Source organism: Haliotis rufescens, unplaced genomic scaffold (assembly GCF_023055435.1).
Source record: "Haliotis rufescens isolate VD_foot unplaced genomic scaffold, xgHalRufe1.0.p SCAF_92, whole genome shotgun sequence".
NCBI lineage: Eukaryota > Metazoa > Mollusca > Gastropoda > Lepetellida > Haliotidae > Haliotis > Haliotis rufescens.
The window spans coordinates 924492-979702 of NW_025964386.1; the positions used below are offsets into that span (position 1 = coordinate 924492).

General features: G+C 40.9%; 2 protein-coding genes across 2 annotated transcripts; one reads left to right on the top strand and one right to left on the bottom strand.

The window, feature by feature from the left end:
• The first annotated feature begins 3050 nt into the window (after positions 1-3050).
• On the top strand, positions 3051-26436 carry LOC124135616. Its single transcript, XM_048391599.1, has 13 exons — positions 3051-3207; positions 4506-4667; positions 5456-5562; positions 8961-9093; positions 11865-11996; positions 14108-14125; positions 14721-14941; positions 17579-17721; positions 18929-19074; positions 21364-21451; positions 22492-22645; positions 23270-23393; positions 25281-26436. The coding sequence occupies exons 1-13, from the start codon at positions 3126-3128 to the stop codon at positions 25499-25501; spliced, it is 1731 nt and encodes a 576-aa protein (XP_048247556.1). The 5' UTR covers positions 3051-3125; the 3' UTR covers positions 25502-26436.
• Positions 26437-30945: 4509 nt separating this feature from the next.
• LOC124135615 (ceramide kinase-like) lies at positions 30946-49999 on the bottom strand. The gene is made up of 13 exons (XM_048391591.1): positions 49840-49999; positions 49469-49719; positions 47491-47712; positions 46610-46732; positions 45373-45436; positions 44309-44454; positions 42286-42360; positions 39683-39829; positions 38165-38243; positions 37673-37710; positions 35937-36133; positions 33328-33491; positions 30946-31870 (listed from the first exon to the last, which is right to left on the bottom strand). The coding sequence occupies exons 2-13, from the start codon at positions 49665-49667 to the stop codon at positions 31822-31824; spliced, it is 1503 nt and encodes a 500-aa protein (XP_048247548.1). The 5' UTR covers positions 49668-49719; positions 49840-49999; the 3' UTR covers positions 30946-31821.
• Between the last annotated feature and the right edge of the window lie 5212 nt (positions 50000-55211).

A 55211-nucleotide genomic window follows, 5' to 3' on the forward strand; every position in this document is an offset into this window, starting at 1 on the left:
CTAGTGCCCATGCTGGATCTAACGTCCGACATGAGTGTATGTTCAGTTCAGTTCAGTTTAAATCAGCTCAGTTCAATTCTGTTAAAATCACTTCAGTTTAGTTCTGTTAAAATCAGTTCAATTCTGTTAAAATCAGTTCAATTCTGTTACAATCAGTTCAGTTCAATTCTGTTAAAATCAGTTCAGTTCTGTTAAAATCAGTTCAGTTCTGTTAAAATCAGTTCAGTTCAGTTCTGTTAAAATCAGTTCAGTTCTGTTAAAATCAGTTCAGTTCAATTCTGTTAAAATCAATTCAGTTCAGTTCTGTTAAAATCAGTTCAGTTCAATTCTGTTAAAATCAGTTCAGTTCAGTTCTGTTAAAATCAGTTCAGTTCAGTTCTGTTAAAATCAATTCAGTTCAATTCTGTTAAAAGCAGTTCAGTTCAGTTCTGTTAAAATCAGTTCAGTTCTGTTCTGTTAAAATCAGTTGAGTTCTGTTAAAATCAGTTCAGTTCAATTCTGTTAAAAGCAGTTCAATTCTAGGTTCGTTCACAGTCTAACGTTTCACGCAGTGGTGTCATAACAATCATCAGAACAGAACCAGTGATCTGGGAGATACCGACCAATCAGAGATCTGCTATCAGACACGCCCCCATTCTGTGCGAGTTTGATGTCGGCCATTTGTTGGTTTCAACGTGGCGTGTGGGCCACATCGATGCTATAAATAAAGAACTGAGACATATCCTATATTGGGATCGTTAGAATAACCATATTAATATTAATCGATCGAGACATATTTAAGCAACGTCACAAGGGCCTGTGGGTCTGATATTGTCGCCGATTCTAATTGCCACTCGATAAGAAAAACAGCGTATTTGTCAACAACCGTTAGATATCCTCTGTGTCTCATGCAACATGACACCAGGCGACCATGACGTCAAAGATATTAAGGGGTCATGGGGTCAACATTTCATGGGTTTTTCTAATTAGCAAAGGGAGCGTGTTAGTCAGTCATACCAGAGACCATACAGACCCTGACACAAATATATCCAATATCACGGCAATGTCACGGCGGGGAACACCAGAAATGGGCTTCACACATTGTACCCATGTCGGGAATTGAACCCGGGTCTTCGGCGTGACGAGGGCCTAACCACTAGGCTACATGACCGCCCCAAATAAATACTGAAATATTGTGTGAAAACAACTCATACATTCACTACTCTCATGAAGAAACTTTGTCAAGGAAAGGATGTGTTGGAATCGCAGTTCGTCCCGATTATGTTTCTGGGTTAATCTGCACCGTACCCGTGCTCGTGGATTTCCCCAAAGTGGTACACGTCTGAGACCTGCATCACGTCGGGTTTTCCCCTCACATTAAGCTGATACGTTGTGATATAACTTGACTGTTATGATTTGACGTTATTCCAAACTCACTCACTCACTCACTCACTCAAACGTAAGGAGGAGCCGATGTTTTTTTATTTACAGCTCATTTTTGTCATGACACTATAGGATAGCCAGCGAAAATTTGGCCCATGTGTTTTACATTGTGATGTTCGGAAATGTTGGCTGGATCACTATTGAATTACCATTTCCATTGTCAGTTTCATGAGCAAAGACATTAACACAAGTCCAAAAGAAAGAACACAAATAGCATTTGGAAAAAACCCAAACCATTTGCGACATGATTGAATTATTGAAACATAACGCTGCAGGAACTCTCAATCTCAACTGTTTGTTTGTTTGTTGTTTAACGCCGCACTCAGCAATATTACAGCAACATGACGGCAGTCTGTAAATAATCGAGTCTGGACAAGACAATCAAGTGATTGACATTATGAGCATTGATCCATGCACCAAGTCAGCGAGCCTGATCACCCGATCCCGTTTGTCGCCTCTTACGACAAGCATAGTCGCCTTTTACGGCAAGCATGGGTTTCTGAAGACCTATTCTACCCCAGATCTTCACGGGTCACTCGGCAACTGGCAACCGTGTGCTCTTCAGCGATGAGAGTCGGTTCTGTCTTTATCACACTGATGGAAGAACTCATGTATATTGACGTAAAGGAGAACGTCAGGTGCCGCCCTGCGTGATGCAAGTTCAACCATATGATTGGGGTGGTGTGACGGTTTGGGGAGGCATCTGCGGAGAGAACAAGACGCCACTGGCAACAGTTCAGGGCAACATGGCAGCTCAGCGTTATATTGACCAGGTGATCAGACCAGTACTAGTAGCATTCATTCAAAATCGACGTGGAACGGGTTTTTGTCCGGCAGTATAACGCCATTGCTCATAGGCAGGTCAGTACAATTGACTGAGAGAGTATTTTGATATTTTTTTACCCCTCCCTTTAAAAAAGGCTATGTCCACCCTTGCTTCTCACATTGCAAAGATTGCGACCAATTTTATGAACGGGAATAAGATCAACTTGTTTCCTCGGCCGTCACGTTCACGTGATCTCTCTCCAATAGAGTACTTATGAGACTGCCTCGGAAGGGAAATCAGGAAAAGAGCCAATCTGTTTGTTCATAGTGATACATGTGTATATTATTTTGTTTTTTCATTTGTAATCATTTGAAATAACCCCATTTCTAAATATTTAGTTTTATTTATAAACAAAGATGGTATTTATCAACAAAGATTGGATGTATAAAACAAACTGGATATTGATAAAAAGATAGTCCCCACATAGAATACTTGTATTAACAAACATGTACATGTATGTATAAACACAAAAATCACTGTATAAACAATAAATTAAAGTATAAACACAAAATTAAAGTATAAACACAGAATGAATGTATTAACACAGAAAGGATGTTTAAACAGGAATTGATGAGTGTATTAACACAAAACTGAGGTATTAACACACACATACACGCGCGTACGTAGACATCAGAATATAAACACAGAATTGACGTACAAACACACACACTCGCACGTACACACACTCGCACACATATGTATACATGTATAAACATCAAAGAGTGGGATAGAGCTTCAGACATTGGAACCCATATCGTGCAACCTGACACTTGCCTGATCACTTGGCCACAGATATGACACGACAATTAGGCCCCTCTCATTAGCAACTCAACACGAGAGATCGCCTGTTGGCCTCGGCGCGCTGAACAGCAGAAACATGGCAGATGCATTTTCAGCTTCGTGGACAATTATCTTTTTTGTGTGGATCAATGGCGTTGGGAATGCAAAAGCCGATTTGTGTGAGTATTTCCCAAAGATGACACTATCATTGAACACTGTTTTGTTTGTTTGTTTGTTCTTTAACGTCGCACTCAGCAATATTCATGATATATGAAAAATAGTCAATAATCGAGTCCGGACCAGACAATTTAGCATGGGCATCATGGGCATCGATTCAAGCAATTGGGATATGATGACATAGGCCAGACCTCCCGATCCGTTAAGTCGCCCTGTGTCATCAGTTTGTCACGTCATCATTGACGCTGTTCACTCTTGATTTACCATGTCGAACCCAAGGGTGGCCGTAATGCAGGTCTGATATTGTCACAAAAAGTATATTTCACCGGAAGTAAATATCTGTACTTATGAAAATGTAATGATAAATTTGTTACACGTAACGCTAGCAGGGTACTCTGGGTTTTACCGAGCTGAACGTTCTTTGGTACCCCCCCCCCCCCCCCCCCCCCCCCCCCCCCGACCTTCAGTCACGTGGTGTCCAATCAGCTCGAAAAGTCCTGTACACTACTGATACATCTTACTCATTGTTTAACGCCGCACTCAGCAATATTACAGCTTTATGACGGCGGTCTGTGAATAATCGAGTCTGGACCAAAGTCAATTGTGATCGATGACATGCTTCAACCAAGTCGGCGAACCTGACCACCCGATCCCGTTGGTCGCCTCTTGCGACAATCAGAGTCGCCTCTTACCACAAACATGGGTTGCTGAAGACCTATTCTACCCTCTACCTTGTATGGCAGTAAATGTTACACTATTGCCCTCATGTTAGTGATTCGTGACACAAAACATCGTTGTGTCATTGAAATCATCAAAAGCGAAAGCACGTTGCAATGAATCTATTTCTGTGTATGTAACGCAGAATGACATGGACGATTTCATGCGCACGGAAGATGTACACGATCCTTTTATGGACCACTCAAAATGGGTTATCATAATATTTTCTTAGAAATCTTCGTGAATGTTATCATAAGCGTCAATTCGAGATGCTTTCCTTTGTTTGGTGAAACAAAGGTTGTCAATAATATGAAATTGTACGATACAGGGCCCGTTCCACAAAGCGATCTTAGCGCTAAGGTGATTGTAACTCCCATTCTTTAACACTGACTTACAACAGTCGTAGCGCTAAACTTGCTTTGTGGAACGGGGCCCAGACCTTTAAAAATTTCTGCATTTACCTTCTGCAGTGAACCACAATGAGCTCTTATTATACCACAGCGTTTGAAAAAAACAATCCGTAAAAAAAAGCAATATACATCGGACGCCAGCCTTTAACTCCCCTTTCTTCTTGTTCATCAAGCCAGGGTGCGTTGTGAAACTGGCTGGGAACGATATAACTTTACCGACTGTATCTGGCTCAGTGAGACCGCAACAACATACTCCCTTGCAGAAAAAACATGTACCGAGAAAGGAGGACTGCTGCTTGTACTTAGGGATCGACGAAAGGAACTATTTGTGAATGGTAAGTGACATATGCAGTTCAGAGATGGGAGATCGGAATTTCAATTATTATATAGTTTATGTGATTAATTAGAGGTCGAAAACGTTAACCACGAGCGGCTGACAAAACAATAATCAAAGAAAATATTGGACTCGAATCCATGATCAGCGGATCCTGGCATGGCTAAGGGACACAACTCTTTGAACAACCGTGCTTCGGCTCTGCCCTGCACATGATTATAGTGTAGTTCTTTGTTTACTAATAACAAATGTACAAATGGTCACAGTGCTTGCATTACTCAAGTCGTATTATCTACACATGAAGATAGACTAACAAACAAACAAACAAAACAAACATTATGTCCTATCTAGTAAATTCATCTAAATATTTCCCATAACATTTCTGGAATGTCGTAATCGGGCCTTTGATGCTGAAACCATGACCGAAATGCTTGAAGAAATAAGCAAATGCCGCTCCGAGAAGTTTGAATAAAACATACATGTTTTAAAGCACCTAAGGAAGTGAGAAACGTAGACGTCATAAGATGGAGTTAGGCGTATGTTGCTGAACACGATGGAGACAATCACGATTCGAAAATCACAGTCTTTGACCAGATTTGATACGCGCTTTTGGATTGGTACAACGTTAATTCCCACGTGACAGTGATCTTTAAGGTGGCGAATCATCTTGCAGGTTACAGAAATGGGCGACTGGTGAAGAATAGGGGTTATGGTACGGTCATTTCTTTCGAAGAACTCTACTCATGCACTATACCACTGATTAAAATATAATTATGCAATCTGTTGCAGCATTACCTGGAAGAAGTGGAGTGGAATTCTGGATAGGCCTGTTTACGACTTCATCGAATTACAACCCCCGCTTCAAATGGCAACTGCGTAATGAACGTACTGTTGATGCAAGTATTTAAACATTTCTCATGCAGTGGAACCTGTTAAAAACGTACTCTGACTAAAGTACTGTCGGAAATGCTAGAAAAATGCTTTTTTTCCCTTATGAAAAGAGACAGACTGTTGCCATTGAAGCATCGATTAACTACCGATCGACACACCTGTAGTTTGTAGTATTTCAGTCTCAAGGAGACCTATCGCCAATTTTACAGGAGAAAAAACCCGAACGAAAACAGCAAATTCAGATGTATTCTAAGTCCATGATGGAAGTCTAGAACGGACTATAAAAATAAGCGCACGTGAATCCGTTATAATGATAATAATGTAGTCTTCATAGCATACCTAATCCACACAGAAAATTCATTTGGAAAACATTCTAGATATGCATCTTCTAAAACAACAAAATTACGCTGCATTTGTTGTGTCAACACTGGTCCCATGATGCATGTTACATGACACTTGCATAGCCACAGTTATCGAACACGACATGGAGTCTATACTAGGAAATGTGTACAAGTTCTTTACATTTGAGAGAGATAGAGGGGAACCATTTATTAGTTTAGGTAGGGTGCATTAGCGAACTGCCAAAGCCATGGGGCTTTCAATTCATACCAACATGTCTGTGGTATGATAAATAAAACAAAGAGGTCAAGGTTTCAGGTCATTTAACTTGATGACACCTGGGAGCATAAGTTTTGTTGTTGTTGTTGTTGTTGTTGTTGTTTAAGGCCGCACTCAGCAATATTCCAGCCATATGACGGCGGTCCGTAAATAAACGAGTCTGGACCACACATGTCAAATTGGGGATCAACACAGTCTTTGCTAGATATCAGCCTGGTTGAACCCGCTATCATACCTTTGGGTGATAGTACAGATTCATATACCGTACGTCATAAGCGGAGTCCTATGTTACCTAAAGAAATCATCGGTAGAACAATAAATACGTCCTGATTCAAAAACCGCAACCTTCCAATATTCCCGTTTCATAGCTTTTAACTATACCATCATTTTTCCAAGCAAATATAATGCTGTACATATATTCAATTGCTACCCCGTCAACGCATATCTCAGTAAAGTTCAATAACAGTAATATTTTGAGATTACCCCCAACTCATTTGCACCTGTGAGAATGCACGGGTGGGTATGAGGTCATCACCTTGGGACAGGCGTTCAGTTATTACCTCAGGTTATAGGCCGTTTCACACATGCCTGAACTTTGTCATCATTTTATCTGTAAATGTATCTTTTAGGATAATCTCAGTGTCATTTAGGATACGCCAGATTAGGTAGATTTGTGTTATTTTGATATAGTATTGTCATAGCCAAATGACTCGTGTATATAAAAAGAAGCCAGGAAAGCATTTTTCCAGCATTTCCGACAGTGCTTTAATTTGCCAATACCGGTCCTGAATTTTCGATGTTTATTTATCATCACGTAAAATCTGTTTAATCCGGACACCTTGACGACGGAATTTATCAAGTAATTGATGCTCTAATATGGATAAACATTTCTCATATCTCACTCACTGCATTAATCTGTTCTGTTCTTTAAAAATAGTTTGATACAGAAAGTATTGGAAACCATAATTTTGCCCCAGGACTTATAGTACGTTAAAAAAAGAATTCCACTGGACCTGTTGGATGTCCTGCACAGATTGTGCTGTTTAAATATAATTGTATTTTTGCTGTTTAATTAAATTAAATTGTAATGTAAACAAAATATAAGTCTGTCATACATGTACGTTATGTTTTTGTTGTAGTTATCAATACTGCTATCAAAGGTTCTAGTGAGTGAGTGAGTGAGTGAGTATGGTTTTACGCCGCTTTTAGCAATATTCCAGCAATATCACGGCGGGGGACACCAGAAATGGGCTTCACACATTGTACCCATGTCGGGAATCGAACCCGGGTCTTCGGCGTGACGAGCGAACGCTTTAACCACTAGGCTACCCGACCGCCCCAAAGGTTCTAGTGAGAGAGAGTTGGGTTTAACGCCTCTTTGAACAGTATTCCAGTTATATCACGGCGTGTCAGCTTGATGTGGAAGGAATGCAGGTCGTCGACGTTTACCACTTTGGTTAACCCAACGAGCAGGGGTATGGTGCTGACGAACCTGGAAACATTAATCGAGGCGAACCGGAATTCAAACCCACGATCATAGGGTTCTGGCGTGCCCTAAGACGCAACTCTGTACAGCGAAATGCAGCGCCTTAGACGACTGGAAGGGTCTCATTAAAATCAGATCTAAGTTCTCGCTGCCCCTCAGCAAAGATCTGAGAACATCCCATTACGGGTCACGTCAGAACGACCTTTCGCGAACTTTGACCACCCACTGAAACGATTAACAAGAAGTCGACATCAGCCAATTAGAAAGCATTTTTCTCGAGCTTTACGGCACTCGTTTCAACCTGGCGACTTCCATTTCAGACTACGCCTGACACAGTTTTCGATTAAACTTTTGAAAACTGAACAAACGGACATTCCGGAATATCTAATATATGGTTGAGATTGTATGGCGGTGCTTCCAACGTACTGTGCAAAGCCTCCTCCGTTCAAATGTTTATCCCACGGAAGAGAGAGTTAGACGATAATTCTGACGGAATCAGTCGTACGGGCCGTAACTGTCTTTGGGAATACCTAGTGTTAACGTTTTCGAGGTTGCATGATTAGAAAACACATTCCGACTGTCACTTTCATGATCTGGTAAGCGACGCATTGATTGGTCGGATGAAAGGTCGTTCTAACGTGACCCGTAATGGGATGTCCTCAGATCTTTGTTTAGCGATAGCGAGAACTAAGATCTGATTTTAATGAGATTGGGCCTGATGACCCATTTCTATTCAAATTGATCGTTTGATGAAGAAAATTGTGGTTTCGAGGAGCAATGATGATAAATGTTCCCCAAAACAAGTAATATTATCTGTGCAGTTGAAGAAATTAATTGCGTGATAAAGCAAAAGTGACTATGACCATGTTTGTATATATCATATTGCGATTGCCTTGGAAGCACATAGATCAAATGAAAACTGGTTATTTGTAAATTAAGTACATCACCTTTGCTGCTAGTTGTCCCAGTCTAAGCGTTGGTACTGGTATAACCATACCTATCCACTGAGGGCACGGGTGGCCCAGTCGTCTAAGGCGCCGCGATTCGCTGTGCAGAGTTACGCCCCTTGGCCACGCCAGAAACCTATGGTTGTGGGTTCGAATCCTGGTTAGCCCCGATTATGTTTCTAGGTTTGTCAGCACCATACCCATGCTCGTGGGTTTCACCAAAGTGGTAAACGTCTGAGACCTGCATCACTTCGGGCTTTCCTCCAACATTAAGCTGACACGCCGTGATATAACTGTAATACTGTTAAAAGCGGCGTTAAGCCAAAACTCACCCACTCACTCCTACCCACAGTTAACTTACAGCAACTTTGAAGGAAGTCGGAAAAGAAGCAACCAGTGCGGCTACCTCGGCGACAACGACAACACATGGTTGACCACAAGCTACTGTGACATCGAGAAGACATTTATCTGTGAAAAATCTTCTGGTGAGATTATTTTTTTTTAAAAATCGGGTTGTGACAAAACTATGTTGGCGAGTGAGAGAGTTTGTTTGAACGCCACTTTGAATGGTATTTCACTTGTATGACTAAAAGGGTAACTAAAAACGGAACCAACGAGCACCCATTCCACAGCTTCCCAATCGAACAAGAACAATCTTGTTATTGTTTTCGGTCCCAACTTGCAAGTCTTCACTGGCAGAGCTAGCGTCAGTGTCCTGCGCAGAAAGGTAATTCGACTGTGACGCCTTTGATCAAAAATAATTTAGGTCTTCCAGCGGTTGAGAAGCATTCCATCGCCTTATTTTCTTTACCATTTTGGTGAAATCCACAAGTTCACGAATGATGCTGATAGACCCTAAAGATATATACCCCAAAGACCCCAAATATATGTAATTCGCCTTTCTACCATGTGAGAGAGTCAGTAGGAAAAGACCCGTGCAGATCCGGGGTAGAATAGGTCTTCAGCAACCCATGCTTGCCGTAAAACCCGACTATGCTTGTCATAAGAGATGACTAACGGGATCGGGTGGTCATATAGCTGGAATATTGATGAGTTCGGCGTTAAACAACAAACAAACAAACACAACAGTGGGGGAAAGTAGCGTCAAAAGCCTTTACATATTCATAAGAAATCTCCGTCAAAAACAGATATGATTGTACGATTCCAACCATATCATTAGCATGTTTTTATGAATCACTTTTAAAAAGATATGATACCAGGTGCTCGCGAAAAGGTAAGCGTATCCTGCCGCACCGTTGACACCTATCACAAACGTAATATCAAGGCTCGATTATCCAGGGTGTTATATTTTCCTGGACCATTTCTCTACCATACATGTAGGTTCATTTTGGAATCTGATTCAAATGCCCTAGCCGCCCCACTCAAATTACCCTCATACACGAGAGCCATTCTGTGAGAAGGAGTCGGTGACGTCACTTCCGGAAGGAGGCAATGGTTCATTTGTTTTGAAAGAAAACGCACGTAAATGCTACTTCGATTCCAAGGAACCAGACATAGAGATGCGAATATATTGTTTTATAGAGACAAAATGGCTTGAAGTGACGGCATAATGTATGTGCATTGTTTCGCCTCCACCCTTGCACCCCCCCCCCCCCCACCCACCCTTGCACCCCCCCCCCCCCCCACCCCACCCCCCCCCCACCCCCCTACCCCTGGCGTAGAGACGTAAAGATGCATGATGTTTCTGCAGATGTCACGATGACGTATGTGACTTCCCCGTATCTGCATTCATTCGTTCAAGTGTTTTATATTCCATTTAAGTGTTTTTTACGTCAGGAAAACATCAACAACAACAACAACAACAACGTAATAATGATTTATCGAAAAGTAGTTGAAAATATCAAACCTTATTATATATTTATAATGTATTTTAATGATGTAATACTTTATCTATCTGGAATTCTACCATGACATTGGAGAATGCTTGATTCTGATTGGTTAAAACTAGGTTTCCTTTTTGCTACGGAAACCCCTTTTAAATATGTTAAACCTTTTCACACAAAAAACGTGCTGCTGATCGATCACCCATAGGAACTGTGCAACGTATCGATATTTCCTCTATTACACTTTGGGTCTCTAATACAAACCACGTCTTTGATACACGCCAGGTCAACGGCACAGATAAACCTACAGTGTTTTGATGTAGTCCCACTGTAGATACCTACTTATTTATACATTTGAGGTATCAACTCTACAGTGGGACAACAGGTTGCGATGAAATTAAAACAAAAATCTTTGGACTCCCTTTGGAAGGTGATTTGTCGACTTCTTTTTGAAAAACTATGTGTTTTGATCCCTTATTCTACACTATGTGTATTTTAATGTTGAACTTTAGTAGTATTTTCGCATTTATAACTACCTGTGACCCCTTTTCGGAATGTTCTAAGACAGCGGACCTGTGTACCCTGTGTAAATAGTAAGCATTTCAAAAGAGTTTGTACTACATCAAATTTCAAAACAAAGTAGGATGATCTCCTAAATATAAAATCGATATTTCGCTCGAATAAACTCGAATTCACTGAGAGACACAAACCTTATGCAAAGTCTACCTCCAGTATATCCCGTGACCACATGAAAATAGCTACATGATATAATATATACTGAGGAGCAAAAGAAACTATACCCGTCTGTTGATTTTATCATAACTTAAATTTTCAATTGAAAATATTTTCTTAATATTGCGATTTTATATCCCCAAAAATTTCCGGTATTGGCGCTTAGTCAGCTCTCAAAGAATACTTCTACATGGTTTTATGTTTATTCAATTGATTTCAAATATTTAAAATTAAAATTAACATTTGATACACAACTGTTGTTGGTTACCTTAGATGTCCACATATCTTAGATATCTTATCTTTGAAATATAATTTTGCTTTTTTCGGCACAAATTTACAACATTTCAAACACAGTAGGGGGCATATGGTTGCAAATTCATTTTTATCCAAGTCTTTATTGAACCGTCGCTATGTAAGTGCAATAATCTTGGACGCAACGTTTAACCCCATTTCAGCTCGCCTTCATTGAACCAGTTTAGTTTTACACAAATTTCCCAGCCGCGGATAACCTTTTACAAACTGTTGCAGAAATGAGTGATGGTTAAGTAGACATGATCAAATTTAACAACAGTTCTTTCTATATATAATTACTTCAAAAACTAACTCGGTATACTTTCTTTTGCCCCTCAGTTTATTCGGCCGATATGTCAAGTATTCATGCCACGCTATTGCTGTTCCAGAATGCGAGGATGGATGGTATGGTCACAGCTGTGATGAACCTTGCCATTGCCAAGAAGAAAAGTGCACGAGATACATAGAAAAATGTTCATACGGATGTGAGATCGGGTGGCATGGTGACAAATGCGACCTGCGTACGTATTTCTATGGAACCCTGGAAGGGAGTCCGACATTGTCGCGTTGTCGGACGTTCAAAAACAAGCAAACAGTGTCAAAAGTCACCAAAGTGCGATAATACGACAACGCGACGTTTTGGCCATTTTTCGCATTGTCGCGCTTTGAATAATAAATAAATCCTTATTTTACCAAACGGCGACAATGCGACAACGCGACATATTCTGACCTTGATAAATGTCGCGTTGTCGCATTGTCGCTAATTGTTTTATTGTTTGTGAAATGGCGACAACATGACAATCTCCCTTCTAGGATTCCATATATTTCTCTTATATAACTTCTGAAAATATGAGTTCATTACATACACCGCATTCAACGGCAATAAAGTAATATCAAGGCGGTTTAACTTATATGTGCTGACAAGGCCTAAGTAACGCCATCCTCGATAATCCAGAGTATTATTATATCATAATGGTGGAGATATAAGAATACGTTGGATAATCAAGGATGAAGGATGCAGGCTGTGGATGTGTGCCAAGTTTGTGAAAGCATATAGGGCACGATGCACAATTTAAGGATAATTTCGCCACTAATCTGGCATTTGAAACCACGTCCATCGATTTCGTTGCCTAAATTATTCCGCCATAATTGCAAACGAATTTTGAATTGACAACCAAAAAGATTGATGATGTGGTCAGTTTGAAAGCAAGCTTCTGGTGAGCAAAGACTTTTTCAGGGTCTAGGATGAAGTGAGTGAGTGAATTTGTGTTTACACTTCTTAAAGTATTGTAGTTCTCTCCCGACGTGTCAGCTTACTGTGAGTGAAAAACAACAGACAATGGGCGTTTACCACGTTGGTGAATCCCACAAAGTATGGTGCGGACATATCAAGGATCATAATCTGGGACTCGAAACCACGATCAGCGGATCCTGGTACAAGTAAGGGACGCAGTTCTAAACAGTTGAAATCCGGTGTCTTTAACGACTGGACTACCCGTGCCCCCGTTAACATCCCTGACCGCCCTGGTGTACAAGGCTTGACCGATGGGACGTTTCATTTCAACAGAGGTGTAGCTGTAGTATTAATGGCAGATACATAAAAAAACATAATCACTTACATCCATGGAGAAATAATATGGTGGCCCAGTCGCCTAAGGCACCACAATTCGTTGTGCAGAGTTGCGTCTCTCTTGGCACTCCAGAAACCTATGATTGTGGGTTCGAATCCCGGTTCGTCCCGCTTATGTTGCTAGGTTTGTCAGCATCATACCCGTGCTTGTAGGTGTCAGCAAAATGGTAAATGTCTTAGACAACACGTGCAATAGCCTTTACACTGTCTCCTTAATACATTGATTTAATGTATAACAGTGGTAGGAGAAACACAAAGCTCAAACCAGTGTTCGAAATAAGCGCTTGCCCGTAGGTCCGTGGCAGGTGGATCTCGTGTCCTTAAGGCCTGTGGTAAATTTACGTGTCGATTTATTTATCACAATAAGCTACAGTTTTTTTATTTGGGGCCTGAAGAGTTTAGTTAGGATCTGCAACTTCTGAAGTATGTTGGCCATTATGGAAGCCTGGTATTGTTTTAATTTCAGACTCTGGTTCATCATTGCATCAGTTTACTTAAACTAGACATGCCTCACTACGACCCTGCTTAGCGGACCGCCTCCGTGGTCTAGTGGTAGAGCGTCCGCCCGGAGAGCGGAAGATAAGGGGTTCGATCCCCAACCGCGTAAAACCAAAAGACGTTAAAAAATGGCACTTGTTGTTACCCTGTCTGGCGCTCGGCATTGAGGGGCTAAAACAAGGACTGGTCGGCTCGGAGTCAGTATACTGTGTCTGAGTGGGGTAGTCATGTTCAACTGCGGCATGGTATCTCAGTGAGCTAGCACTATAAATCGGCATCAGTCCGGACTAGTACAAGCAGCCACGTCACTATATAAGTGCAATAATCTTGGACGCGACGTTAAACCCCATTACACCCCACCTCACTGCTTAGCAACCGTATGTATTGACCGGTGACGGTGGGACGTAACGTTCACAAAGACGCGAACTGTTCACGGTGTTTATGTTTCCATTAATACACAGTTAAGACTATTTCAATATTTATTAAAATTTTCTTTATTTCCAGCACTTGTGCCGGCAGAGGGTAAGTCATACAAAGACTCTATCTAGTTGATATAGACGGAAATATGCAAGTATACATACATTAATCATTAATATAGCGTACGTCATATACACGGCACGGTGACGCCGTCCTTTGCAGGTGAGCGGGGTTTGCTTTCCTAATTTCCTATTCAATATGTGTTCATTCCCAAAGTGGAAACCTTTGCAATTATGAACGTAAAACAAGGGGAAGAGGCACCCGAAAGAGCGTTTAGTATATAAATATAATAGGTTTGAAATTCGTAGAGAACATCGTGATTATTTACCCTCATTCATTTAAGCGCGCCATTTTGAAGGGTTACTGTTTCGTGGTTTTGTGATTCAAGCCTTCAATCAATCCACAAACTAATATCGTTTGCAGAATTGTTGTGAGTTATATAGGCTTGCTGACATGGTTGATGTATGTCACCGTATCCCGATTGCGTGGATCAATGCTCATGATGTCAATCACTAGATTGTCTGGTCCAGACACGATTATTTACAGACCGCCGTCATATAGCTGGAATATTTCTGAGTGCGGCGTTAAACAACAAACAAACGAGACAAACAAACGATAATCGTTGATGTCATGTCCGCAGTGGCGTTCTACTGTTTCAACTCGAAAGTGTGGGGCCAGAGTATGCTCCTCCGTGTCAACCCTAGGGGCATAAGTTACGACGCAATAGACGCCACAGATCAACACGGCGTCAGCATGGACGGGTGCAACAAGGCGTCCTTCACATTTGACTACGCCACGGGAGTGTACAGTAGAGTTGTCAACATCACTGATGACGACAGTAACAGATGCGGAGGCGTTGTGGTAAGTTAAAGACGACTTTAACTATCAATCAACCAATCAATCCACCTTCTTAAATCGATCGATCCAGTTTCTTAAATCGATCGATCGATCAACTAATCACACAAAATATTTGCTTTTACAGAAATGCCAGATTCAGTAGTACGCAATACGTTTCAATGGTGGAGTTGTAAATGATTATATTTTACATTCTGTTTGATACTGCATGCTGGACAAAAAGAAAGTTTGCGTTGAATACAGAGTTTGTCTGTGGACATTGTTGCTATACATTTACACGTGTTGGGTTTTGCAAAGAAATACTTCTCGATATATTTACGACCGACAGTGATGTATTTGGGGAAAATGAGAATGAAAAGTAATGATATTCATCTTCGATACATCTTTATTTCTTTTATTTATATCCCTTATAGAAGCGTATTAGTGGCACAGTCTTTACAAATAAAATATATACGTAGATGATACTTACATGTCCGTAGATGATACTAACATCTGCGTAGATGATACGTTCATCTACGTACATAATATAATAATCTACTAAGAAGAAGTATCATCTACTGTCGAATTATCGAATTATCGCGAAGATCGATGCTCATGATGTCGATCACTGGATTGTCTGGTCCAGACACGATTATTTCCCTATATTAGGACCCCCGTCACATAGCTTGTCTATTGCTGAGTGCGGCGTTAACCAACAAACAAAATAATCTTTGCCGAAGCATTCCCTTGACGATATGCAAGAATTGGCCCACTTCAATCCCACGGGTCATTTCGGCCAGCATTTGAAGGAATCTATACTCAACAACAAAAGTTCCTGTGACGCCAACATTTTAGTGTATTTTTTGTAAAGTTTGGTTTACAATATTGTAGTACATGTATGGAATCAAGTCATAAAAACGCAACTGCTACAGAAAAGCATTCAATCCATCCAAAAGTTGACTTTTATGCAAGCCCCCATGCATTTCACTACCCAAGAATGGGTATAAAAACGGGATTCCATATGCATTGTTTAGCATCGTGCTGACAACAACCACCCAGAAAAACAACAAAATTACGCAATTATTCAACATTACGAAATGCCACGCCTGTCCGAAAATGAGCGTCTGCGAGCCATTGGTATGCTTGAAGCGGGATCGAGTCAACGTGATGTTGCAAGACAATTTCACGTCCACGGAAACACCATTTGGTGTTTATGGCAACGTTGGCAAAAGACGAATGCAGTCAGAGACCATCCTCGGAGTGGCAGGCCACACGTAACCAATAATCGACAAGACAACTGGATTCGGACAACACACCTACGAAATGGATTCCAGCCAGCAACAGTGACTGCAAGAAGCATCCCTGGCCTTCGACGAATATCTTCACAAACCGTACGTTGCCGTCTCAGATGTGCAGGGATTTTCGCCAGAAGACCCGCCAGACGTCCCATTTTGACAGGAAACCACCGTCAAGCACGTCTACAGTGGTGCAGACAGCGTCTACGCTGAACGGCCATGCAGTGGGGACAAGTTCTATTCACTGACGAGTCTCGTTTTCACCTCAGCCACAGCGATGGACGGATTCGAGAGTACCGACGTCGAGGTGAACGTTACGTCAAGCATTGTGTCATGGAAGAAGATCGGTTCGGAGGCGGCAGCGTTATGGTATGGGATGGGATTACAGCAAGACAGAAGACCCGTTGATAGTGGTAGAGGGAACTCAATGGACAGCGCTACCGCGACGAGATCATCGGCCCTGTTGTTCTACCGTTTTTGCGTCGTCATGGCCCAGGCATTACCTTTCAACATGACAACGCCACTCCTCATATTGCTCGACTTGGTCAGGATTCCCTTCAACAAAACAACGTGAATGTCATCCCCTGGCCGGCTCGCTCCCCTGATCTCTCACCAATCGAGCACATGTGAGATGAGATGGATCGGCGCCTTCGACGTCAACCACGTGTTCCACAGACACTCCAGGAACTTCGAAACATGCTCCAGCAGATATGGACAGATATCCCACAGGACTTTGTGCGACCCCTGGTCCATTCCATGAGACGAAGGTGTATTGCTTGCATCGCAACCCGAGGTGGACACACACGCTGTTGATTTGTAAATTGACATTTTGGCATGTTCATTTTTTTCTGAAATCACGCGTTTTCTGAAGTCAGTATGGCAAATTAAACCATTTGAACACTTACATGAGTCTTTTATCTGTTGCAAACCGTAATTGTTTCAAATTTGGTAAGAAACATAACTTTGTATTAAATCCTATTCCAAGTCACAGGAACTTTTGTTGTTCAGTCTATATTCAACATAGTTCGCTCAGTTTCACTAGTTCACGTGACTATGATATTTCATAAACAGTCCGGATGTCGAGACCCTGATATTACATGTTGCTCGAAGGTGAATTGTGTGAGCACAAAAAACTGTCAAAATCTCAATGCTTCCGGTTTTTCACACGCCCCGGGAACGCCGTCGTTTATATGATTCTGCCAGGGTGAAGAGTGCAGCAAGGAAACCCCCTCCAATGTCAGTTCGGATAACTCGACACGCATTGATAAACTTCTTCTAGCCGGTCGTGATATAACCTAATAGTGTTCAAAGGGGAGTAGCCCATCTCACTCAATCCCTCCCTCACTCACTCACTCTGTTTCTTTTTCAGACGGAGGAGGGGGTTTGGCAATGGGCTTTCCGTTTCCAAGAACTTACCGGGGTGTTGTCCCTTGCAGACCTCAACGTCGTCGTCAAATGCGACTTCAGCAAGGCTGACACACTGTCAAGCGACGACGATATCGACATTGAGGGGTACAGTTGTAAACATATTCAACATATTCACCTCGCGATGTGACGGGGTAGGGGGTGGCGTCATGGATGAATCAGTCACTCGTCACGCCGAAGGACCGGGTACTATTCCACACATGAACACAGCGTGGGAATCCCATATCTGGTGTCTCTTGTGTCGCAATGCTGGAATGTTGCTTGAAGCGGCGTAAAACCATATTCGCTCACGAGAATTAACGAAAGGCGAGGTACCCCCATATCATTTTGTGTTTCTCGAAGGTCGTTATTTGCGTGAACAATAACAGAGGCCGTCAACCCTTTAAGGATTTCAATACGATTCGTTATGACCGAGTATTCTCTATATCTGTAAATAAGATGATAAACATGCATGGGCAGATTGTTAGTAATAATCAGTTGCTATGGTAAACGAAGCATAGTTACCGTATACTTGGTAATAAAAGTTCCTCAAATTTCAAAATAACTAAGAAATGTAACTATTTGTATACTAAACCGTGGGACAAAAGAAAGTTTACCGAGTTAGTAATTATATATAGAAAGAACTGTTGTTAAATTAGATTATGTCTATTTAACCAGCACTCATTCCTGCAACAGTTTGAAAAAAGTAATCCGTGGCTAGGTAATTTTGTGTAAAAATAAATCGGATCAATGAAGACTGGGGCAAAAAACGAATTTGCAACCACATGACCTCTACCATACCTTTAAAAAACATAAAGCCATACAGAAGTATTCTTTGAGTACCGAATAAGCGCCAGTACAGTTCGTGTTTTGGATATAATATCGCTTAAGATATTTTCAATTGAATATCAAACAAAATCAACTGTGAGGTATTGTTTTTTTTGCTCCTGTTTATTATTATTATTCATCTAGTATTACCGGCAAATGGTATTGGAAATGGATTTTACATATTGGATCCATGTGAGGATTCAAGACCTTTAAAAGACGTTGATTAACCCATAGTGAGTGAACGAGTATAGTTTTACGCCGCTTTTAGCAATATTCCAGCATTATCACGGCGGGCGACACCAGACATTGTACCCATGTGGGGAATCGAACCCGTGTCTTCGGCGTGACAAGCGAACACTTTAACCACTAGGCTACCCCACCGCCCCTGACGTTTCTGTAAACGTTTCGTGCAGACGAAGAGGGTCTAATGTAATATATATGACCACTTTGAAATGGATAATAGGAACATGATTCTTATATTCTGCAGAAAGGTTGATACTGTCGTGAAGAATCTGGATGAAACGAAAGAAGAGGTGAAACTGTCAGTGATCAGCCCCGCGACGCTTGAGGAAGTACAGAAGATCAAGCTAGGGGGCTATGTTGCTCTCAAACTAGAGCTACACACTAAATCAGGTCAATAATTTGATATTCGATATTGCTGCGAGTTAACACAGAGATTGAATCGAACGATAACCTCTTAATGTATACACACAGAAAGAATAATTGAAATACAACAGGATGGTGTTATCAAAATAAGTTTATTCACACTAAGAATCAGCATCAATGTATCTTGCAATGTAAAAGTGCAAGATCAAAAGATTACCACTTCTAGTGCAATTATGATAATGCTGTTGTTGTTGCTGCTGTTTAACGCCGGCCGCACTCAGCAATATTCCAGCTATATGACGGCGGTCTGTAAATAATCAAGTCTGGACCAGACAATCCAGTGATTGACATCATGAGCATCGGTCCACGCAATTCAGACACGATGACATGCATCAACCAAGTCAGAGAGCCTGACCACCCAATCCCGTTTGTCGCCTCTTACGACAAGCATGGTCTCCTTTTACGGCAAGCATGGGTTGCTGAAGACCTATTCTACCCCGGATCTTCACGGCCCGATACATTAATGTGAACTTGGCGGTCCCAATAGGTCATAACACAAGGTTGCACAGACTTGAATATTTAGCCGAAAGTTTGAGTGACCTCAGTCAACCGAAAGTTACCACAATTCTGTCTGTGTTTTTCATTTCTTTGCTTGACAAAGCTTGAGTGTACATTTTCTTTTTAATGATTGTAAAAAAGGCAAGAAAGGTTAACCAACGCGTAGAACATCAATTATGCAAAATCACTATCAAAGTTATTTTTTTATTCTAAAGTATTTACATGTATATCAACAATCGAAAGTTAATTTTCCCTAGCGCATTTCATAATTCATATATACTGTTGTTACCTACAACCAACAGTGGTCAAGCTTCCAAAAGAGACAGACATTGGATATCCTGAGTGAAAATAATGATCTTCTCACAACCGGTGGTCTTGATGTAATGTTAGATGCGATAGGCACGCCTTGCCCCCTTATATGTTATACATATCACCTGTAAGGTTCTACACAGTGCTTGACCAGAAGATTCTAGATTACACTTGACTCCAAAAAGAATCTGAAGATAGTAACTTCCACACCACTCCTTATATTAGATAGTACTACATTCCTTACAACTAGTTATTGTCTAAACACAATGATATAAGCGTCAACTCAATCTTAACAGAAACAATTTAATACAATTCCAACATTGTTTAACAATAAAATACACTTCCACACAACACTGTCAATACCTAGTTAATTATATTCTTTTACACGATTTTATTAATGATTGAATTAATAAATAAAATCAATTACCTTTAACGATGACGTCACTTGAAGTACAGCACAGTAGGTATAGGCAACTTTGGGTAACCGAAGTATGACGTAAGACAGTTGACATGTGCTAACATTGATCAACCCTGGGTCGTCCAGGGTTTTGAAATTGAACGCAAGCACTGTTTATCAAGAACATGTAACTTCCCGAACTTTCTGGTACTATTTTCCAATCAACTGGTCATGCAAATGGTCATATGATACGGTAACCTGACTTACAAGTATTTATTTTGTCAAATATACATAATTCAACTAACTTGTTTACATTCATTAGGAATACTGTAGTTTAAACATTCAATAGCGTCACGCACCCTACAATCATTTTTATGATCATAACATTTGATATCTGTTGAGTCTCGTTTCTCGTCTTTTGACCTAAAAAATCTTAAAGAATCGGTAACAAAAAAATGCACGTCTAACAATGCTAGTCACCATGCAACTGATGACATTAAGAGTTATCCATCCTTGACATGTGAGAAACTCAACGACAGTTATCTCCAGTGTTGACATCAACACATTCGCGGTGAACGAGAAATAAATGAAATAGTTTGTCTTTTTGTAAAAAGTCATTTTAGGAATCCGAATAGATTAACAATATAAGCAATGGTTTTTTTCAGTAAAAGAGTCTAGTATCATCGTTAGTACGGCTTTAGTTCATGAAACTGGTTATGGTGAGTGAGTGAGATTAGGGCAGACCGCTTCTAATAGTATTTCGGTCTTATCAAGGCGTGTCAGCTTGATATGGAATGAAAGCCCGAGGCGATGCAGGTCTCAGACGCTTACCACTTTTGCGAAACCCACAAGCAAGGGTATGGAGCAGACAAACCCCGAAACATCATACCTGAGCTTCGAACCTACGTTCGAATTGCGGCGCGTTAGACGACTGGCCCACCTGTGGCGCCAATACTGGAATACTTTTACTAACTCATAAATATATGTAACCCATTGCACTATACTTGACCGAATCTTGATTCACAGTGATGTTTCTACTGCATTCCCTACAGGGTTCGTGGCGCGAGGAGTTTCGGGATACAACTGCGAGGCCTACACTTCAGACGGAACCTACTCAAGACTGCTAATAGATGAAAATGGGTGAATATGGAACCGTTATTCTGTGTTCAGTTCCTTATTTCGCCCAAACTACTCGCAGTGGTACGCACTTGGGCTCATTTGGCTCCCGTGACTTATAAACGGCATCTTTTCTTTACTTTACTAAAATAAACACGCGTCAATGCTGCCCTGCCTTTTCTATCGGCCGTATGCATCAACGGCTGATCGATGAGTGAGTGAGTGAGTATGGTTTTACGCCGCTTATAGCAGTTTTCCAGCAACATCACGGCGGGGGACACTAGAAATGGGTTTCACACATTGTACCAATTAGGAGAGTCGAACCTGGGTATTCGGCCTGACGAGCGAACGCTTTGACAACTAGGCTACCCAACCGCCCCGGATGATGGATGAACAATAACGTTGTGCATACACCCCGGTGAAGAGTGGATCGTGAGAACGCGATGGCAGTGACCTATCGCCATATAACAGAAAGAAACTAGCCACTCTGAGGCGGAATATAAATTCGGTATACTTGTTTTTATTACGTGAAATAGGTATAAGATTTGCAAAGTGTAAAGGTTTCAGAGAAATCGTGCTATTCCGCGGTAGTCTTCGGGAGTTACACGCTATACGACGGTGGAAGCACTACTATTGACGTATGATTTGTTTGTTGTTTAAGGCCACACTCAGCAATATTCCAGCTATATGACAGCGGTCTGTAAAAAAATCGAGTCTGGACCAGACAATTCAGTGATTGACATCATGAGCATCGATCCACGCAATTGACATGCATCAACCACGTCAGCGAGCCTGACCACCCGATTCCGTTAGTCACCTCTTACGATTAGCACAGTCGCGTTTTACGGCAAGCATGGGTTGCTGAAGACCTATTCTACCCCGTATCGTCCCGGGTCTATTGACGTATGTTGTGGGACCATGTATAGTTAAAGGTTTTCACGGCAATATGTGTGCGTTTTACACATTTACTATACTGTAGAACTTATGACGGGGTACTTTTACAGCGGTTTATCGGTAGTGGAAACCCTGATGAGTGAAACATTAAACATATTTCCACATTTCAGGTGCACAGCTCTCAATTCCTCCGTGTCTCCAATGAAGGGAGGGGACTCGTTAATCACGAAGCCATTTCCAATTTTCACTTTCCCGGGGTACGCATCGATCAGCTTCCGGTGTCAATATGAGTACTGTTTCAAATCACAGCTGATGTGTTCAAATGTAAATATACATTTCATCTTTCCTTAGAGGTCTTTATGAATAGATTACGTTTCATAACGTCGCTCCAGGTACCAGCATCAACCAAATCCATCACTGGTATCAACCAATCCATCACTCTCATCCACCACCGGCATCAATCATAGCCGTCACTCATATCCATCACCGGCTTCAATCATAGCCATCACCTTATCATCATAGCCGGAGAGCGGAAGGTCCGTGGTTCGATCCCCGGCCGCGTCATACCAAGAGACGTTAAAAGGTGGTACTTGTTGTTACCCTGCCTGGCTCTCGGCATTAAGGGGCTAAAACAAGGACTTGTCGGCTCGGAGTCAGTATACTGTGTCTGAGTGGGGTATTCATGTTAAAACTGCGGCAAGCTATCTCAGTGAGCTTGCACCACTCACACACGTACATGCACGTCGCTACATAAGTGCAATAATCTTGGACGCGACGTTAAACCCCATTTCACCTCACCTCTTGGCCAATGTAACAGACCATTTGATAATCTGCAGGGGTCTAGGATTTTTCTGGAGATAAGATTTAAAAAAAATTGAAACTGTGCCTGAGTACATGTTTTTAAAACTTTGAAACGAAGTAAACTTTTAGAATCCTCTTTTTATTTAGCGCTGCGCGTATTCGAGACATTTAAGATTCGAATATAGAAAAAGACGTTCTGAAGATGATGATGGCCCGAGGGTAAGAAAACCAGTGTTCACGACCGTGACGGTTCTACAGAGGGAAGCACAAGGTGAATGTTAAAACCAAAACCAAGTCATAACGATAAGTCATCGCGAGTCAGATTGGATCAAGAAATTATACATCCTTCGAACATTGAATGTCTCATTGTTTAAAAGGCGACTATGCTTGTCGTAAGAGGCGACTAACAGGATCGGGTGGTCAGGTTCGCTGACTTGGTTGATGCATGTCATCGTATCCCAATTACGTGGATCGATGCTCATGATGTCAATCACTGGATTGTCTGGTCCAGACGCGATTATTTACAGACCGCCGTCATAAAGCTGGAATATTGCTGAGTTTCTCTTACACTGATATAGTAAATTATACTTTCTCTTACACTGATATAGTAAATTATCATTCTCTTACCTTGGGACAATAAATTATCATTTCTCTTACACTGATATAGTAAATTATCATTTATCCTACACTGATATAGTATATTATGTCTCTTACACTGATATAGTACATTATGTCTCTTACACTGATATAGAATATTATCATTTCTCTTACACTGATATAGAATATTATTATGTCCCTTACACTGATATAGTACATTATGTCTCTTACACTGATATAGAATATTATCATTTCTCTTACACTGATATAGTATATTATGTCTCTTACACAGATATAGAACATTATGTCTCTTACACTGATATAGAATATTATCATTTCTCTTACACTGATATAGAATATTATCATTTCTCTTACACTGATATAGTATATTATGTCTCTTACACTGATATAGTACATTATGTCTCTTACACTGATATAGAATAATATCATTTCTCTTACACTGATATAGTATATTATGTCTCTTACACTGATATAGTAAATTATCATTTCTCTTACACTGATATGGTAAATTATCATTTCTCTTACCTTGGTAAAGTGTATTGTCATTTCTCTTACACTGATATAGTATATTATCATTTATCTTACACTGATATGGTATATTATCATTTCTTTTACACTGATATCGTAAATTATCATTTCTCTTACCTTGGGACAGTAAATTATCATTTCTCTTACCTTGGTAAAGTGTATTGTCATTTCTCTTACACTGGTCTAGTGTATTATCATTTCCCTTACACTATTAGTATATTATCATTTCTCTAACACTGATGTAGTATATAATCATTTCTCTTACACTGGTATAGTATATTATTTCTCTTACACTGATATAGTAAATTATCATTTCCCTTACACTAATATAGTACATTATTTCTCTTACACTGATATAGTATATTATCATTTCTCTTACACTGGTATAGTATATTATCATTTCTGATTGTGCCTTCTACAACATCAATCACTGACTTAACCAACTCTGAAAGACATTTAACAGGTTCCTCTTCTCTTGTGGCCCATTTGTTGGCATATGCTTCAACAGCATCCATAATGATATTTAAGTTGTGATCCCAATTGTTCGGAGGCTGTTAACCCTATTTTGGTCCATATTTGGATAACTGACGAAGGCTGTTATAGTCAATTCGACAAACTTGGTGTCATGATCCGATAAATATGCAAATAAGGTTACCCTGCAGGAACAACTCTTATACGCTCCATCCCTAGCATGGCTTCAAATCAGCAGGCACTATTTGATACACCCTTGCATTGTATTCATACGCAGTCTGTATAGTTACTTCAGAGAGTTAAATTACGTCTTAAACATGGATTATTTAAGAATGACACGACATGATAAAGAGATTATTACCTGTCTGGGTTTCCTCATCTTAAATATCAAATATCAGGAATAAAAATACTCGCATAATTCATTTTTTATGTCCCCGTGGTAAAACGGGGTATGTCATCTCCTGATGACTCTTGTTATAAATAATTATATTTACACTCAGCTAAATACCTATTTATCACGAGACAATTGCTTTCGTTTAAGGTCGGTCTGTGAGCAGTTTGGAAGTCCAGCCTTCTGACGACACAAACAGAGGTTTTCCCTTGCTCTACCTGAACCCCATCACATGTTCCTTGTTCCTGTTCTTGCTGACGGTGTTCCTGATGCTCCACGTGTTCTTCGTCAGATCTCTTAAGAAGACAGTTGATAATATGAAAGTGGAGCTCACGAGCCACAATCGTAGTCAGCGACTTCCACTCTTGTAAACTGAAAGGAAGCCGACGTTCCACAACAACTGATGGCGTAGAGAAGGGTAAATTTAAAGGGACACCGCGCCTGATCCATTTGGCAGTCCCAGCAAGTTTGATACTGACTGTTTGTTGTTTAACTCAGCAATATTCCAGCTATATGACGGTGGTCTGAATAATCGAGTCTGGTGTCCAGGGATTCATATCATGAGTATCGATCCACGAAATTGGGATTTGATATCATGCATCAACCAAGTCAGCGAGTCTGACCACCCGGTTCTGTTAGTCGGCTTTTACGGCAAGCATGGGTTGCTGAAGACCTATTCTACCCCAGATCATCACGGGTCAGCAAGTTTGATACAATGTTTTGAAGGACCTAAGGGACCTAAAGTAAAATGTCACCTAAAGCCGCCATTTCTAAACACGGCACCGGGGCTATAACAATCAATTAGGATGTGTGTGTAGAAAAGTGACTATTATGTAAGCCTCGTATTGAGATTAAGCAGCGTTTGGAATGGTTGCTTGCTGATACCTTCAAGAATCTACTTTGTCTGCAAACTCAGATACTATTATGTTGCACAATATATCAGTCATTGGCTACCCTATTTACTCATACACTATCTTAATTTCTCACAACGCATGCGCCGTAGTTACAAGGTCCAGACCTAGAATGGACCTTTCTGTCGATGGATCCAAGTCATGGACGTTTTCATGGACGTTTTATCTAATGCCTCTTGATATTGACATTTCGAGTTGGAGTTAATGCAATGTTGTAATCAAAACGAAAATTAAACAGCTTAACTTACGCCTGGTCTGTAACAGACTTGTAAATCAGTTGCCAAATAGCCAAATACTGTAACTTCATATGGACACCAATACTACAAATTTCAGTTGTTTGTATGGCCGTATATGCATAAAACGTGGTTATATTTAAAATAAAAAGATCACCTAAATGCACGTCGTGTTTTTAAAGGCAGTTGACGCCATCTTGTGTTCATCCTGGTCGGATCAACAACCATTCATAGTGAGTGAGTGAGTGAGTATGGTTTTACGCCGCTTTTAGCAATATTCCAGCAATATCACGGCGGGGGACACCAGAAATGGGCTTCACACATTGTACCCATGTCGGGAATCGAACCCGGGTCTTCGGCGTGACGACAACCATTCATAAATGGGTACGTACATATATGCATTGAAAGTTGAAACTGAGATCACGGTCGTATTTCTCAAGTTGGCTTTTGAGCTCTAGAAATCATGACTCCTCTGCCAAATTTCGGAACATGTTCATTCCCTATAAGAGAGATTTCAGCGGTTTGAAGCCAGGGAAAAAACCGTGTTGGTTTTATAAAACCCAATACGCTTTTCAAAATTCTAGTGATTTACTCAGTGTATAAAAAATATATCCGTTGTACTGGGTTAAATACCATGGGCTCATTCGCCACGATAACCTCGTTCCGGAAGTGACGTCAGGGTTCCAAATCCTTTGACTCAGCACAGAATTACGCTCGTGATTGCACGTCTATTTTTAGCGTCGAGCCATTTGATTCGGGCTCCGAAAGAAGTTACAGTGGCAAATGAGTCTAGGGTAGAATTGAGTTATGACACACTGGTTATTGGATATGACAATCGAGGATGGGTCTGTTTTGACAAGTGGTTATAGCTATCCACACGATTCGATTTTGTTTGTTGTTGCTTGACGCCGCACTCAGCACTATTCCAGCTACACGACGGTGGTCATCTTCCCGAGGCAAGGGCGTTATCTGACTAGAAAAGTCCAGTTTCCATCCTTGCCGAACTTGGCTGGAATTTCCAGGCTCGATCGTAGCGCTACCTGTGGATATTACGAGTTATGTCCCTTCTATATCTCTCCTTTTGACCAATCAAGTTCCATCTCTTATATCACTTGAATTTGCTTCAAACAAAATGGCAGCGCCCAGCCAAGTCGAACTGATCAATAATCAAGATCAATATTGTAATAAAACTGGTCTTACGCCCCGAAGAAGTAAAACAATCCACTTGAGTACCTTGATTGAAACATGAAAAAAATTTCAAATTATCTGTCGACGCCCAGTTTGTGGTACACATGCTTTTCAAATCCTGAAGTCGATTGAAATCTGCACGTTGAAATCCATGTCGTTCGTTACGCGATTTTGATTGGACAATGCATAGACTCTTTAGTCGAGCCAAAATATAACTCCAGAATTCCAACCTAGTTCGACAAGTGTGGAAACTAAATTTTATAGTCAGTTACCCCCCTTGCCACAGGAAGATGGATGGTGGCCAATAAGTACTCAAGTCTGGACCGGACAATCTAGTGATAGATATTGTGAGCAACGATCCAAGCCGTCAGAATACGATTACACACAATCAACTAAATCTGGTAGCCGCTTCCGACCAGCTTAGGTTGCTGGGGGCCTATTTGTAACCCAGAATCACCAATGGATGATCACAATTAGGTTTTACGTACCACCAAAGTCATGTAGTTCATATCAACATCATTATAATGCTATTCTTGCTGCCTTCTTCTTGACCGCGAGCTTACATCAATGAGTGAGTGAGTATGATTTTACGCAGCTTTTAGCAATATTCCAGCAATATCACACCAGAAACACCAGAATGGGTTTCACACGATGTACCAATGTCGGGAATCGAACCCGGGTCTTCGACGTGACGAGCGAACGCTTTAACCACTAGGCTACCCGACCGCCCTTACATCAATGAATGAGAGTGATTTTGCCCCTGTAGTAATATTTAATAGTGGGGGACTCATGTGAGAAATCAAACCAAGCCTCTCCTGAAGAAATGTATACCAAATGAGAGTATGTTATTTTACAGCGCAGGTCTGTAAATACTCTTGGCCAGAAAAACCAGTGGTTGATGTCATGATCAACGCCCCATGCCGTCAGACCATGACGATATGCCATCAAGTCTGAAAACCATTGATCTAATTTAGACGCCTTTGGGGACCTAGAATTTTTAATATGCCTGGGTGAGTGAGTGAGTGAGTATGGTTTTACGCTGCTTTTAGCAATATTCCAGCAATATCACAGCGGGGGACACCAGAAATCGGCTTCACACATTGTACCCATGTCGGGAATCGAACCCGGGTCTTCGGCGTGACAAGCAAACGCTTTAACCACTAGGCTACCCAACCGCCCCCTAATATGCCTGGGGGTAGACTAACATCTTGTCTCTGAAATGAACACATCATACAGAAAAACACACTTGTTCAGTTATCTTAATAAAAATATAGTCAAAGGGAGCCCAGTGACTCTCTTCATTTTCAGTAATCTAGACTTGCTCAACATTATAGACTTGTATGGGCTGTATTTGATATATATTTGTATCAGGGTCTGTAAGACAGACTAGCCTGGGGGATAGGGCCTGAATTTTTTCTTTCAGTCACTGATCTAAGACACACAGTTTTTCTCCAAAAAGAGGAGCTTAACATTTTTAGAACACATTTTTTCACATGTTTCAAGACATCCAGAATGAACAGTGACTTTTTTATTTTGTTTTTAAAAACTTGAAACTTTGTGAATTTCAAACAGTCTGTCAAGAACTAACGAATGAGTGATATTGGAGATCACTCTGTTCATTCACAAAGCATCACAGGAATGATAAAACTAGCTGCATCACAGGTATGATAAAACTAGCTGCATCACAGTAACGGTTCCTTTAAGAATAATCAAAGAAGCAAAGTTCAAATCTAGAATGAATTGGTTTAATAGATGATTTCAACACATGTAACATATCAACTACATGGCAGATTAACGAAGTAGAGTATACCAAGAAAGGTGAGAGTGAGTTTGGTTTTACGCTGCTTTTAGCAATATTCCAGCAATATCACGGCGGGGGACACCAGAAATGGGCTTCACACATTGTACCCATGCCGGTAATCGAACCTAGGTCTTGCCTGACGAGCGAACGCTTTAACCACCAGGCTACACGACCGCCCTTATACCCATAACAAGTGTTTCATTTCAAATCCTGATACAGACAGTGTTTTCAGTTATTTAGGCATAAAGGCACATAAGTATAATGCAGATTGGATATTAACATTTGTCACGTGATGTTCATGATTAGATTTTATATCAAGTTACACATTCTCATTATAAAGACATGTTTTAAAAATACAGAAACAGCATGGATCATATCAGAATTTTCAGAGTTTAGCAGATTTGTCATTAACTGACAGTCTTTAAAAATACCTTGCAACATATGGAGACATTAATACCTTAAATGGGAATAGGTTTCACATATAAGTAAGACATGGTATTCATCCTCTACTTCTCCAGATGAACAGTTTGTACAAATAGAGTTCACAATATCGTACAAAGAAATTCTAAGCTATACAATAAGTTCTGATTAAACTTTTTTGTTTAAACAAGTAAAATATCTTTCAGTTTGTAACAATGATTTTACTTTGCTATAAGTGATGTGAGGTGATGTGAGGTGAGGTGAGGTGAGGTGAAATGTGGTTTAAAGTCACGTCCAAGATTATTGCACTCATATAACAACGTTCAGACACGTGTGTGGCTGCTTGTACGTGTTAGGCTGCTTGTACTAGTCCGGACTGAGGCCAATTTATAGTGCTAGCACACTGAAATACCATACCGCAGTTGAACATGAATACCCCACTCAGACACAGTATACTGACTCCGAGCCGACTAGTCAGGGTAACAACAAGTACCATCTTATAACGTCTTTGGGTATGACGCTGGCCGGGGATTGAACCCAGGACCTTCCGCTCCCCGGTCGGATGCTCTACCACTAGACCACAGAGGCGGTCACTATAGGTAAGTGATCAGACTCTGTGCGTTGTGAAATTGACATGTCTAAAACATTTGGAAATAACTCAGTAGATACAATGAAATAATCCACAACACTACAACCTGTATGGGCGCTGGAGGTAAAGCTACCAGTGCTATCCAGTACAGATCTCCCATTTACAATATGTACACAAAATAGCTTACAGAAGTCTGATAAACTTCTACCAAAATTATTAACATTTGCATTAAGTGAATTTTTAGCACAACCAAAATAATCTGCCTTGTAATCTTCATCTGTGGGTAAATATTCAATACCATCATCCAAAATATAATCTAATTGACACCCGGTTCTAGCATTAAAATCACCAGACAGGATCAATGTACATGTTTCTCCATCGTCATACATAATGCAATCAGTTGTTGGTTCCAGTATTCAATGCCGTTTTCTTCACTGTTACTGTAGTTGGGTGGGGGGGAATATAAACAAACGCCAAGAAAATGGTAAAGGGAGACAACCTATCCTTAACTCTGAGGGAGTGAGGGAGTTGGATTTAATGCCGCTTATAACAGTTTTCCAGTTATATCGCGGCGTGTCAGCTTAATGTGGGAGGAAAGCCCGAAGTGATGCAGGTCTCAGACGTTTACCACTTTGGTGAAACCCACGAGCACGGGTATGGTGCTGACAAACCTAGAAACATAATCGGGGCGAACCGGGATTCGAACCCACAATCATAGGTTTCTGGCGTGCCCAAGGGACGCAACTCTGCACAGCGAATCGCGGCGCCTTAGACGACTGGGCCACCCGTGCCCCCTCCTTAACTTAATAAGGTTAGTGTTCCAGTGGCTGTGAACTCTTTCTGAAGATGTGTCAATGTCTTTCTTACACATACTGCTAACCCTCCAGAAAATCTACCTTGACTGGAAAATCGCTTTGGATTACAAACAAAGGTTTCAAAATTACCATTCTGGTTACAGAACAGTTTGTTTAAACACATGGTTTCTATCAAACAGAATATATCTAAAGTTTAACAAAATGAAATAAAGTCAGCTGACTCTCCTATGGACTTAAGTCCATGAATGTTCCATGCACACATTAATAACAGTGCTTACATTATACTGTGTATTATTATTATTATTACTATTATTACTATTAGTAGTAGTAGTAGTAGTATTAGTATATTCACAATAGCCCTGTCATAAGTGTTTGGAGAACTGACACTAGGTGCAGTATTTGACGAACAAATTATATCGTCTATTCCGGTGTTCGGATTCACTGGTAGAGGATTGTCATCTGTAGCGAGGATGCTGCTGACACTGATAGCGTTGTTTACACTGCCACTAGTAGTAAATAAGGCATTGGGGCCTCTGCCACATCTCTCCTTGGACTTATGTTGATGAGACGTACTGCCCCTCGGTTCAGATGTTCCAGGTGATTCAGAACTCCAGTTTCGACGTTTCCCAACCTGCTGTATATCTGCAGCCTCCTCATTCCACGTGTACACAGTGCCGTCAACGATCAGTTTATACGACAGAGTTGGAGGATAATGATTATAACCTTCAATCTCATCAGCGCATAGTTCTGCTTCCAAACATCTTCACTAGGTTACGATGGAGTCTGAAAACCAGATGATGCGTGAGTAAGTGGGAATCACAGTACAGTAAGGTCATTACTTAAAACTTGAACAGATTTCCTGGGGATCAATAACCTTGGGGTTTGTTCGGAAAAAACCATCAACATTAGTTCTATTAAATTTCAATCCTCTTGGGGCGTGGGTGGCCCAGTCATCTGAGGCACCGCATTTTGCTGTACCAAGTTGCTTACTTTTGGCATGGCAGAAACCGATGATCGTGGGTTTGAATCCCGGTTCGCTGCGATTATGTTTCTGGGTTTGTCAGCACCATATCGTGCTTGTGGGTTTCACCGAAGTGGTAAAAGTCTGAGACCAGCATCCTTTCCTCCCACATTAAACTGACACGCTGTGATATAGCTGGAATACTGTTCAAAGAGGCGTTTAACCCAACTCAATCTACTCGGCATATTTTGCTCCCGATATAATAGCAAAGTCAGCGATAATTGGAGTCGTGATACAGCACAATTTTGCTGTGATCCATGCAACAGTAGATCCGATACATCGTCAATATTTTGTATACTGTAAGTCCTTTCATCACCCGTGAATACATACTGCTGTTTTACAGTGCTGTAGCTATTTGTAACAGACGATTCAAGCCACGGCCTTGTTACAGTGACAAGGGAAACCAGCAAGTGCTAAGACCAATGAAAGCTCATATGACATCTCACAAACGGCAATATTTTACGTGCAACATGGGCTACCGCCTTGCTGCCATTTCTTCTCCTGTTAGGCAAAGGAAAGTTCATCAATCACTGTATGTATTCACGGGTGATGGAGGTGAAGCAAAAAGCGAAATGGGGTTTAACATCACGTCCAAGATTACTGCACTTACATAGCAATATGCATGCACGTGTGTGTGTGTGTGTGCGTGTGCGTGTGCGTGCGCGTGCGTGCGTGTGGTGTGTGTGCTTGTGTCTACTTGTACTAGTCTTGACAGATGCCGATTTACAGTGCTAGCTCACTGAGATACCATGCCGCAGTTTAACATGAATACCCAACTCACACACAGTATACTGACTCCGAGCCGACCAGTCCTTGTTTTAGCCCCTTAATGCCGAGCGCCAGACAGGGTAAAAACAAGTACCATCTATTGGCATGTCGCAGGGGAGATTGAACCCCAGACCTTCCGCTCTCCGGGCGGACCCTCTACCACTAGGCCACAGAGGCTGTCCACGGGTGATGGCGGAACGTCGAGTATACCAGTATACAAATCCATGAAGAATTGACATGGACGTGCATCAGATATAGTTTGTATATTTAACACGACCGCCATTTGACAACAACAGTCCGACTAGCCATTTGTTTTGACTGGACAGTCCCTATCTGACCTGACCAAGGACTTCAACCCTTTAACAAAAACCTGCATCCCCATCAGGAAAACATGTCAGTGTGACTTCTTTATCCCTGACATCCACAAAGTGACCACAATGGGGCTCCTCACCTGCCAGTGATGTCCAGTCCGCCCGACTCCACACCATGGATCTCGCCGTCAATGTTCATCTTACTCTCCAGACGTTTTTCACGTTCAGTGGTTCCTTCTCTTCCTATTACTCGAAGTCGGAATGATTTAACCTGTATCATAGTTACAAAATCGTAGCCGTTGAACTGAAATAAAAAAATAATAAAAGTAAAATAACAACAACAATAATAATACCAATACTAATACTACCGTAATACCAATACTAATACTAATACCAATAATTTACGTTCGCAACAACGAACAACAATAAAGGCACAAATACTTATGCTGTTCCTGTCCTCTCAAATTCTTTTGGTGTTGTTGATTGGATGAAACACGAAATTCAGGGTATTGACACCCTCACACGAAGTATCATGTCAGACAATCGATCCCACCACCCTCAATCTCTTATATATACCAATCATAATGGGAGGACGTGGTTTGATTAACGTGTAGGCTCTTCATTTCAGACTTGTATTGTTCACTTCTGCACACATTAATTTGTCTGATGATCTTCTTGTGAAACATTTTAAGACTTATGATAAAAACAAGGCATTCAACAGTTTCCTTTAACGAGCCAAATATGTGGGACATAATCTCAATGTCAGTGTTGATTTTGTTGATGGTTCTGTACTGCTGGACGGTACAGAAATGAGCAAAGTGCCTGATTAAATTCTTTGGAATAGGTCCGTTTTCAGCCTCAGACCTATCCAGGCCAACAAACCTAATCTTGTCCTTTTTGATAAATCCAATGAAATCAATTTTATCATTGAATTTTCTATCCCTTTTGACACTAATGTGATTGATAAGATTCAGAAAAAACATGGCAAATAGACCTCGTTTTCAAAATGTCACGCTTGCATCCCAAGTACCAAGTTGTCCGTTCCCTGTGCCTCAGGTTTGGTACCTCCAAATCTGTTGACTGACTTTGGGAGAGTACCCGGGTTTGTTGCCAGGAATACAGCCCTTCTGACAATCTGGGTAATGCAGAAAGCTGCAGTGTTGGGGAGTCTTCACATTCTCTGAAAAGTTCTCGGTTGGTTTGACTTGGCAACCCTTCCTGGGAGAAGTCCCATTCGCTGTCTGGGCTGCGTGTAGAGGGGGCAAGGGCCCTGAGCTGATGATGAGCCTAACCAGCCTGACTATGCCAAGATCACTCAAACCCTCTTTGCTGCATTTTTAGCTCACCGGGTCCGAAGGACCAAGGTGAGCTTATGCCATACTGTGGCGTCTGTCATCTGTCCGTCCGTTTTCCTTATGTCAACAATTCTTTCAAACAACTTCTTCTTCTGAACCACTAATTTGAAATTAATGAAATTTGACTGGAAGCATCCCTACGTGGTGGGGATTAAAAATTGTACAAATGGTAGCACTGACCCCCCCCCAGGGGACTGAGAGGCGGGGCCTAATGGGGTAATTTGGCGATGTTGCTTTAAGCGACTTCTACTATGGAACTAAGAGATAGATATCAAACATAGTTGGTTGGAAGCATTCTCCGGTGGTGAGGATTCACAATTGTACAAATGGTGGGGCTGACCCCCCAAGGGGCTGAGGGGCGGGGCGAAATAGGGGTCATCAACTTACCAAGTTTTGAATACTTACCCTAGAATGAATGATAGCTCGCGACGAATCCATGGACATTGCCATGTTAGGTCATGTGACTACTTACACACAATACCAACTCCATGCATTACATGCAACTTACCACATATAACACATGTATATATGTAACTGCTTAGTATAGCAAGACAAATACACATATGCTACCAGGACTGCCCTTCTGTTTATGTGTCCGGCACTCCCAAAGGAGTTAGAACCTTAACCATAACATGCAAACCGATATTATCCCCACCCTATAATAAACAGATACACTGTATACATTTGTTTGTTATGAAGAGAATAAAACAATTTTGCCAATAGGATTCGCCCTGGGGTCCAGCCTTGCCTCTGGAAGCTTAAATCCTGGATCATAACATGGAAATGGTTCAGATCTTAACGCTATATTTGTAGTCAGATTTCCCATTCACTCCTTTTAAATGCTGACAGAGTCAAAATTACGAAATATTTGCAGTATTATTTTGTCATGACTGCGTATATATCCAGGTGAGCGATACAGGCCCTATGGGCCTCATGTTTATTTTGATAGTAGTAGTAGTAGTAGTAACAACAACAATAACAGTAATAACAAGAGTTTGCCAGTAACGTGGCTATATCCCCTGCCCCTGTTGCAGAATTTATGACATAATTAAATCTAAACAAACCCTAACCTTTTTTAACCGAGGCGGAACTTGTCATGGAAATTGTAAAAAAAAGAAGAGTTTGGAACCTAAGTCCATCTTGTTGCCATGGAAACGTAAAAAATAAAAATTTCTAAAAGTCAGTTCAGCATGTACTTGACAGACCTGCAAAGTTTTATGAAAATATATTGAACGGTTTCTGAGTTATGCTCCGTAAACGAAATGTGACGGACGGACGTACGGATGGACGGAGCCCGTTTCTATATCCCCCGCCAACTTTGTTGGGCGGGGATAATAATCTTCACACAAACCCTTTTTTAAAGTACTTAATCTTTGATAGGAATATTTACTCACGGCGTCTTTATGCAACTGGGTCATCTTGTAAAGCCAGGAGTAGAATGTCCACCTCCCACACTGCTTATCCATCACCAAAGACATTGCCTCCGCATTGACGTCAAAGACGCACTTGTCCGTATTCTCCTGAGGGACCGGTACAGAAGGACAACATAATACTCCGGTATAACGACCCTCTATTGTCTTCCAAACTGGTTCTACGAAAAAATATAACACAAACTAGACTCAAATTTTCTCAAACACATATTTATTTACACACACACTTATCTCAATGTTCAGGACTTCTGGTTTATATCGGGTGTTGTATCATCCAGCAGTTAATTCTACACTAGTTCCGGACATTTCAGCCTGATGACTGCATAATCGCTCAGACCCCAAAGTGATAAAGTGGATACATTCCATAATGTCCTAAATCTTAGGTTTTCAGACTTGAAACAAAATTGTGTCCTTATTCGCGGATCATGTATTCGCGGACGAGTGAGTGAGTGAGTGAGTGAGTGAGTGAGTGAGTGAGTGAGTGAGTGAGTGAGCGAGCGAGCGAGTTTCAAGGTTTAACGCCGTTTGAATAATATTTACGTTATATCAATGCGTGTCAGGTTGATATGAGAGGCAAGCATGAAGTGATGCAAGTCTCAGACATTTATCACTTTGGTGAAATCCACAAGCACGGATAAGGTGATGACAAACCTTAAAAGAAAATCAGGGCGAACCAGGATTCGTATTCATGATAAGTTTCTGACATGAATAATGGACAGGCTTCTTCTCGGTGAAATAAGCCAAATACGTCTGTGGTATCTTTATGGATGGACAGCCGGTATGAAACGAAATCTCCTGCCTGATTAGGTACATTAAGTGTCTAAATTATTACGCAATGAAATATTTTCAACAGTCTATATATATCGCGACTGCATGTTTTTTTGTTCATTTGTTGTTTAATGCGGCACTCAGCAATACTCAAGCTTTATGACAGCTGTCTATACAGAATTGAGTCTTGACCAGACAATCCAGTGATTGACATCGATCTGCGGAATTGGAATATGATGACATGCATCAACCAAGTCGGTGAGCCTGACCACCCGATCCCGTTAGTCGCCTCTTACGAGAAGCATGCCTTGGTGAGTGAACATCTATTCTAATTCTAATTCACAGGTTGAGACTGCGTGAGACATGAACATATACTACTGCACTTTAGGTAGGGATATATCTTTTATCTTTCCACGATACACAGAAACGATTCTCATGTCAAGTACCGTATGCGACGTAATAAGCGCCCCGCTCTAATAAGCGCCCACGGCGATATTTGCTAATATATTGGCTGGTGAACAATCCCAATTGGCACCTCTTCCAATTGATCTATGTACACAAGATTTATTTTATCGTGTATAATACACACTCGTGTATTATATGCATCCATAATAACGGGCAATTCAATTCTGGAAAAATATGTTCATCGTGTATAATACGCACAGACTTTTCTTTTGTGTCATTCAGGCTGTCAGCATAAACCACGAAATTTACAATCTTTCAACTCTGGGTTTTTTTCACCAAAATTCTAGTTAGAGCCCCCTATTTCTAATTTTAAGAGCGCCCTGGGCGCTTATTACGTCGAATATGGTATATATATAAAAATAATTCATCATATCTAATTATCCATATAAAAAGTTGAGTAGTATATTTTGAAAAATATACTAAAAACATAAGAAAAGAAATAACATTATATGCACATGGCGACATACTTGTTTCTGTGTCGCTATTGTCCACTTCACTTCCGTCTCTGCAAGAGGTAAATCAATTTGACATGATACCATTCAATAAAACAATAAACACTTCCTGTTTATTTTCATCCCTGTGAGAATTTTTATTGTTACACTGTCTAAGAACTAGTCGTGCAGTCACCCGGATTTGGAAATAGAGCATGCAGTAAAAATGTCACAAGCTATGATTGGATAATATTTTTCAAGATTTTATATATTTTTATATGAACATCAAACCAGTACTGACCAATGCTTTCAATAATTGCAACATTATCATCATTACAATAACTAATGTTGAGTATGACTGAAGAAAACTTTAAGTTCCATTTGTTGCAGATCTGTGGTTGATATTTACCATAGGTAATCTGCAATAGTTTATTCCAGCAAAAAGCTTGGGGTGTTAGTCATATTTTGTTACAGATAATGGTATTTCTATATAATAGAATACATAATGGTCCAGTAATGATAACTCACGTGGGTGTGTCGTAGGGCAAGTAGTCTATTTGAACATCGAACTCGCGCCGAGACCTCAGAAATGCTGACAGCATTCCAACTAAAACAGGAAATACACAAATAAACATAATAGAGGATTGCGCCATACTTATCACAGCTTTTTAACAGGAAATGCCTACCGTATTCAACATAATAAGCGCCCTGCTCTAATAAGCGCCCACGGCTATATTTGCTAATATATTGGCTAGTGAACAATCTCAATGAGCACCCCTTCCGATTGATCAATGTACATAAGACTTATTTATTTGTGTATAATACACACTCGTGTGTTATATGCACCCTTAGTTATGGGCAATTAAATTCTGGAAAATATATGTCGTGTATCATATGCACAGGTTTTTAGGCTGTCAGCATAAACCCCAAAATTTACAATATTTCAACTCTGTTTTTTTCTCACCAAAATTATATTCTAATAAGAGCACCCAATTTCTAATTTTGAGAGCGCCCTGGGCGCTTATTATGACGAATACGGTATATCACATAAAACACTGCAGCCTTCTGCATTACATCTATTGTCAGAAGGGCTGTATTCCTGGCAACAAAGCCCTGGTACTCTCCCAATGTCAGTTAACAGACTGGGAGGTACCAACTCAACTTGGTACTTGGGATGCAAGCGGGACATTTTGAAAGCAACGTCCGCCATGTTTTTCGTCAATCTTGTCAATCACATTAGTGTCAAAAGGGACAGAAAATTCAATGATATAAATGATTTCATTGGATTTATCAAAAAGGACAAGATCAGGTTTGTTGGCCTGGATACGTCTGAGGCTGTAAATGGGCCTATTCCAAAGAATTTTGTATTTATCATTTTACATGATGCCCTCTACATATTCTGGGTCGTACCATGGATAGACCTCTGTGTCAAAACCACAAGCATGGTGAAGGCCGTAATAAAAGGATCGAGCCACTCCATCATGTGGTTTAAGATACTGTGTTTGTGCCAAAGCTGGGCATCCACTGACAATGTGTTAATTGTTGCATATTCTACATTTCATATTTACATTTTGATATATATGCAAAATCACACATTGACGGTTATGAGTGGGAAGTGACTGGTCCTGACAGCAAACAGAAAGCCTTCTGTTTCACTTTTCAAGCCAGCCGACTTCATCCAAGCGAAGGACTCGGCAGGGTTGCGAACTCTCTCGATCAAGACACTGCACATAAACTCGATGCAGAGGTTGTTCAGATAGCCTCTCCTTGACAAACTCAGTCTGTGCCGAATTGATACGGCACTTCACTTGGTTGACACTCATTCCTGTACCGTCCAGCAGTGCAGAACCATCAACAAAATCAACATTGACATTAAGATTATGTCCCACGTAATTGCTCATTTAACAAAACTGTGGAATGCCTTGTTTTCATCATGAGTCTTGACATGCTTCACAGGAGGATCATCTGATAAATAAATGGGTGCAAAAGTGCACAAAACAATTCTATTATTATTATTATAAAAAAATACCACTGGTCACTACTTACAGAAGAACCGGAACCGGCCCAACTGTCTCTCTTCCAAGAGAGTGTCGAAGAGGTCACACCAGAAGCCGTGGCCAAATAGCACCCCCGAAAAACTCAGATGACTGCCACAGTGACTGATGCTGGCAATGTTCTTGAAGGTCTTACACCCTGAGACACCAACAAGAACACATTTGTCAGCTGATTTGCACCTGACTCTGGAGGAATAGAGGATCGAGGAGTGACGAAAGTGCTTAGTGTCACATTTCCTTGAGCTTCAAAATAACTACATATTTGTGTAAACTGATTGACCGTATTTTTAATTATGTTACGTCAACGGTTAAAAGACAACTTTTTTCAGGTTTGGCATAGTGGCTTATCTGAAAGCCCCCAAATGGCTTATTATGCACAGATTAAAACATCCATTTTATGTGAGAACTATTTGAGTAGTATAACTGTAAATAAATTCAGAACCACATTGACTCGTTTTTGGCTTAGTTCTCACAATTTAGAAATGGAACGTGGACGACATTATAATATTCCTAGTGAATTTAGAAAATGTTAAGTTTGTAACTTAAACCATATCGAAAATGAATATCACTTTTTGTTAATTTGTCCAGCTTATAGCCTTCTTAGGCAAAGTTACATAAAATCTAAATTTTCCATCTTTCCAAATATTCTGAAGTTTAATACACTACTGTCATCGCAAGACCCTATTATCAATATGAATACAGCAAAGTACTTGTTTTATGCCAATGCTGTAAGAAAACAAATACTCCAACATGTATAATGTGCAGTTATGTTAAAACTGCTTTTGTTAAACATGTTAAAAAGCAAAGAAATGTGTATAATATCTTATACTGTTTGCACCTTAATTGTATTTCATCTGTACAAAAAGGCCTGTGGCCTACAAGTTCTGAAATAAAAAGTAAAGTGAAACTGATTGACTGGCATTTTTAAAAGTAAGTAAGTGATATTACTGATAATGAAGACAAGATATGTTATGGATGACAAGATCTTTATTCTATTGTGATGCGACGATTCGGTATAGATCCTTGCTTGGCAAAAATTGTATAAGGATCTATACCGATGAGTCATAGTGTGCTCTTTGTTCACATTAATGAAACTTCGCATTTATGTCTCCAAAATAACTATCAACAATCTGCACACTTTGGACAGCGGAAATACAAACTTGAATTTATACACAAACACAGTTTATTGAGCAGCAGCTGTAACAAGTATATAACAATGTCATTTAAAGATAGGAATTACACAACAGGCATCAGGTGAGTTGGGGTCAAGAGTTCGACCCACTTGGTCAAACTAGGCATCATTGACCACTCCAATCAGTCAACTGTTGTTGGTTCAATTATTTTATTGCCTTTGAACTTCCTTAACGCCAGTCAACAGAATAAACATATATACTGTGTGTTGTTTTTAGGAAAACACTGTTTATTGTTAGTAAGGAAGTGCTTTACTCAGTGCTAATAAGCGATGCTATTTGCTGTTTGATTGGATTAAGGTAAGGATTTGTATCATATGTACCACTGGGGATGGGGTGGGGGGAGTCGCATTGATTTTGACTCACATTTTTGGCTAGGGGTCAGCTGTCGTTTTAATTTGGAGACGCATTTATTGCAGGATTTACAGCATTTGTGAGTCAGGGAGTGAGTGAGTTGGGTTTAACGCCGCTGTTCACAGTATTCCAGTTATATCGCGGCGTGTCAGCTTAATGTGGGAGGAAAGCCCGAAGTGATGCAAGTCTCAGATGTTTACCACATCGGTGAAACCCAGAAGCACGGGTATGGTGCTGACAAACCTAGAAACATAATCTGGGCGAACTGGGATTCGAACCCACAATCATAGGTTTCTGGCGTGGCCAAGGGACGCAACTCTGCACAGCGAATCGCGGCGCTTTAGACGACTGGGCCACCCGTGCCCCCTACAGTATTTGTGAGTGACTGGAATTATTTTCAACTACACCCAATGAATCTGTTTTACCTTCACATCTATCGTATGTGTTTACAGGATGTAACTAATAATAATGTTTTCATTATCTTTTTCTGAAATCGGGTGATTTGTTTCCGGAAGACTTAAAAAATGTTTCATTCTTGCTTGAAGTAAAACTAAACATAAAATAGACCAATACATGAGTGTTGGAGACAAAGTCAAAGGCCAAACCTATGTTAAAGGTAGTCATCAAGAACCCATTCTGTTTGCTGCTTATCCAAAAACGAGGCTAAAATTATTGTGCCTGTTTTTTGGCGTCGCAAGTTCTAACAGAACACAAGTTTTAACTTATAAGTATCACAGTTGCGTCATTTGCAGCATGGAAATTCCATTATGGCGTACATATATGTTACGTGTCACTTGATGTGTATGTCACCTTGCCCTTGAGTGTTGGTAGATGGTTCTTCTAAAGTTATTATCCAGTGGGGATGGCGCTTTAAAACAACTCATTTAAACTACATTTTTTACTATGTAATAACCTCAAATGTACATGTATGAAAACTCAATGATCAATATTCAATCAATAAACATATTCAATGATTCTTCATATGATTGGAGAAGACAAGCAAAGCTGTGCTTTCACAGAAAATACCCTGTGTTATCAAGAACCAACATACCCGAAATGATGTTGAGGGCCGCAGTTTCTATGTCATCATTTCCATATAGACTTTTCGCAACACCATTTCCTGTACCTGGGAAAAAGAAACAAAATGACTCACTAATTGGTGAATATGTAACCGATGTCTATACTATATGATAAGAAATACTATATGAAAAGAGTAAGGGCATGGGGATTAATTGTCCAATTGGCCCATCGAGTTGATTCTAGGTAAGGGGCGGTGAGGTAGCCTTGTGGTTAAAGTGTTCATTCGTCACGCCGAAGACCCGGGTTCAATTCCCCACATCGGTACAATGTTTGAAGCCCACTTCTTGTGGCCCCTGCATGATATTGCTGAAATATTGCTAAAACTGCATAATACCAATACTCACTCACTGATTCTGGGTTAGAATAGATAGAGAATCTCTCCCTCATGTCTTTTGATATCAAATATATCAACACGAGTTGATAAAAGTAGAAAAATTCCGAGGCTTGCCGAGGATTTTTGCCTCTTCTATCAACGAGTGTTGATATATTTGACATCAAAAGACACGAGGGTGAGATTTTATTTATCATCCAACATCATTCTTCCAACTTTTCAATTTGTAGACAGTAATTAGCAGTGTCTTCAGTGTAAAAAGTACTGCTAACAGCTTCAGTAGCAGAGCCATTAGTGATGCCAGTTTTGGATGATAAAAGATCCTACGAAACTTATGCTTGTCATAAGAGGACATTAAATGGATCAGATGGCCAGACTGGATGATGTGGTTGTCATCGTACTGCCACATGCCACAGTGTAACATACATACACCACTCACACACAGTATACTGTCTCAAAGCGGACCAGTCCTTGTTTTAGCCCCTTAATGCCGAGCGCCAAACAGGGTAACAACAAGTACCATCTTTTAGCGTCTTATGGTGTGACAGGGACAGGGATCGGACCACCAACATTCCGCTGTCCGGGCAGACGCTCTATCAACTAATTGGTCATTTGAAGCCGTCAGGACTCCCTCAAAGCTGTGGTTAATTACCTAAGCCATGGAGTGAGTGAGTGAGTGAGTGAGTGAGTGAGTGAGTGAGTGAGTGAGTGAGTGAGTGAGTGAGTGAGTGAGTGAGTGAGGTTTTACGCCGCTTTTATCAATATTCTAGCAATATCCCGGCGGGGGACACCAGAAATGGGCTTCACACATTGTACCCATGTCGGGAACCGAACCCGGGTCTTCGGCGTGACGAGTGAACACTTTAACCACTAGGCCACCCGACCGCCCCACCATGTAAAGAGCATGTGTTACACTACATACGGTTGTGAAGGGGATTACACTATATCTGACATTTGTCTCATGCATTACGTTTGTGGACACGCCAAATGTGTAAACCATAAAGACTTTTCAACAGCATGAGTCCTAATATGGATCTAAGTCTTACAAATGTCCTCATAGGGATTCTGGGTTAGAATAGGCGCCCAGCAACACGTTTGTCTGTCGTACAAGGCCACTGAAAGGTCAGACTCAATGACTTGGCTTATTGCCTGCCATTGTTGCCGACGGCATGAGACGTTGCTCATAATATCAATCACTGGTTTGTCTCAATTATTTTTAAGGCTTCCATCACATAGCTGGAATATGTTGAGTGCTGCGTGATCGGGATATTCCCTAGCAACGATTAAGATAAATCTTATTGTAGAAACTGCCAAGAAATATGAGTGAGTTTGGTTTAACACCGCATTTAACAGTATTTCAGTTATATCAAGGCATGTCAGTTTCATGTGGGAGGAAAGCCCGAAGTGATGCAGGTCTCTGACGTTTACCACTTAAGTGAAACATAATCAGGGCGAACTGGGTTTCGAACTCATAGGTTTCTGGCATGCCGAATGGATGCAACTCTGCATAGCGAATTCAGGCGCCCAAGATGACTGGGCCACCCATGCCCCGCAGATTAATGAAAGGGTTATATTAATGCGTCCTGTAGTTACATCTGGTTGATTTCATGTAAACATGCCAGATTGTAGCAGTACGAGAAAGAATACTTCATCTGAAGGTTACCTGTGGGAATTATTCCAATTGGAAAAGGTAAGGCTGTCCAGTCCGTATCAGAGGCGCCACCTTGTATCCCAGCGTCTCTCTGTACCCTTGGCAACAGAGTGTGTAGGAGTTTATGGAGCGTGCCATCTCCTCCCAGGACCACCACTCTGTTGAAATAATTATATGATTCAAAGTGGATACAGTTGTTTGTTTAACAAATGTTATGTTTGGGATAACACTTTCTGAGTAAAGTACAGGTTCTATTACTTTTTTGGATTGATTCCTGTCCGGGAGTAAGGCACACAAAGTCAGCGATTTGCCTCACTCTGGCAGTGTGGGTTCGAATCCCGGACGGGAATCAACCCAAAAAAGTATGAGAATCTGTACGTTTGTTACATTTGACCACTTTCTAAATGAAATAGTGTGTTCACAGTTGTTTGTTTGTTTGTTGTTTAACATGGCTATATGGCGGCAATCTGTTAATAATAGAGTCCTGGACCAGACAATCCAGTGATTGATGTCATGGGCATCGATCCACACAATTGGGATACGATGACATGCATCAAGTCAGCTAGCCTGACCACCTGATCCTTTTAGTCACCTCTTACGACAAGCATAGTTGCCTTTTACAGAAGCGAAATACAGTTGAACCTTGTTAATCAGGACAGACAGGTTGAAGCTTGTTAATCAATGTGGACAGGGTGAACCTTGTTAATCAGGACGGACAGGTTGAACCTTGCTAATCAGGACAGACAGGTTGAACCTTGTTAATCAGGACGGACAGGTTGAACCTTGCTAATCAGGACGGACAGGTTGAACCTTGTTAATCAGGATGGACAGGTTGAACCTTGCTAATCAGGACGGACAAGTTGAACCTTGTTAATCAGGACGGACAGGTTGAACCTTGCTAATCAGGACGGACAGGTTGAACCTTGCTAATCAGGACGGACAGGTTGAACCTTGCTAATCAGGACGGACAAGTTGAACCTTATTAATCAGGACGGACAGGTCTGTACACATAAAAATCATTCAGGTGGGGGAGCTTCACCTAGGGTTGAACCTCATTAATCTGTAACTCCACTTACCCGGAGACCCTTGAGAAGTCGTATGTGTCCCCCACTTCTTCTGGGTGTAATGCATTTTGAGACACTGATGAGAAAAAATCATATTTCAGAACTTCATTTCAAAATATTTATCTTGACATTGACATTGATATACTATCATGTGATATCATGTAGGATTATCCAATACAACTTGCAACACCAATCAATACTATCCAGTTCAGAGACCTCCCTATCACATAGACTCCTATTAACTATATTGAGTGAGTACACTCAGGTGGTGTTGAAAGGCAACATTCGACCCAATCTGGCTCGGAAAAACTCATTCGTCTGTATTTCGGTAATATAACACTACTAGTTTTGGGTTCATGTCAATTGGTTCAATGTGATGTGGCGACTCACTTCCACTACCACCATGGCCCGCTTCTGTGGTCAGTCAGATGCAGTGTCTGCCTGAGGGAAGAAGTTTGATGGTTCGATCTCTGTTTGTGTTAAGCCAAAGATGTGAAAAGATGGTACTTGGTACCCTGCGCTCAGCATCAAGGGAATAAAACAAGGACTGGTCGGCTCGGAGACAGTATATCACAGTCCCATTCTCCATACATTGTTACATAATCTCTGTGTGTCTCACTCTCTCTCCCCTCTCTCTCTCTCTAACCCCTCCCTCCCTCTCACTCACCTGTCTCTCACTTACCCCTCCTTCTATCTCACTCACCTCTCTCTCCCCCCCACTCTCTCTCTCTCACCTCTCTCTCTCTCACTTACCCCTCCCTCTATCTCACTCACCTCTCTCTCCCCCCCACTCTCTCTCTCACTTCCCCCACACACTCTCTCTCTCACTTCCCCCCCCCACTCTCTCTCTCTCACCTCTCTCTCTCTCACTTCCCCCACACACTCTCTCTCTCTCACTTCCCCCCACTCTCTCTCTCTCACTTACCCCTCCTTCTATCTCACTCACCTCTCTCTCCCCCCCACTCTCTCTCTCTCACCTCTCTCACTCTCACTTACCCCTCCCTCTATCTCACTCACCTCTCTCTCCCCCCCACTCTCTCTCTCTCACCTCTCTCACTTCCCCCACACACTCTCTCTCTCACTTCCCCCCACTCTCTCTCTCTCACTTACCCCTCCTTCTATCTCACTCACCTCTCTCTCCCCCCCACTCTCTCTCTCTCACCTCTCTCTCTCTCACTTCCCCCCACTCTCTCTCTCTCTCTCTCTCTCTCTCTCTCACACACACACACCTACATACACTATTGTGTACCTATGACTTCTGTGTTGATCTGGGCCAATTTGAACAAAGGGGCCACAACTCTGTTGTACTTGACTTCCCCTTGCCCTCTTCCCCCGACAGGATTAATGAACACCAACAGTCGGGAGGGACGATCTGCAACAAGGGAGACATTGGTTTAACGTCGCTTTGGATAGTATTTCAGTAATATCACAGCATGTCAATTTGATGTGGAGAAAAACCCAAAGTGGTGCTGGTCTTAGTCGTTAACCTTTTTGGTGGAACCCACAAGCACAGGTTTCTGGCACTCCAAAGGGACAGCAAAGTAAGATAACTGGTGCCTTAACATTCATATTAACAAGATACTAGAAATAACTGGACAGTAGAAGATGAATCGGCTGATATCCCTTCCATAACAACAGTGAGTGAGTGAGTTTGGTTTAACACCGCTTTTAACAGTATTCCAGTTATATCACGGCATGAAATGTTGCTCATAATATCAGTCACTGGTTTGTCTCGAATATTTTCAGGCTTCCGTCACATAGCTGGAATATGTTGAGTGCTGCGTGATCGGGATATTCCCTAGCAACAATGAAGATAAATCTTTCAACAGTATTTCAGTTATATCACAGCGTGTCAGCTTAATGTGGGAGGAAAGCCTGAAGTGATGCAGGTCTCAGACGTTTACCACTTCGGTGAAACCCCTAAGCACGGGTATGGTGCTGACAAACCTAGAAACACAATCGGGGCGAACCAGGATTTGAACCCACAATCATAGGTTTCTGACGTACCCAAGGACCGCAACTCTGCACAGCGAATCGCTGCGCCTTTCGATGACTGGACCATCTGTACCCCCTCGTAACAGTAAAAAATAGAGCCAACAGCCATCAACACTGGAGTGAGGTATCACCTACCTTTCTTGCATTTCTCAAGAACAGCACTTAAAATGTCTTCGAAATTACTCTCGCTGCTATCAAATGTCCTGTATTTGTGTCTCCAGACACGGGTTTCTTGTCTGTCGATATAATGCAAGGTGAAACATTTGTCATTGTCAACATCACCGGTTATCTCTGTTGGTCTCCATGACGACACACGTCCTCGATGACAGGTGATGATGTCAGGCCAGGAGAGGGTAACTGTGAGAAGAGACAAATAGTGCATTGACCTCTGTAATGCAGACACGAACAGTGCATTGACCTCCGTAATGTCGACATGAACAGTGCATTGACCTCCGTAATGTCAACATGAGCAGTGCATTGACCTTCGTAATGTTGACATGTACAGTGCATTGACCTCTGTAATGTCGACACGAACAGTGCATTGACCTCCGTAATGTCGACATGAACAGTGCATTGACCTCCGTAATGTCAACATGAACAGTGCATTGACCTCCGTAATGTCAACATGAACAGTGCACTGACCATGCTGACCTCCGTAATGTTGACATGTACAGTGCATTGACCTCTGTAATGTCGACACGAACAGTGCATTGACCTCCGTAATGTCAACATGAACAGTGCATTGACCTCCGTAATGTTGACATGTACAGTGCATTGACCTCTGTAATGTCGACACGAAAAGTGCATTGACCTCCGTAATGTTGACATGAACAGTGCATAGACCTCCGTAATGTCAACATGAACAGTGCATTGACCTCCGTAATGTTGACATGTACAGTGCATTGACCTCTGTAATGTCGACACGAAAAGTGCATTGACCTCAGTAATGTTGACATGAACAGTGCATAGACCTCTATTATTTCAACATGTAATGTGCAGTAGGATTGATATACAAATGTAACATGCTATTAGTCTGACATACAAATGTAACACGTTGTTGGATTGACATACAAATGTAACATGCTGCAGGTTTAATATACACTTGTAACACGCAGCTGAATTATTATGAACAGGCTATGTGCTGTTTGGAGTGGTATAAAAATGTAACTTATTGTTGGATTGATATGAACAGGCTATGTGCTGTTTGGAGTGGTATAAAAATGTAACTTATTGTTGGATTGATATGAACAGGCTATGTGCTGTTTGGAGTGGTATAAAAATGTATCTTATTGTTGGATTGATATGGACATGTATGTTACTGTTGGATTGATATAAATATGCTACATTCTTAAGATATAAGTTAACATATATCATGCTGTTACATACATATGATATACATACCGTGCTGTTTGAATAATATGAATTAACCTATATGCTGATTGATTGATATGAACATGTAACTTGGTGTTGGGTTGATAACAAATGTAACTTGCAGTCTTCCAGTTATATTACAGTGTGTGGGGTGTTGTTTACAAGAGATGGGGGGGGGGAATGTTGTTGGTTTGATATACACATATGAGCTAGGGTGTTTCATCAACTTATGTGTCCAATGTCTTTTGGTAAATTATCACAGCAATATATGTCAGAATGTTAAATATAATAAATTCTGCTGCACATTGTACCTACCTGTTTGCAATTACTTAAAATTGATGTCGCTTTTAGTGATCCAATTCTGTTAGAAATATTCTTATTATTCCATCTGGGTACCTCTAGATAACTAGTTTCACAGTTGGTGCGCGCAGTTAGCTGTGCGCTCATCCATATACTAGCTGATACTTGTATTGTGTCAGGACAAGGTCCCAGGAAAAGGTTTCATGGTCAAAGGGAGACTACTCCTCTATGACCATTAATGCGGAAGTGATCGTTTACAGAATACATTCGCACCGATTTGTCGTGATTTTTTGTCGTATCCACGACATACAAGTCTCATCGACGAAAAGAACCCTTTATTAAATGCTTAACGACTCTGATTTACTCCATTTTTCTCGTGAAGAAGTCACAAACAAAGAAGCCATATTATCTCACGAGAATCAATCTCTTCCGCAGTACCCACCCTCTCTTGAATCCACCAAGTTCCTCCACGAAATGCCTTCCACCGTCAGACTCAAACTCACATGGACGTTGTCGGTTACAAAATCGCCCCCAGCAGAGACCATGAAATCTATTTTATGGTCTCTGTCCCCAGTAAGCTGCATCTTCTGGGTGGGAGTCGGACCTTCCTCCCCCGGGAACGCTGACTTGCCTCCCTCCATTGCTGACAGTAATTTGTAGTTTTACGTCCGTCGCTAGACTAACACCTAGTCTCTGAAATGAACATATTTTACAGAAAAAAACAGTTTATACAAACTATACTTATAAAATATTTGAAAAAGGAGCACAGAGACATTCTTCATTTTAGATGCTGCTGCAGTAATCTAGACTTGCCAAATATTATAGACTTGCATGGGCGTTATTGGATGATGTCCTTCGGCGGAAGGCAGTGTCTCATGATGAGTTCAAAGGAAACGTCGTGACCATATGACTTCTCTGCCTAAATATACATTGCACGACTACTCGCCTACATTTCCTGATCACAAGAGGCACCATATCTTAGGTCAAGCTGCGTGCAGCTTTAATAAGGGGTTATCAGCTGTAAATGTACGTGGAATGCTTCAGCTAGGCTGATAGTGTTGTTTTCGACTTTGAGCTGTGTTAAATTATCGGCGCATTTTCAAAACCGATAAATTTCCTCCGACTTGCAGGATCTTACCAGACTGGCAACATATCCATTAATATAGTTATTGATTTCATCAATCTTGTCAAGGGAGGGAAAGGATGATTTTTTATTATAATTATCATATTATTATTATTATTATTATTATTGGCTTAGGAATTCGAAAGAAGGAAGGCACGAAAGAATTACAAAAGAACCCGGAGCGCGTCAAACGCGAGCACCACCTGCAACTTTCTCGTGTTTCACACCGGGAAAACTCAATGCCACAAATGTGTTTGTGAAGGAAAAAATAATGTTCTGGATTTCTTGAACGAGAATCAGCAGCACGTACACGTGCATCACAAGCAAAGAACGTATTCCACGTGCGTCAGGCAAGGGCAACTCACCCACTATAACTTCAGACCACAAATGTTTTGGTATGCCGAATTGTGACAGAAGGGATGTAATTTAGGTTAGAGGAATTACCAGTGTCTGTGAAACAGAGTCACGGGGCTCGGTGATTGAAAATCTCCTTAATCATAAAGCTATACTTCTAAAACAACACTAGTGAGTGAGTTTGGTTTTACGCCGCTTTTAGCAATATTCCAGCAATATCACGGCGGGGGACACCAGAAATGGGCTTCACACATTGTACCCATGTCGGGATTCGGACCCGGGTCTTCGGCGTGACGAGCGAACGCTGTAACCACTAGGCTACCCGACCGTCCCTAAAAGAACACTAAGCTCAGTCGCTTGACGAACAAATGTAAACATGGCCTTTTTACGTTTTGAAAGCATTCATTAAACAATTTTAACATGAACAAGTCCTTTACCCTTGAGCATTTTCCTATAATATTGGATCCATTTATTAATTATGTTCAGCTGCAAAATCCGAGCCATTTTCAACTCCACTTACAATACTAATTAACTCGTCGTGATTATATAGGTAACATTTCGCTGCTAGATGTATCCTAGATACAGTGGATTTTCCTCTTTTCAGTTACCATGTTGAATTTTCTGATTTAGTAGAATATAAAAGTTGCTCTTAATGCTTTTATTAATATATCTTAACAGAAAAAATATGTGTATATTTTTAAATATTGCGCTAGACATCGTAAATCAATGCATTTATTGGGGGGCACGGGTGGCCCAGTCGTCAAAGGCGACGCGATTCGCTGTGCAGAGTTGCGTCCCTTCGGCACGCCAGAAACCTATTATTGTGGGTTCGAATCCCGGTTCGCCCCGATAGTGTTTCTAGGTTTGTCAGCATCATACCCGTGCTCGTGGGTTTCACCGAAGTGGTAAACGTCTGAGACCTGCATCACTTCGGGCTTTCCTCCCACATTAAGCTGACACGCCCTGATATAACTGGAAAACTGTTAAAAGCGGCGTTAAACTCAACTCACTTACTCACTCACTCAATGCATTTTTTCTGTCCTCTTTATGCGTATTAGTCAAAACCATGAATATAATTTTGTCGTAATTCCACTATGTACATCTTTGAAAACACATCAATTTTCTATGTTAATGTTAATATTTGAGAGACACAAAGGCTTTCATTATTCCTTGTCGATATGCGTAAATATTGCAGCCTATTCAATATAATGATAATAACAATGTGCATATTTATATGCTCAAGCTCAAAGCGCTACATTACATGAGACCCGTGAAGATACGGGGTAGAATAGGTCTTCAGCAACCCATGCTTGTTGTAAAAGGCGACTAACGGGATCGGGTGGTCAGCTTCGCTGACTAGGCTGATGCATGTCATCGTATCCCAATTGCGTGGATCGATGCTCATGATATCAATCACTGAATTGTCTGGTCCAGACTCGATTATTTACAGACCGCCGTCTTATAGCTGGAATATTGCTGAGTGCGGCGTAAAACAACAAACAAACAAACCACGGTATGTTGTTGTTTTACCACGATATGTTGTTGTTTTACAATTGTATGTTGTTTTAATGTCACACGGTATGTTGTTGTTTTATCACCGGATGTTTGTTGTTTAACCACGGTATGTTGTTGTTTTACAATTGTATGTTGTTTTTATGCACATGTTACCACGGTATGTTGTTGTTTTACCACGGTATGTTGTTGTTTTACCACGATATGTTGTTGTTTTACCACGATATGTTGTTGTTTTACAACTGTATGTTGTTTTATGCACATGTTACCACGGTATGTTGTTGTTTTACCACCGTGACGGTATGTTGTTGTTTTACCACGATATGTTGTTGTTTTACAACTGTATGTTGTTTTTATGTTACCACGGTATGTTGTTGTTTCACCACGGTATGTTGTTGTTTTACCACGATATGTTGTTGTTTTACCACGATATGTTGTTGTTTTACAACTGTATGTTGTTTTATGCACATGTTACCACGGTATGTTGTTGTTTTACCACCGTGACGGTATGTTGTTGTTTTACCACCGTGACGGTATGTTGTTGTTTTACCACGATATGTTGTTGTTTTGCAACTGTATGTTGTTTTTATGTTACCACGGTATGTTGTTGTTTCACCACGGTATGTTTTTTTTTTACAAGTTTATGTTTGTTTATATTTTACCACTGTATGTTCCTTTTAAGTTACCATGGTATTGTGTTATATTACCATTGGATATTTGTTGTTTATTTTACCACGGTATGTTTTCGTGTTACCACTGGTTGTTTGTTTGTATTTACCAATGTACAGTATGTTGTTTTTATGTTACCGCTGTATGTTGTTTCTGTTTTACCATTGTACGTTTGTTTTTATTTTACCACTCTATGCTTTTTAAAGTTTTCTCCCTCAAAACAGACTGAGTGAGCCTAACCCGCATATATTTTATCTAACCACTGAATGTTTGTCCCTAAAATAGTGTATTAAAGAAGCTGTTGTCGAATAATTGTGTGCTAAACTCTGAAAATTCTGATATGATCCATGCTGTTTCTGTATTTTTAAAACATGTCTTTCTAATGAGGAATGTATGATTTAATATCTAATCATGTACATCATGTGACAAATGCTAATATCCAATCTGCATTATACTTTGGGCCTTTATGCCTAAATAACCGAATACACTGTCTGTATCAGGATTTGAAATGAAACACTTGTTATGGGTATAAGGGCGGTCGTGTAGCCTAGTGGTTGAAGCGTTCGCTCGTCACGCGAAGACCTGGGTTCGATTCCCGACATGGGTACAATGTGTGAAGCCCATTTCTGGTGTCCCCCGCCGTGATTTTGCTTGAATATTGCTAAAAGCGGCGTAAAACCAAACTCACTCTCACCTTTCTTGGTATACTCTACTTCTTTAATCTGCCATGTAGTTGATATGTTACATGTGTTGAAATCATCTATTAAACCAATTCATCCTAGATTTGAACTTTGCTTCTTTGATTATTCTTAAAGGAACCGTTACTGCGATGCAGCTAGTTTTATCACACCTGTGATGCAGCTAGTTTTATCACACCTGTGATGCTTTGTGAATGAACAGAGTGATCTCCAATATCACTCATTCGTTAGTTCTTGACAGACTGTTTGAAATTCACGAAAAAATACTTTTGCTTCAATTTTTTTAAAACAAAATAAAAAAGTCACTGTTCATTCTGGATGTCTTGAAACATGTGAAAAATGAGTTCTAAAAATGTTAAGCTCCTCTTTTCGGAGAAAAACTGTGTGTCTTAGATCAGTGACTGAATGAAAAAATTCAGGCCCTATACCCCAGGCATATTAAATGGCATGTCCTTTATATGTACCGTGGGACCCAGGTTATTTTAGGTCCCCAAGAGGTGACTAAATCAGATCAATGGTTTTCAGACTTGATGGCTTCCTTGATTGTATACCATCATGGTCTGAGGGCATGGGGCGTTGATCATGGTTTTTCTGACCAAGAGTATTTACAGACCTGCGCTGTAGAATAACATACTCTCAATTGGTATACATTTCTTCAGATCGTTGCTCACAATATCTATCACTAGATTGTCCGGTCCAGACTCGAGTATCATCCATCTTCCTGTGACAAGGGGGGTAACTGACTATATAAAAATTTAGTTTCCACACTTGTCGAACTAGGCTGGAATTCTGAAGTTACATTTTGGCTCGTCTATGCATTGTCCAATCAAAATCGCGTAACTAACGACATGGATTTCAACGTGCAGATTTCAATCGACTTCAGGATTTGAAAAGCATGTGTACCGCCAACTGGGCGTCGACAGATATTTTGATTTTTTTTCATGTTTTCAATCAAGGTATTCAAGTGGTTTGTTTCCCTTCGCGGGGTAAGACCAGTTTTATTACAATATAGATCTTGATTATTGATCAGTTCGACTTGGCTGGGCGCTGCCATTTTGTTTGAAGCAAATGCAAGTGATATAAGAGATGGAACTTGATTGGTCAAAAGGAGAGATATAGAAGGGACATAACTCGTAATATCCACAGGTAGCACGACGATCGAGCCTAGAAATTCCAGCCAAGTTCGGCAAGGATGGAAACTGGACTTTTCTAGTCAGTTAACGCCCTTGCCTCGGGAAAATGACCACCGTCGTGTAGCTGGAATAGTGCTGAGTGCGGCGTTAAGCAACAACAAACAAAATCGGATTGTGTGGATAGCTATAACCACTTGGCGAGACAGACCCATCCTCGATTATCATATCCAATAGCCAGTGTATCATAACTCAATTCTACCCTAGATTCTTGCCACTGTAACTTCTTTCGGAGCCCGAATCAAATGGCTCGACGCTAAAAATAGACGTGCAATCACGAGCGTAATTCTGTGCTGAGTCAAAGGAGTTGGAACCCTGACGTCACTTCCGGAACGAGGTTATCGTGGCGAATGAGCCCATGGTATTTAACCCAGTACAACGGGTATATTATACACTGGGTAAATCAAGGATGAGACAAAACTAGGCTTTTGAAAAGCGTATTGGGTTTTATAAAACCAACACGTTTTTTCCCTGGCTTCAAACCGCTGAAATTTCTCTTATAGGGAATGAACATGTTCCGAAATTTGGCAGAGGAGTCATGATTTCTAGAGCTCAAAAGCCAACTTGAGAAATACGACCTTGATCCCAACTTTCAATGCATATATGTACGTACTCATTTAAGAATGGCTGTTGATCCGA

Coding starts and splice junctions, on each gene's coding strand:
- LOC124135616 (XM_048391599.1), top strand. CDS start 3,126: ATGGCAGATGCATTTTCAGCTTCGTGGACAATTATCTTTTTTGTGTGG. Junction 19,075..21,363: donor AGAGCTACACACTAAATCAG/GTCAATAATTTG, acceptor CATTCCCTACAG/GGTTCGTGGCGCGAGGAGTT. Junction 23,394..25,280: donor TCTACAGAGGGAAGCACAAG/GTGAATGTTAAA, acceptor CTTTCGTTTAAG/GTCGGTCTGTGAGCAGTTTG.
- LOC124135615 (XM_048391591.1), bottom strand. CDS start 49,667: ATGGAGGGAGGCAAGTCAGCGTTCCCGGGGGAGGAAGGTCCGACTCCC. Junction 47,713..49,468: donor CTTGGTGGATTCAAGAGAGG/GTGGGTACTGCG, acceptor CTCTTCTCACAG/TTACCCTCTCCTGGCCTGAC. Junction 31,871..33,327: donor GGACTGGACATCACTGGCAG/GTGAGGAGCCCC, acceptor TCTGGTTTTCAG/ACTCCATCGTAACCTAGTGA.